Source organism: Capsicum annuum, chromosome 3 (assembly GCF_002878395.1).
Source record: "Capsicum annuum cultivar UCD-10X-F1 chromosome 3, UCD10Xv1.1, whole genome shotgun sequence".
NCBI lineage: Eukaryota > Viridiplantae > Streptophyta > Magnoliopsida > Solanales > Solanaceae > Capsicum > Capsicum annuum.
This window is the reverse complement of record NC_061113.1, coordinates 28888725-28958212: the sequence shown is the minus strand read 5'-3', so window position 1 is coordinate 28958212 and position 69488 is coordinate 28888725. Positions and strand designations below refer to the sequence as shown.

Sequence of the window (69488 nt, the reverse complement as noted above, 5' to 3'; positions counted from 1 at the left end):
CATATATACTATCCTCACTTTCTAATTCATAATCTATATAATCTATCTGCATATATTCTGTATTATCTATTTTTATTTCTGATATTTGTTTAACTTTTTGAATTTTTAGGTAATTTACAATTTCTAGCTAAATGGCCTAACTTTCCACAATTATAACAAGTAAATTCTTTTATAGATTTCTTCTTTCTATATGGTCTTTTGTATTTATAATTTTTTACATAATATCTTTTTCTTGATTTCTTGTATTTATATTTTGATTTTTTATATTTCTTATATTTCTTATGTCTTTTTCTTTTTTTATAATATCTTTCTTCACATCCAAATTGGGGTGCTATTTTATTTTTGCAACATGCTAAATTTCTTATCAATGTTTTTTCCATTTTTAATTCTTCTCTATATTTTTCACATAAGTTTCTATACCATTGTTGTAAAAATTTTATTCTTGCTCCTAACGTATCTACTATTTTTGCTTCTTCCCAACTTTTTATTATCTTTGAACTAAATGGTTCTGGTAATTTATTAAAATATAATTTTCTTATCTCTTTACTTTCTTCTATATTATATGCTCCTTTATAATAATATTCTTTAAATGCACAAGTATATTCATCTATATAACACATATTACATATTGCTAATTTTAACATTAAATTCCTATTTGTATCTTTTTATTCATCTTGTTCTTCTTCTATTGTTGTCATACTACCAAATTCATCTTTTATAGCTGTTTCATATTTTTTTAATAATTCTATAGTTGTTAGTTTAGTTGTTGTTGATGATGTTCCTTCTATAGATTTATTAGTTCTTAATACCTTCTTGCTATTTTCAGTTAAATTTGAAAACCATAATTTCACTGATCCTATTAGTGTTCTTTCTATATATTCTGGTGCATCTGTTATGTTTATATTATTATCTAATAATTGTTTTGGCATATATCCTATCCATAATTGTATTATTTTTTCTGTATCTATTACACAGTCTAGGTCTAAAAAGTTATAATTTTTATTAACTATTTGTTTTGGTGTCCATTTGTCATATTCATTATATTTTTTAAACTTATTCTTATAATATATAGGTTTTCTTATTTCTGATGTTCTAGGTATTATATTTTCATCTTCTTTTTTTATGAAGAGTATTTATTTCTGTTTTGATATTTTCTAAGTTTTCTTCATTAATTACTTCTTGTTTTTCGTTGATTTCTAAATTTTTTGTATTTGTTAATATTTCTGTATATGTTTCACTATCTTTTGAATCATAATTATCTGTCTCTTCAATATCTATATTATTTATTTCTAATTCCTTATTTTTTATTTCTAATTTTTCCTTAAATTGATTTATCTCATTTAGTAATTTTTGTTCTTTATCTTTTTCTTCCTTTTCCTTTTGTCTTTGTTCATACAAATCTTTTAACATTTGTAGTTCTTTTTCTAATTCCGCAATCCTACTATTTTTAGTTTCTTCTATTTTTTGTATTTCTTCTGTAGTTTGTTGTTTTAATTTTTTCCAATTTCCTTTTTCCTATCTATTTCTTCATTTTCTCTTTCTATTTTCACCATTGCTGTCAATTTATCTTCTAATTTTAATTCTTCTTTTTCTAACATTAGATATAAATGTTCACCTATTTTCTTATATCTTCTTCCTAGATTAGAAAATACTATTTTTATTTTTAATCTTTAGTGATTTTCATATATTTTTTCATCTATTATAAATTCTTATTTGTTCATTTTATTGTGAATAGTTCATGTTGATATATATATATTCTAAACTATCTATTTGTGATTCTAATTTTAATATTTCATCTTTTTGTGTATTTATTGAGTTTTTACTAACTCCGGCAAATATATTATAATGTAGTCTTTCTATTCTTATTTTTAATTCTTTTCGTTTCTCAGAAATAATTTATTTTAATTCTTTGTATTTTTGTACTTTATTCATTCAAACCATATTTATAATATCTTGATGGATATCTAAATCTAATTTTATCATAATTAGGTGGTATGTGTCTTATTCTTCTAGATTTTAAATGGATTATTAATTTTGCTTCAATACTAGATATTAAGGTAATTAGGTAGACTAATCTTTGTGGGTTTTCTTTTGTTTTATTTAGACTTATATATTCTGAATAATTACTAATTAAAGATTCTTTAATTTTTCTAAAAACTTTTCTGTTTTTAAATGGTCTTCTCATAATTAATTCAATCCAATCTATATTCAAACATATATACTACTGGTGTATTTTTTAAATAACTGGGCTCTGATACCATTTGGATATAAAAATGCATCAGGTAGATAGAATTGACAATTTGTTTTGGATTAGTTGATAGAACCATGTTTGCAAGGAGTACTAGAATATTTTAAAGAAATCTTATGGCAGTCTACCTATATATATTCATGAAAATGGTTCCTCCCTCTCTTTGTCTCTTATTCACACACATTTCAAATATCAGGAGTGATTCAATAAGATAGATGACTTAAAATCAACTTTAACGGAGGGTCTTATTTTTTTAATTTAATATTTTTAAAAGTAAAACTAAAATAAATCTATTATAGGTAAAAATTGAATCTCATCCTATCCTAATTAGGGGTTTTGACTTCAAGCCTCAATAAAGAAAAAAATTTTGTTAGGGAATATTTTTCTCACTAAACGATCTTGCAAGTCTTAGAAGCAAATTAATTAAGAATTCAATGTAGATGTCAAACATCAATCAACTTTATTTGATGACCCTTCCTCCTAGTACCTAAAACTTGATCCGCTTTAGTCTGGCTTGTCTTCTTTAGGATAGATCATTTCATTTATCCTTGATGCAAAAATTGTCTTTCCACACCTATGCATTTAATTTATCCACGTGTCACATCTATTTTTACGCTATACACTTTCTTGGGGACGGGATGAGTGCAACAAAATTTTATTTAAATGAGGGAAAAAGATATTATAGATTATGTGATCAATAACAACAATATAGCAGACTCAAATAAGTTGGACATCTATTACATAAATTCATATTTCTTCATTTGAACTCATATCATATCAACTTTCACTTTAAAAAGAGTGTCCATATTTCTTTTTTCTAATTCTTAGTTCTTGCTCTTAATTTCAATATCTACGTAACTCTTCTACAACAACTCATCCTTTATTGCCTATAAAACATAACAAATCCCCTCCTTTTTCAAATTCGAGGTCTCATCCCTAGATGACTTGAATTGAATTTTAATGTCACCAAGTTTCTTGAAATTGGAAATGTTACGTTAAAGGGAGAATCTAACCGCAACTGAGCGAAAGGCCTCGGATTGGAGTTAAAGCTTTAACCAAACTCCATAAATTGTTGCCCCCCCTTAGTTGTCGGGATTAATGTCACGTTTATGACATTTTTTGAAGTTCCTCAATATAATATTATAAAGAAAGGTCTTGAGAATAGTGTTGAATAATGAATACACTTTTTCAAAAAATAAATCTTATATTGTTCTCTATTGTTACTCTTGTCTTGTTCTTTTTTTAATTTTAAAACAATTTTCAATTTGAATAAAAAATTACTTTTTTCAAATATCACAATAAAACATGACCAAACACCCTTCCCTCAAATTTCACAATGAAATAAGACTAAACCTTTCAGGTGGACCAGTTTTGGCCGGTGCAACCCAATTAGACCGGCCCAATCAGGGACTCAAACTGGTCTAAACTGGCACCGATTGAAGGACCGATCTCCTGGGCCATGGGCCTGAGCTGGGTCGTTCGGTCCAAGTAACCTAGCGGACCAACCCAGTTGAGAAACTAAACCAAGCCCATCGGTTGCCTGGATCAAATCGGCTCGGTTAATTAAAAAAGATTTATTTTTATGTTGGGCCCATGGGATAGTTAGGCTAATTTTGGACTGTTGGAGGCCCAACGGCCAAAATCAGCTTTGGCTGATTATTTTTTAAAAAAGAAATTCTAATTCAGAATTTTTTGCTATAAACACATGGTATTTTGAACCTTTTTTCACACAACTCACATTCTCACAATCTCATTCTCCCAATCTCTCTCAATTATTTTAATGATCTCCTAAAGTACTCAATTTTATTTTATTATTTTGCAATTACAAATATCAAGTGGAAGTTACTTTCGAATACTTCAAAAATTTGATATTGTAGTTTCATCTCTTACTTTTAATTTTTAATTAGTGTATTATTTATTGAATATTTTTAATATTTTTGTATTTTTAAAATATTTGTTGATTTAATTTACAATATGGATAACTTAAGAAAAGTCGGTAAAAGTGTTAGAAATTTGTGTTCTGAAAGTGGTAGTGGTAGTAAAAAATAAATTGGTATTGGTTTTGTAGAGGTAGTTCAAGTACTAGATACATCAGTGTGCCTCCGGTATTAATTAACGAACCGTTTGAAAATGAAATAGGTGTAGGTTCTCACATATGAATTTTTTAGAAACTCAAGAAAATTATGATAGAAAAAGAGAATGAAGTAGACACAGTTGATTTAAATGTAGATGATGATGCTATTGGTGATACACTCAAAGTCGGTAATGCTAATGTTAGATCTAGGTCGGTTAATCTTTCTCTTCGTCCTCTGTAAGATCTCGTAGAAGGACTAGTATTGTATGAAATTTTTTTACGAAAATAGAAGGAGCTACTAAGGTCCAATGCGATATTTGTGAAATGATATATGAGCATAAGACCAGAGGTAATAAAGGGGGTATGGGTGCATTGATCAGACATTTATAACAAAAACACCTAATAGAGCTAGCTGCGGCAAAAGTTGGTGGGACTGCTAGGGGGCCAACTCAAAGTAGATTGAACCCAAGAACCAATCAATTAGTTTAGAATTATAATAAAATGAAGGATCAAAGAGAATTAGTCAAAAGGATAGTTGTCTGTTGTTTGTCTTTCTCTTTTGCTTCTTTAGATGTTTTTATTCATTATATTCAAGCAATTTATAAATCTATGTTTATAGGTACTTCTAGAAGTACTTGTCGGTCCGATATTGTTAGTTCCATGCACAATATGTATATTATTTATCTGCATTATTAAAAAATATTACATGTAAAGTTGCTTTAACTTCTTATCTTGGTCGTGCTGTTAATAAAAATGACTATTTAGTAATTACTTGTCATTGGATAGATAGTAATTTTGTAATGCAAAAACGTATTTTAGCATTTTGTATGATGAAGATCGTAAACACACTGAAAAATTTATTTCTCAATCTATTTCTAAAGTTGCAAAACATTATGATATTGAAATAAAAGTATTATGTATATCTTTTGATAATGTATCTAACAACAAGACTGTTGTTGACTTGTTAAAAGTTGTACTTTCTCCACCGTTACTTGAAATATTTCATGTTAAGTGTATTTGTCATTTATATAATTTAATTGTAAGAGAGTTCTTGAATTTTGTGAGCTTTATATTGAAAAAATTAAGCTTACAGTTGGCTTTATTTAAGAAAATCATAGAAAAATTAGAATTGTAGAATTTAAAAGAAAATGTGAACAAAGTGGATCTAGACCGATATTACTATTTGAAGAAATGGATACTAGATGGAATCTACGTATAATTTTTTAAGAACTTGCCTTATACATAAAGTTCCTATTAAAATGACTTTTAATCAATTTGCTGGTTCTTTTTTTGAGTATATGTTACATGATTCTAATTGGGCTATGATTGTTGATTTTGTTAAATTTTTTGAAAAATTTTATATAGCTATGGTTGAGTTTTCTGGTGCTTATTATCCTACTGTTTGTAATATTTTAGCTTATTTAGTCGACGTTTCTTCTTTGCTTAACGACTATAAGAATAAAGAAGGTTATAAAGAAGCTATCAATGCAATGATTGATAAATTTAAAAAATATTTTTATCCACTTCCTCCTATTTACTTGATCGGTGCTATAATAAATTCATGTATGAAATATAATTCTATGTCTGAATTTACTTCTATTATTTATAATGCTTTAGATATACAACCTGAAGAAGAACCATCTTTGTTTATGGCTATGGATGATGCGAATAATTACATGGACACATTTTATAATCATTATGTCGATTTACTTGATGATGTTGTACTTACACATATCACTCTAACTTCTGCTCCTCAAGCTCCCGAGGAGCCATCATCTTCTAAGAGACAGGCACCTATTAGTTATCCTAATTACTTTTTTGATCTAAATATTTGGGACAGAGTGTTGCCTTCAACACACAAAATTGTTAATCCGGAAGAGCTTAAGTATTATCTTAGACAGTCAATCGAGGATCATAGAGCAAGGATCAATGCTCTAGATTGGTGGAAGAATAACGAAAGACAATATCCTGTACTTTCAAGATTTGCTAAAGATATATTGAATGTTTCAATGTCAACCATTGCATCAGAGAGCGCTTTTAGTCAGGGACGACAATAGCTTGAAGACAACCGATACTTACGAGAGGCAATGCTATGAATGTTCTAGTTTTCCTTAGAGGCTGGATTAGGGCGAAATGAAGAAATAAAGGAATGAAGGTGGAGCCAGCAGACGAACAAACTCTTGAAAAAATTATGACTTCAATGGAGCACTCAGCACAATCAAATCTAATGCATGGATTTGGCCCCATTGATTTTGACAGTCCAAAGGAAATTTTCGTTAATATTAACATGAATGAGTTGAAAAAAATGATGCAAAATTTGTAGAATTGTCAATCTTGTAACTTATAAGTTTCGGATCATTTTGCAGTCAACCAAATATAAGATTCATTCGCTCCTTACATATTTTTTTCATTTAAATTGAATGTCTAATTTGAATTAAATACTTTTAATATATCACTATCAAACTTTACATAAATATAACAAACAGATACACATACAATGAAAAATAAAAAATATTACTTAGACTACTAGTATTGACATATAAAAATTCTATATAAATTTATCTTTTAAGTAGTGTATGTTAATATTTGAATATATATTCAAGTATTATTATATTAAGTAGTATATATTGTATGTATATAGGTGTGTATATTTTCTCAAGTACTATAGTATGTAATATATATATGTTGTGTGTATATTTTTTAAAGTAGTATAATATATAATGTATATATGTTTTATGTATATTGTTTAAAATAATATTTTAAATTTTAAGCAGTATATATATATGTGTGTGTGTGTGTGTGTGTGTATTTTTTAAAGTAGTATATATTGAATATATATATACTATTGAATATATATACATATATATATATATATATGTGTGTGTGTGTGTGTGTGTGTGTGTGTGTGTATATTTTTTAAAGTAGTATAATATGTAATGTATATATGTTGGGTGTATATTATTTGAAGTAGTATTTTAAGTACTGTATTTATTTTATGTATATATGTTATATGTATATTGTTTCAAGTAGTATTTATTGTACTAATATGTTTTGTATATATATTGTTTCAAGTAGTATATATTGAATGTATATTGTGTCAAGTAGTATTTCAAGTAGCATATAACTATATATTGTATATATATTTGTGTGTATGTTTTCTAAAATAGTATAATATGCAATGTATATATGTTGTATCAAGTGGTATTTCAACTAGTATATATTCGATGCATATTTGTGTGTATGTTTTCTGATGTAGTATAATATATATGATGTATATATGTTTTCAAGTGGTGGTATATATTGAACGTATATTGTTTATAGTAGTATTTAAAGTTATTGTATGTATATTTCTAATGTGCCATAATACATAATGTATATACGTTGTATGTATATTATTTTAAGTAGTATTTTAAGTTGTATTTGTTGAATATACATATGCATTTATATTTTTTAAAGTAGAAATTCAATGTAATATTTGCATGTATGTTTACTAAAAGTCTAAAATAATATAACATGTAATGTATATATGTTATATGTATATTGTTTAAAGTATTTAGTAGTATATGTGTGTGTATATATAGTATATATTGAATGTATATATTAAAAAAATCATAAAAATTTGAATTTGCCTTTTTTTTTTTACATGAAGGACCAGTAACCGGCCCACAATCTAATTGGGCCGGGTTGACCTGGTACAAGACCCGTTAAATCGGTTAAGTTTTTAAATAGGTCAGTGACAGACCATTTGAAATTTTTTTATTGTTGGGCTCAATACGAACTAGTCCATTAAGCAGGGCGATCGGACTAGACCAAACCCAAAACCGATAATAAATTTTGGGCCGATGTTGGGTTTAATCGGACCTGCCGATTGATAGTTCTAAATAAGACCAAAGGCTCTTTCCTTAAATTTTAAGCAAAATAGCTCGGTGGATCCTTGTACTTAGGCTAATTTGTAAAGTGGATACTTCTACTTATACATTTGCAATTTGGAACCTTGAACTCAATAAAAGAAAATATTTTGAACCCTTTTCTGGTGTGTGTAACACACTTGCTGCCTCATCAGCTTTCACATAGATTCCACGTTATTTTTTAATTAAAGATAGAAAATAATTATTTTTAAAGAAAAAGAACCTCCCCCTCCCGCCGCCCCGCCCATTTCCCTTTCTATCCTCTCACCTCTATTTTGAAAATCTCCACTGCAATTTGCTAAAATCATACTCTCACCTTCAATTTTTTTTCTTTGATTTCTAAAATCATATTCTCCCACTGCAATTTACAAATTTCTAGCTAGGTAGTAATTAGTATGATTAGAAATGACTAATTTCTCCCTCCATCTCTTCTTCTTCTTCTTCTTCCTCTTCTTCTTCTTCTTCTTCCTCTTCTTCTTCTTGTTCTTCCTCCTCCTTTGATATTCCTCAAGAAAGGGCAAGTTCCAACTAAAGATGGTAAATTTTGAATATCATCAATATCTGCATAAATGATTTTGTCACAATTGCTTGAGTTTGTCTTCTTGGTGTTACTCTTATTATTATGATTATTAGGGATAGAAGAATTGACATTTTTGGAGTGAAAGTTACGGGAAGATTGAGAAGGGTGGAAGGATCCGAAAGATGAAGAAGAAGACAAAGAATAGTTGGGTCTTGGCCTATAAGGCGGTTGACTCCTTCCCGCCATCGATCGTCATTCTACACGTTCAACAAGGATTCCATTGTCATTTTTTACTTGTTGTTATTGGGTTGTGGGAGTTATGTTGTTGTTGTGATTTAAAGCTTGGGTTTGGTGGAATTTGAGGGTTATGGGGCTTGAAGGATTGTTGTGGATTTTGAAGATTGTGGGTGGGGAACAAGGAAGGAGGTGACATTGAAGTGGGGAATTGGTGGGGTGGGTGGGGGGACGGAAGAAAGGGTGTGGCGGACGCTGGTGTGGGGGTGGGGGAAAGGGTGGAGGGAGGGGGAAAGGGTCTGATGCGGGGGTGGGAGAGAAGGGCTGGGGGTGGGGGACGAGAGAAGAGGGTGGGGGAATGGGGTTGGTGCAGGGGTGGGGGGGTTGGGGGATGGAAAGGGGGCGAGGGGACATTTTTTAAATCATTTTAGTATAAAATTGATCAAAAATTGAACCTCACTCACACCCCAGGCGCGTGCCTGCACGCGTTTCGTCCTACTTAGTCATTTTGATGCCACGCAGGCTTGGTCAACGGTCAAAGGGTTTAAAATATTTTGTTTTATTGAGTTGAGGGGTTCAGATGACAAATATATAAGTAGAAGTATCCACTTTACAAATCGACCCAAGTACAAGGGTCCACCAAGCTATTTTGCCTAAATTTTATAATAAGACTTGTCCAAACACTCATTGTCAGGGACGGCTCTACCCCTTTGACAAAAAGGTGACCGTTTTAAGCCTTCAAATTTGAGGAGCCTCATTTCTTAAGTAATAATATATATCATGTGCAGAAAAATAATTATTTTTATATATAATAAAAATATTATTTAAAGAAGTTTGATATATTTGAAGTATTTTATCTCAAAAATAATTAAATGCATTGATTATATTATTAAGAGAACTACTAAAAAAAGCAAGTATATAATTTTTAAAAATAGACTTTATTAAAAAAATAAAATTTTTTTCTAAAAATTTAAAATCTCTATTTAATTTTGGCCTTACACCACTATTTTACTTGAGCCGCCTCCTCATTGTAAAACAATTCTAAAACAAGGTGTAAAATCAATAACTAGTGGACAAAACAAAATGGAGAGACAATCAGTGGAGTGGAGACGTTATATCAGTTTCATTATTAGGTGAAAAATTTGACAATATATGCTATGCTACAGCTCACAAGAATCTAGGGTTGTAAAAGTTAAAACACCACAGTGGACCTGTTTGCATACAAAACTAAGTATTTCACCATAGATTCTCAAATATTTTTTAAAGATATTTTGAATGAACCTTTATTATATGTTCGGTCATAGTATTTGAAAAATATAGTTTACTTTTAAAAGTTTTTAAAAATAAAATTTGATACCTATTCTAGTATTTGAGAATTTTTGAATTATTTCTCAAAAATAACAATTTATATGATCAAACACTATTTGCTAATTTTTTTTTCGAAGACTTCCTAAAAAATCTTTGATCAAACGGGTCCAAAAAAATAACAAATGTAAAAAACGTGTTGATTGAAATGGAAGCATGTTTTTATCACATTACTAAATACTGACGAATTTCAGTTAATGCCAAACAGCAAGAAGCTCTGCTTCTTCTGTTTGTCATATTTCCATGTCTTTTTTTGCCCACCACAATTCATTTCTTTCCAAGAGAACTGCTACACGTTTTCTTCATCAATCAAATCCACTTCCACTTCTACTTCCTCATGTAAAATAAAATTATAATTAACAAATAATAAAATTTATTTTTTATTATATAAAATAATTTAGATATAGTCAACTGGACTGGCCCGGTTCAAACCGGCACCAGCCCACTTCTTTTTACCAGTTCCTGGGACGGGCTGATACCGAGTCATTCTTGACAGACCGATCTGGTCTAGGCCCAAACAGTAAAATATGTTGCAATAGATCAGGATCGACCCACTTAGCGTGAATCCGGTTTTGATCGGTCAAAATCAGTCAAAATGTAAAAAAATAAAAATTTAAGTTTGAATTTACATGTTTTTTTCAATATATACTATCTATACACACCTATATACATTTTAAATACGTTAAATAATATACATACAACATATATACACTAAATATATACTACTTTAGAAAAAATATACACATGTATACATTAAATATATACTAGTTTAGAGTCTATAGAAAATATATAAACATATATACGTACAATATAATATATATATACACTACTTAAAATACTACTTGAAAGGACATACATACAACATATATACACTAAATACATACTACTTTAGAAAACATATGCACATATATACATTAAATATATACTAGTTTAGAGTCTATAAAAATATATACACATGTATACGTACAATATAATATATATACTACTTAAAATACTACTGTAAAAAATATTCATACAACATATATACAATAAATGTGTACTACTTTAGAAAACATACACAGATGTATACATTAAATATATACTAGTTTAGAATCTATAGAAAATATATACACATATATGTGTACGATATAATATATATATACAACAACAACAACAACAGCATGCCCAGTGTATTCCCACATAGTGGGGTTTGGGGAGGGTAGAGTGTACGCACACCATACCACTACCTCAGCTGAAGTAGAGAAGTTGTTTCCAATAGACCCCCGGTTTAAGACCAATAACAGTATAACAAACACAAAACATAGATGTATATAAACTAGTACAATATGTAAAATAAACTAACACCGCTAGCCTAATACTAAAACTATCTATTCGAAACCACAAACAATCACTCAACACCATGAATAAGAAACTTCCGACACAAATAAAGAACGTTCCCCTACAATTGCCAACGCACTCCCACCCCCTAACCCTCTACCCTAATTCGCGTCATCCACAACTTTCTATCAAGGGTCATGTCCTCCGTAAGTTGTAACTGCTTCATATCCTGCCTAATCACCTCCCTCCAATATTTCTTCGGCCTATATTTATCCTACCTAAAATCATCCATAGCCAGTGTCTCACACCTCCGCACTGGAGCATCAGAGCCCCTCCTCATCATGTTTCCGAACCAACGCAATCTTACTTTCCGCATCTTGTCCTCCACCGAAGTCACTCCCACCTTCTCCCGAATAATCTCATTGCTCACCCTATTTTTCTGGTATGGCCACACATCCATCGCAACATCCTCATCTCCGCCACCTTCAACTTTTGAATGTGAAAGTTCTTAACTGGCCAAGACTCTGCTCTATACAACATAGCCGGTCAAACTGCCACTCTGTGGAACTTACCTTTAAACTTTGGGGGCACCTTCCTATCGCATAGAACTCCTAAAGCGAGCCTCCATTTCAACCACCCTGCCCCAATACAATGCATGACATATTCGTCAATCTCACCATTGCCCTAAATCATAGATCTCAGATACTTGAAACTCTCCCTCTTCTAAATGACCTGAGATTCTAGCTTCACCACCACATCAGCCTCCTGCGTACATCACTAAACCTACACTCCAAGTACTCTGTCTTGGTCCTGCTCAACCGAAATCTTTAGACTCAAGGATCTGTCTCCAAATCTCCAACTTATGATTAAATCCTCCCTGAGTCTCGTCAATCAATACCACATCATCAACAAATAACATACACCAAGGCACCCCCCTGAATATGCCGCGTCAAAACATCTATCACCAAGGAAAATAAAAAAGGACTAGGAGTCGATCCCTAGTGCAACCCCATCAAAATAAAAAAGTGTTCCGCAACCTATCGTCCTCACCCGAATCTTTGCACCATCATACATGTATACGTTAAATATATACTACTTTAGATTGTATAAAAAAATATATACACATTTAACATATATACATGACATTACACTACTTTAGAAATATATACACATATATACATTAAATATATTATTTTAGTCTATAGAAAATATATACACATATATGTAGAATATATACTACTTAAAATACCACTTGAAATAATATACATACACTATATATATACTACTTTAGAAAATATATACACATGTATACGTTAAATATATACTACTTTAGAGTCTATAGAAAATATATACACATATATGTAGAATATATACTACTTAAAATACCACATGAAAGTTGAAAAATATATACATTACATGATATAGTACTTTAGAAAATATACACATATATACATACAAGATTACAATGTATACTACTTAATATAATAATAATTGAAGTTTTGAACATATATTAAAAAAATTATAATTTTACATACAACACTTAAAAGATAAACTTATTGTATTTTTATATGTCAATACGAGTTGTCTAAGTAATATTTGCTAACATTATTTTTATTTTTTTCACTATATGTATATATGTTTATTATATTTATTACTCAGTGTAAAGATTGATAGTAATATATTAAAAGTATTTAATTCAAACTAGAAATTTAATTTAAATGAAAAAAATAAGTAAGGAGTGAATGAATGTTGTGTTTGCAAAATAATCCAAAACTTATAATTTACATGAATGAAAAATCTATAAAATTTGCATCATTTTTTCCAACTCATGCATGTTAATATTAACGAAAACTGCCATAGGAAAGTCAAAATCAACGGGGGCAAAGGCTAAACCATGCATTGGACTTGATTGTGCTGAGTTCTCTCTTGAAGTCATAATTTCTTCAAGATTTTGTTCATCCTTCGGCTCCTCCTCCATTTCTTGATTTCTTCGGTGCCTCTCTAATCCAATCTCTAAGGCAAACTAGAACATTCATGGCATTACTTCCCAATGAGTGTCGGTTGTCTCCAAGCTGTTGTCATCCCTGACTAAAAGAGCTCTCCAATGCAACGGTTGATATTGGAACATTTAATATATCTCTAGCTAATTTTGAAAGCACCGGATATTGCCTTTCATTAATCTTCCACCAATCCAGCGCGCAGATATTTGCTCTACGATCCTCTATCGGCTGTCAAAGAAAATACTTAAGCTCTTCCAGAGAAGTTGTTCTGTGTGTTGAACGCTGCACCCTATCCCAAACATTTAAATCAAAAAATTAATCAGGATAATTACTATGTGTCTGCCTTTTAGAAGATAATGACTCTTCAGGAGCTTGAGGAGCAACATTTGGAGTGATATTTGCCGGTATGACTTCATCAAGTAAATTGGCATAATGGTTATATAATGTTTCCATGTAACTGTTCGCATCACTCATAGCAGTAAATAAAGAAGGTTCTTCTTCAGGTTGTATCTCTAAAGCATTATAAATAATAGAACTAAATTCGGCCATAGTATTATATTTCATACATGAATTTACTATAGCATCAATCAAACAAATTGGGAGAAGCGGATAAAAATATTTTTCAAATTTAGCAATCATAACAGTAATAGCTTCTTTGTAACCTTCTTTATTCTTATATTCGTTAAGAAAACAGAAAATGTCGGCTAAATAAGCTAAAATATTACAAACAGTTGGATAATAAGGACCAAAGAATTCAACCGTAGCTATATAAAATTTTTCTAAAAATTTAACAAGATCATCAATTGCAGCCCAATGAAAATCATGTAGCATACACTCAGGAAAAGAACCAGAATATTGATTAAAAGTTATTGTAATAGAAACTTTATAAGCAAGACAAGTTTTTAAATAAGTATAAGTAGTATTCCATCTAGTATCACATTCTCCAGGCATAAATATCGGTCTAAGTTTATTTTGTTCACATTTGATTTTAAATTCTCTTACTCTACCTTTTCGATTATTTCCTTGAATAAAGCCAATAATAAGCTGGACCTTTTCAATATAAAGCTCAAAAAATTCAAGATCATCTCTAACGATTAAATTATATATATATGACAAGCACATTTAACATGAAATATTTTAGGTAACAGCGGAGAAAGTTCAACTTTCAACAACTCAACAACAACCTTGTTGTTAGATGCATTATCAAAAGTTATACATAAAACTTTTCTTTCAATACCATAATATTTTGTAACTTTAGAAATAGATTCAGAAATAAATCTTCCAGTGTGTCTACGATCTTCACCATACAAAAATGCCAGAATACATTTTTGCATAATAAAATTACTATCTATCCAGCTATAAATAATTATTAAATAATCATTTTTGTTAATAGCACGACCAAGATCAAAAGTTAGAGCAATTCTACATGAAATATTTTTAACAACGCAGATAAATAATAGATATATTATGCATGGAGTCTGAAAATATCGGCCGACAAGTACTTCTAGGAATACCTATAAATATAGGATTATAAATTGCTTGAATTAATGATAAAAACATCCGAAGAAGCAAAAGTGAAAGGCAAACAACCCACACATATCATTTTCGCTATTTCTTCCCGATCCTTTATTTTATTATAATTCTTAACTAATTGACTGGTTGTTGGGTCCAATCTAGTTTGTGCTGCCCCACCAACAGCCTCACCACCTTGTACAATAGTTAACTCTCTTGAGTGTCTATCTCTTAAATGTCTCATTAACGAACCCATACCTCCTTTATTGCCTCCGATTTTATGCTTAGATATAATTTCACAAATATAGCATTGCACCTTAGTTTCTCCTTCTATTTTCGAAAAAAATTCTTATGCAATACTAGTTTTTCTACGAGATCTTGCAGGGGCACGACGGGGAGGACGAGGTGGAAGATTAACCGATTTGGATCTAACATTAGCATTTCTGACTTCGGGTGTCTCACCAATATTTTCATCATCTTCATCTAAATTAATCATGTCTACTTCATTCTCTTCTTCTATACCATAATTTTTCTGAGCTTCTAAATTATTCATATCGTGAGCACCTACATCTATTTCTTCCTCAAAAGATTGACTAACTAGTACCGGAGGCACACGATTATATCTAGTACTTGAACTACCTATACCGGAACTGCCACCAATTTATTTTTTACTACCACTACCACTTTCGGAATAAATTTTTTTGACACTTCTACCAAGGTTTCTTATTTTATTCATAATATAAATTAAATTAAAAAAATATTCAAAATACACAAAAATAATAAAAATAACTATTCAACAATTAATACACTAATTAAAAATTAAAAGTAAGAGATGGAATGATAATACTAGATTTTGGAAGTATCCGAAAATTGCGACTTTACAAAACTTTCACGTGACATTTGTAATCGCAAAATTTAAAAATAAAATTGAGTACTTTAAAAGATAATTAGAATATTTGAGAGAGATTGATAGAATGTGATTGTGAGTTGTGTAAAAAATGAATTTTGAATTGGGGATATTTAAAGGAAAATTTTTTATTTTTTTTTTAAATAAAAATGCCAAAAAGTGCCAATTGGCCGTTGTGGACTCCAAACGGCTATAATGCCCTTAACGGTCCAATTGGTCACCAACCCAATGGACAAATTCCATTTTTTAATTTTTTTTTTTTTAAAGTTACCAGGTCGGGTAACCGGTGGGTCTAGTCCGATCCACCGGGTCAGTCAATGTAGACGGCCCAGCCCCATACCAGCAACCTAGAGGCCCAGCAGGCTGAGACAAATTGGGTCGAGCCACCTATACAGATCGAGCTTAAATGGGTCATAACGGGTCAACCTGACCCACTTGACAGGCTTACCTTGAGCTAATAATTGTCACATGAAAATATGCAATGATCATTAAATAGAAGTAAAGGCTTTTTTAGATCTTTTATGCATAAAAATAAAAATTTCCTATAAAAAGCAAAAAAAATAATTTTTTTCCAATTAAAGGTGAGATTCTGAGAGATGTTTATCACTTTAAGTCATCGTCGCTAATCTACGTGACAACATCAAAAACTAATTAAAGTATTTAAATATTAATTAGATCAAATTAAAAAGTTTCTATGCATGTCAAAGAACGAGACGCATCCTGAACCCAACTACATAAACGGTACTCTTATAATTAAAATCATTTTAAAAAAATGGGGATAGGGAAAGGAAAATGAGGGAGGGGATTACAATGTGGGGAATCGAACCCTCACCAACAAGGTGGAAGTTCAGGTAACTATACAACTAATTCTTTCGGGATATGAATATTTCCTTTAAAAGTTTATTTTTTATTTATGTTGCCATGACTGTTTTAAGATTATAAAATTATAAACAGCAATAATAATATATCAGAGTAATTTTATAAAGTGAGGTTTGAGTAGTGTAGAGTATATGTAGTTTATACCTCTATCACAGAAGTAAGGCAGAGTGTTATTTCAAAGACTCCCAACTCAAGACCAAAGCCATCGTAATAGGAGTACAAGAAACAAGAGACAGTAACAAGATAAAACTACCACAAAATAATACTCCATCTCTCTGTCCAAAAGCAACAGACATTAAAAAAACTCCAAAATCATATAAACCATATAATTCATATTTTTAAAGACAAATGAAAAGTTTTTAATAAAGGGTGTGTTTGGTATGTAGAAAAAAAAAATTTGAAAAGCATGTATTAGGAAAGTATTTTTCTAGTAAAAGAAGTTGTTTCTTACTTATTTTTTTGTGTTCGATACACAAATAAAATAAATTAATTTTTTTTACATATATCGATAAAATAATAAGTACTCATTTGACCGTGAATTTTTTTTCACTTTATTCTGAAAACAACTCTAAGTTGGTGTTGGTATTTTTTATACGTTTACTTGAGGTTTTCTCTCTCTAAAACCCTTGCCATCAAACCCTAATTGTTGTAACTCGTCGAAATCATGGCCGTTGTCCAGCCTCCAGTGGTGGAGGTTGGACCAACAACCTCATTGGGAGGAAAGGAACCTCCTACGATGTCATATATCAATACTATCAAGCCACTAAAACTACAATACAAACCAATTCCATTAAAATAGATTGCCTACCTACATGGTGAACCTAGGATCATTTGGAAGGAGGAAGAGGGCAATCAGATCATTATCAATGAAGATTTGCAGTATGCAGTGATAGGGAAGTTCTCATATGGATGGCCGGAGATTCAAGATTTGAGAAGGCTAATCCCTAAACAATGTGAATTGAAAGGGGAAGTGAATATTGGCCTCCTTAGTAATATACATATTCTAAATAGCGCTTCAAGGATGGATAATTATGTACATTTATTATCTAAGCCCCAGTTTTACATCACACATAACTATTGGTCATACACAATGCACACACTCAAGTGGGACCCTTTGTTTGATCATGCGGAGGAAACTTCTATTGCAATTGCATGGATTTCATCCTTTCATTACCTTAAATTTTTTTTTGGGAAAGGAAGCAGTATTCTCAATGGTAGGAGTAGTAGGAAAACCATTACAAGTTGACTTAGCTACACAGAATAAAACAAGGCCAGCTGTGTAAGGGTCAAAGTAGAAGTAGATATATCAGGTGATTTTCCAAAAAGGATCAATATTGGGATGCGACTAAAAGTGGAGAGATCAAGGAGAAATGTATTAACATTAAATATGACTATGTGCCAAAATTTTCACTACCCAAAAGCCAAGGGTTATAATTGTACTCGTCGTGGTGAACCTTAACCAGTAAGCCTTACACCCAAACTGATCCACAAAGGGAAAAAGACAGAAATACCCACAGGGTGAGGCTTTTAGAACAAAGTCTAATCAAATAAGTATAATAAATATGGAAAAATATAATCAACAATGCAGTCATAACTCACAAAACCTAATGTCAACAGTATAAGAAAGTATTCTGGAATCAAAGTGAAATACATAAGATATTCAAAATACAAGAGGAACTCTATCTCTGACATGAAAGTAAGGACATAGTCTATAAAAAAGGTAGTAGAATGCATTTGGACGTCTGAAAGTCAAGCATTATGAAGGCACCATATATCACTCGAATCAACTAAGCTGGAGCACACTCAAACTAGAACCTACACCGAAAGAGAGCAGTAGGCGTGAGTATCGTCTACTTGTACTTAATAGATATCATAGGTCGATTGAGCAAAGTAGAAAATAAAACATACAAACTATATACTAAGGGCACGTCACTTGCAATCAGAAAATGTCCCACAATGGTAGCCCATGCCGCTTGCACTAATAGTTCTCGTATATATATCACATAAAATACAATAAGACAACCAGGTAGAACACAAATATACATCACATCACACACACTTAGAAATAAGGAAGAACATGTATTTACAAGATAGTCAAGTACAATTAGCAAAAAATAGAACATATAAAGGTATGACAAGTCAATATGGCAATTCAGTTGCAACATGAACACAATAAGCAAGTGCAATGTATAATAATAAAATGATGATGATACTGATGATAATGATGATGATGATGCATGAGGTCGTTGCACAACCTCCATATACTCCCACAGAGAAAAGCCTCCCGATGTGAGACCCATGGAGGGTTCGTCAACCCACATACCCATATCCATATCTCCTTTCTGGCTCATCCCTCAGAAAGGGTTTATAAGGTGTTGCAATATCTCTTCTCCAACATATCCCTCGGGAAGGATTTTAGAAAAGGTGTTGTCAGTGTTTCTCAGGTATTGCCACGGTGGTACTATTTGTTTCATGAATGAGTATGATATGAAGATGTAATGCTCATAACCAGTCACAATGAGTATTTCGACAAACAACCACAATGATATATTTCCATAACCAATCACAATGTTATATTTTCATAACCACGTGAGCCAATATCCACTCATTATTTCTGTCCATCCATGAATTTTCACATGTTTCATATGCCAACAAGTATGAATATATCACAATATGCCAACTGTACCACAAAAAGGCATTTTTAACAACATAATACAATTACTCACATATATTTTAGGTCTATCAACATCACATAGGACCTCACACAGTCATACATATCTCACAATATCTCAATTTCAATAATTACATCATAGACCCCTACACAGGCACAACACATATGCAGCTATTTATCATGATTAGTTTCCATCCTTAACATGCATTTTGTATCAATATTTACTACCCAGCCTAGTCTGAAAGAGTTAAGCCATAACCTACTTTGAAGACCAAAACCGTCCCGCAACATTTCAACCACAAAGTCCTATTTCTCAGGAACAGTCCTGAGATCAACTAAAATCAAGAAATATAGAATCTAACCATCAAAACAAGGCTAACCATACCGTATTGCCCATTTTTGCTTTGGGGTCAAAATGGACCCCCAAAATAGATTTTTGATAAAGAAGGGGAAAATCATAACTTTATTTCAAAAATATGTTCCCCATACCTTTAAAAACCTACAGCTGAAAACCCAAGTCAAATCAAGTCAAAAATGAGGTTCAAATCAAAACCATTTTTAAGCTTTACGGGGTAAAACCTTTGAAATCCATTTTAAAATCAAGAATCAAAGTTGATCTGAAGATAAAATTGGAGAAAAACTAGTAATTATAGGATTAAGAACATTATTAAAGTGAAAAGGTTTTGAATTTGGGGTTAAATCAAGTACTAAGATTTTGAGGCTTTTGAACAACTAATCAAGAATTTTGATAAAGAAAAGGGTGAATTCTCACCTTAAATCCGTAAGAGAATCAAGAAATAGATGTTAATCTAGCTCCCCAAGAACCCACAAGCTTCACTTTTAAGCTCTCACACTATTTTAGGGTTTAGCTCTCAAGAGGCAAGATAAAACATGAGCAAAACTCGAGCAAAAAGGGGCTATTTATGCTCATACCAAGTTATCAGGTGCATAAGACATAAAACGAATTCCTCAAATGAGTTTTACCCTTTGTGATCTAGGTTGCACCGACAACCTGGTGCACTAATTTTTTTAAGTCCAAAATGGACTTCGATGGTGCTTGTAATTCGTTTAGATTACGATATGCGCAAAGAAACTATGTAACCACACTAAATTCGATGCTCTAAACTCAATGACGATATCAAAATTTCAAAAAATATTGTTTTCACAAAGTCAACCCCCAAAACTCAAAATCATAATTTTTCAAATCGAGGATCGAAATGAGATTTAAAAGCCATAAAACCACAATAACCATGTTACCACCCTAAAATCGACGTTTTGGATCTACTGACCCAGTTTGTTCAGCCATCCGTCACACGAATCAAAAGATAACCATAGAATTCCAAAATAAGACTCTCATAGTTACCAAAAACCACAATATCATACAAATGGTACCAAAATGCATAGGGAACCGTATCAATCACCCCTACACCCCGAAAATACCATACTGCAACTATTGGGAGGGGTAAAATAGTCAAATCACAAATCACAAATTTCACATATTTTATCAAATTTCAGGTTGTTACATCATCCACTACTAAAAATCTAGTTTGTCCTCAAACTAAAGGCAAAAGAAATACCTGAATCCACAAAGAACTGGGGATAAGAAATACACATATCATAGTCGACCTCCCAAGTAGCCTTATTTACAAGTCAGTGTTGCCACTAAACCTTAACAATAGGTATAACTCTAGAACGCAACCGTTTAACATCCCTTGCCAATATGGAGACCGACTCCTGAACGAAAGACAACCACTCATCTAATTGAATCGACTCTCAACAAATGACAAGAGACTCATCCAAAATATAACGGCAAAGTATAGAAACATGTAAAACTAGATGAACAATCAATAAATCTGGAGGCAAAGATAACTCATAAGCCACACACCAACAGTTTGAAGAATCTCAAATGAATTAATATACCTGGGGATAAGATTGCCCCTCTTTCCAAACCTCATCAAACCCTTCATGGGTGAAACTCAAAGGAAAACACAATCACCCACCCTAAATCTCAAGGCACAAAGCCTACGATCTACATAGCACTTCTGCCTACTCTGGACTCTGGACTCTGTTCAAAGATTCACTAAGCAAGTCCGTACCTTGAGTTCTCACCTCTGAAATATCAAACCCACCCACTAGGGAGTGGCAACACTTACCATACAATGCCTTAAAAGGAGCCATATCAATACTAAAATGGTAGTTATTATTATACGCAAACTCTGCTAAGGCCAAATGTTGCTCCCACTACCACCAAAATTCATCACATATGTGTGGAGCATGTTCTCTAAAACCTAAATAATCCACTCTGATTGACTATCAGTCTGGGTGAAATGTTGTGCTAAGATCAACTCGAGTACTTAACTCATCCTAAAAACATTTTTAAAAGTGAGACATAAACATCGAACCTCAATCCAAAATGATTTACACTGGCACACCATATAGTCGCATAATCTCTCAAAAGTAGATACGGTCCAACCTCTCAACACTAAAGGAGACTTGAGCTAGAATAAAATGAGCCAACTTGGTTAATCTATCCACGATGACCTAAACACTATCAAAACCAAGAGATGTACGAGGCAAACCAGTCACAAAGTCCATAATGATCTGTTCCCACTTCCACTCGAGAATAAGTAACCGCTGAAGCAATCCACTAGGACTCAAATGCTTGTTTTTAACCTGTTGACAACATAAGCAACGAGACATAAAATACGATATATCTCACCTCATACCACCCCACTAGTAATGCTCTTTCAAGTCAAGATACATCTTAGTCACACCTGGATGGATGGAATATCTAGAACAATGAGCCTCCTCCAAGATCAAACTAATCCAGTCACCCGTTTTTGGCATACAAACTCGGCCTCCAGTCCTCAAAATGCCATCTAAATCATGTGAGGCTCCTTTAGCCTCACCATTCAACACCTTATCTCAAATTGATCTCAATCTTGCATTATCAAACTGGTAAGCTAGAATCTACACCATCAAAGAAGATCTAGCCTTCATAAATTCCAAAACACACCCAGGTGTCAAATGTCAAGCCTAACCATCTGGTTAGTTAAATACTGAACCTCTAAGTCCAAAGTCCTCTTTTAAGTCAAAAGATGCGCCAAGCTACCCATGTTAATCTACTTTTGGCTTAAGGCATCTACAACCATATTAGCCTTGCTCGGATGATAGAGAATAGTCAAGTCATAATCTTTAAGCAACTTAAGCCAACGACGCTACCTCATACTAAGATCTCGCAAGGTGAAGAAGTACTAAAGGATACAATGATCCAAGAAATATCACAACAAACTCCATACAAGTAGTGCCTCCACAACTTTAAAGCAAATACAATCGTGCACAACTCTAAATCATAGGTAGGGTAATTCCTCTCATGATGCTTTATCCGATAAGACGCATAAGAAATCACCTTGCCCTCCTTCATCAACAAAGCACCCAATCTAACACCTGAGGTATTACAAAATATGATAAATCCCACGCCCTTCTTGGGCAAAGTTAATATAGGAGCTAAAGTTAGCAAATTATTGAACTTTTGAAAGTTCATCTCATAAGCATCGGACCACTGAAAGGAAATTTTTTTTTGAGTCAACTTAGTCAAAGTAGCTATAATAGAAGATAAACCCTCAACAAAACACTGATAATACCTAGCCAAGTTGACGAAACTCTGAATCTGAGTAGGCGAAGTGAGTCAAACCCAATCACAAGCTGTTGTAATCTTTGATAGATTAACCATAATAACATCCTTAATCACCACATGACCTAAGAAAGAAACAGACTCCAACCAAAACTCACACTTGGAGAACTTTGCATACAACTTCTCATCCCTCTATCTCTAAAGCACAATATGCAAATACTCCTCATGAAGCCTCACTCTTGGAATAGACCATAAAATCATCTATAAATACAATAATAAAAGAGTTGAGGTATGGTCGAAACACCTGTTTCATCAACTCTATGAATGCGGCTGGGGCATTGGTCAACCCGAAGGACATAGCCAAGAATTCATAATGACCATATCGAGTATGAAAAGCTATCTTTAGAAGGTCTAAAGATCTAATCCTCAATTGATGATAGCAGAACCTTAAATTAATCTTCTAAAACACCACAACACTCTGAAGCTGATCAAATAAATCATCAATATGAGAAAGATAATACTTATTCTTAACTGTCAGCTTATTCAACTGTCGATAATCAATACACATCCGCATAGACCAATCCTTCTTCTTCATAAACAAAATAGGCGCACCCCAAGGCAATACACTAGGTCGGATAAACCCTAATGCAATAACTCCTACAACTAATCCTTCAATTCATTCAACTTAGCTTGGGCCATCCTATGAGTGAGTAATAAAAATGGGTTCGGTTGTTGGCTCAACATCAATAGCAAAATTAATATCATAATCTGGAGGCATATCTAGCAAATTCATAGGGAACACATCCATAAACTCACAGACAACACAAACAGAATCCAAGAAAAGAGGTGAACCTACACTAGTATTACAAATATGATCCAAATAAGATAAATATCTCTTCTTAACCAACCTACGAGCCTGAACATAAGATATGATCCTCTTAGGACCCGAATGAAATGCACCCTTCCAAGCTATCTTTGGCATACTTTGCAAAGCTAAGTTATGGACTTAGCAAAATAATCTAGGACAATATGATAAGGAGCCAACTAATCCATGCCTAAAATAACATCAAAATCAACCATATCTAACATAAGTAAATCTACCAAAGTCTCACGCCTAACAAAAGTCACAACACAAAATCAGTACACTCGATCCACCACTAATAAATCACCTACTGGGGTAGATATACGAATAGAAATGGAAAGAGTCTCACTAATAAAAATATAACCCAAAGAAAAATACACAAACATATAGGAGAAAGTCAATATGAGATCAAATAACATAGATGTAGGTCTGAAACAAATGGGGACGATAACTATGACCACAAGATCTGAAGCCTCTGCCTTAGGTCAGGTTGGTATAGCATAGCATTGCCTAACTAATTGCTTGAGTGGACCCACGACCACCACTATGAGCTTTGCAACCTTTGACCCTCGTACCTCTGGTATCACCCCTACCTCTCACAACTATAATAAGAGTACCTCTAATTACATGGTGGGCCAGTCCATGGCCATAAAGCCAATCTCATCATACACAAAGACACCTCTACGACCCGACTCAATAGAAGAAGGTACAACTGGGCCTGAACGAACACCCTAAACTACTGAACCAGAAGATCCACTACCTGAATTATGCAAGGCCACCTGCACTGGCCTACCTTAATATCCACGAGAACCTATAAAATCTCTACCATAAGAAACCTGACCTCTAAACTCACCAAAACGATGCACCTTCTTGGTGCCTCCCTGAGATGCCCAAAGAATACCCTCAATTATCTAAGCATGATCCACCATACTATAAGTAAAATTATTTTAGACGTAGCCAACTGAAAGAAGACATCCAAACCCTTTATAAACTTTTGAATCTACTTAAACTCGATATAAATACTAGCATAGGTGTAACACCCTGAGAGTACACCCTGAGCACCACATGATGCTTATAATCTCGAGGGACCACAAGCTAACCCATGAGCTGGTACCCGCTATGAGCACTAAATAAAAATAATAACAATAGATCATATGTAAAATTAAATTAAGGAATGCCATAAGGTTTTAAGTCATAAATCTGATAAAGTCTGCAACACATAACTGATAATACTAATAAAGCGTCTGACAATGATAACTGAAAACCAAAGACTTAAATAACTGTCTGTACTAGTCTGAAAAGCTTCTACTGACTGACTGTGGAGCTGATTGGATAAACCCCCAACTAACTCCTATTGAATAGAAAAATACTAAAAATGAATGAATAATCTGAGGTAGATAAACCATATCCTTAAAATATGAGGACTCACCACTGCTACATCTAAAAATCAAGAGAGTCTATGCGCAATCTGAGAACTAAGCATCCAAACCTATGATATGATACATCATAGCATAAGAAACGAGTATGCGATTAGTACTTTGAATATACTGTTATACTAAATGAGGTAGGTTGATATGCATGGTTTCATGTACAGGAGTAATAATTGACTGAATGAATAGTGTGAAGTACTAGATAGAATACACGAAATCTATAAATACTGAGAATGTATGACCAAGCATAAAACATGTTCTGAATATAATTTATAAACTGAAGTATAGAGTACTGATAAATGAATAACTGATATCTGTATGTAATGGTCAAGCAAAATAAAAACTAAATTACTGAGCTGATGACTGGACTGAGAATGTGGGAGCTATCATATAATTGACATACCCCAATGAGCAATTTTGGGTCTAACCTGTGACCCCAGTTGAAAGGGTGTCGTACTGTGCCACGAGTACTAACACTGGCTGCGTGGATCCACTAAAGTGTTATCCTAAAGGACTAAGGGTCACCCTCAATTGGCAGGTTAACATCTCAACCTATGCTAGTTACGTAGTTCTAGAACGCACGGACTGCTACTAAAGGTCATACCCTTAACTGGTAGGTGAGCCCCCATCCCTGGGTTCACTCGGTGCTAAATTCTAATCCCAACTTAATTAACTTAGAATACTAAACTATTCTAAGTTTAACTGATTATGATAACTGACTGAACTAGTAATGCTCATAACATGTCTGAAACTATTCTGAACATACTGAGACTAAGTAAACAACTATATTTTTAGGTATTCATAACCCCCAGGACTCGATGACAATAATAGCAAAATAGTACTAAAACTTTGAGGACATAATATGAAAGCATTCATTCAAAATTCATTCTTGTAGGCATTTCATCAAACACTTGATGTTCATAGTTTAAACTAAGCATGGGAATAGTTTAAAGCTTGTAGAAATAGAATGATTTCAATATCATGGTCACTAATTATGATCTAAATCAACGAATAACATTATTCAAACGTGTGGGGTTTAATAACAACAATAATTTCATGTAAACGTGGTATAGAATCACAATTCATGGAGGTTCATATTCAAAATCATAATAACTTGTAAAAATCATAACTTTGAATTTAAAATTGGATACTTGGACTCTATGGGTAGAAGGTACCCATGGATAAATATTTAACATACCTGGGTCGATGAATTTATGAGAATTCTTGGGGTTTTCCTTGAGATTTGATCTTAAATCTTGAAGGCTAAGGCTTTGTTCTTAAGAGATGATTAGTTTCTTGGAGAGGAATTATGAGAAATGGGGCATATAAAGCCCCCTTTAGGGTTGTAATTATTTGTTTAGGATGGATTTGGGGCCATGGAAAAAGACCAAATGGTCCCTGGGAATTAAATTGCAAAACTGGAAAATTCCTAATTTTTGGCTCCGGCGCGATGCGATGCTTATCGCGTTGGGCCACTGGAAAAAGGACAATCCCCATTTTTTCCAATGGCGCAATGCAGTGCTATCGCGTTGTGCTACTGAAAATGGATAATTCCAAACTGGCACCTTGGCGCGATGCGGCGCCATTGCGATGCCCTACTAAACGCAAATTTGCCCCTTGGAGTGACGTAGAGTTATCTTAGTGGTCCACTGGAAAAGGACGAACGTGATTTTGGCCATCTCCACGACGCAGCCTTATCACAATGGGCCACTGCCTTTCACTAAAAGTGTCGTAACTTCTCACTCGAGTATCGAATTCAGGCTAAATTAGTATCGTTGGAAAGCTAATTCAATTTCCTACAACTTGGAGAGTCTTGAGCTAGAAAATTCTCAGTAGAGCAAAAGATATGCTTATTTGAAGTTCACTAAAGCAACATTCTTCCTGAAAACCCAATCAATAAGGAATATTTTGATTCGTCTAATCGATGGGAGTTATTTGAGGCCTTAAAATACATCAAACACACTCATAAAAATACCAAAGAGTTATAATGTACTTTGTATGTGCTTAAAATATGGTTTTAATATTGGTTTGGACTTTTAGGGTATTATAATATCTCCCCCTGGGATCATTAGTCCTCTAATGAGATTGGTTAAGCAGAAAACACTGAGGAATTTAGGTAACATACTGAATATACATGATAAAAACGTGATTGAATAACTGAGTCTGAAACATGACACATGACTGAACTGATTTTGTGAATGTATGACAGACATGAGAATGATATGTAGCTGAAACTGAGCATGGAAAAGAGAAATTCTAAGAAGATCATTACCTTAAGCTGAGTCTTAGTTTACAGCGAAGAGATGAGGGTACTTGGTCCGCATATATGCTTCTTCTTCCCAAGTGGATCCCTCAACGGACTGATTTTGCCAAAGAAATTTGAACAAGGGAATTTTTTTGTTCCTTAGTCTGCGAGTCTGACAATCGAGAATTTTTACTAAGACTTCTTCATAAAAGAGACTATTTTAAACATCTACGCTTTCTAAGGGAACAACTATAGCTGCGTCACTAATACACTTCTTCAACAAAGAGATATGGAACACTGGGTGCACTGATGCTTGGTCTGCAGGCAATTCAAGCTCATAAGCCCTCTTTCCGAAATGGATCAAAACTCTGCAAGGGCCAAGATATCGAGGACTAAGTTTTCCCTTCTTACCAAACCTCTTTACTCTCTTCATGGGAGAGATCTTTAGGTATACGAAATCTCTAACATCAAACTCAAGATCCTTTCTCTTCACATCTGCATAAGATTTATGCTGACTTTGGGCTGACTTAAGCCTTTCCCGGATTAAACGAACTTCCTCCCACGCATCAAACACCAAATAGGCCCCTATCAAAGTGGTTTCTTCTAGAGCAGCCAATTCAGCACTCTCACTAGAAGTCACCCCCATAATGTCTGTTACCTTTTGGACCATGTCAAGTAATTCCTGTAGATCTTCTTTAGATTTGGATCCCAAAAATAGAGAAGGATTCATTCTAGTAAAGTCCCAAATCCTAGCTATAGTAGTATTGGCCATTGGATTGGCCAAAACAGCGGCTGGCTAAACATTCTGAGCCACTTCAGAGTGAGCTAGAGTAGTGAATGTAGCTCTGAACTCTGCATTAAAAACATGCTCGTTCAGGGATCTTCCTGAACGGGATGAGGTATTGGCTAGTTTACAATTCAACTTTCGTTTGTCTTTCTGGGAGGCATATTCTGTAAATGAAAGGAAGACTAGATTAGATAGAGAGTTTAACATGAGCTCATGCTCAGTCGCACGATATAAAAACTGAAAGAAAGGAACTTTTCCTAAAATACTGCATAGCATCTTGCCCATAAGTGTGGCACGCTTCATACCCATGCACAAGACTCTAATTAACGCAACTTTTAGACTTCTTAGGACACTTTAGAATCTTAGAATCTGATACCAAGTTTGTAATATCCTGAGAGTACACCTTGGGTGCCACACAACGCTTACAATCTCGAGGGACCACAAGCTAATCCATGAGCTGGTACTTACTGTGAGCACTGAATAAAATTGACAACAATAAATCATATGCAGAATTTAATTGAGGAATACCATAAGGTTTTAAGTCATAAATATTATAAAGTTTGTAACACTAACTGATAATACTGATATAAAGTGTCTGACAATGATAACTAAAAATTAAAGTCTTGACTAACTGTCTGTACTAGTCTGAAAAGCCTCTACTGACTGACTGTGAAGCTGATGGGACAAACCCCCAACTAACTCATACTGAATAGAAAAAAATACTGAAAATGAATGAATAATCTGAGGTAGATAAAACATGTACTCAAAATATAAGGACTCACCACTTCTATGTCTGAAAATTTGGAGAGTCTATGTGTGATCTGAGAACTGAGCGTACGAACCTATGATATGATACATCATAGCGCAAGACACGAGTACATGATCAGTACTTTGAATGTACTGGTATGATAAATGAGGTAGGCTGATATGCATGGTTTCATTACAGAGTAATAATTGACTGAATGAATAGCATAAAGTACTAGATAAAATGCATGAAATCTGTAAATACTGAGAATGCATGATCAAGCATAAAACATGTTCTAAATATAATCTGTAAACTGAAGTACTAAGTACTGATAAATGAATAACAGATATCTGTATACTTTGGTCCAGCAAAACTGAAACTGAATTACTTAGCTGATGACTGGACTGAGACTGTGGGAGCTATCATCTAACTGACATGCCCCAATGAGCAATTTGGGGTCCAAACGGGTACTAACACTAGCTGCGTGGATCCACTAAAGTGTGGTCCCAAAAGACTAAGGGTCACGCTCAACTAGCAGGGCCCTAATGAGATATGTGTCAACCCTCAATTGGCAGGTTAACGTCTCAACCTACTGTGGCTATGTAGTTTTGAAGCGCAGGGACTTCTACTAAAGGTCATACCCTCAACTGGAAGGTGAGCCCCCATCCCTGGGTTCGCTCGGTGCTAAATCTTACTCTCAATAGAACCGACTCGAAATAATGAACTATTCTAAGTTTAACTAATTATGATAACTGACTGAACTGGTAATGCTCATAACATGTCTGAAACTATTCTGAACATACTGAGACTAAGTAAACAACTATATTTTTAGGTATTCATAACCCCCAGGACTCGATGACAATAATAGCAAAATAGTACTAAAACTTTGAGGACATAATATGAAAGCATTCATTCAAAATTCATTCTTGTAGGCATTTCATCAAACACTTGATGTTCATAGTTTAAACTAAGCATGGGAATAGTTAAAAGCTTATAGAAATTGCATGATTCAACATCATGGTCACTAATTATGATCTAAATCAGCGAATAACATTATTCAAACATGTAGGGTTTAATAACAACAACAATTTCATGTAAACGTGGTACAGAATCACAATTCATGGAGGTTCATAGTCAAAATCATAACAACTTGTAAAAATCATAACTTTAAATTTAAAATTGGATACTTGGACTCCATGGGAGGAAGGCACCCATGGATGAACATTTAACATACCTGGGTTGATGAATTTGTTAAAGTTCTTGGGGTTTTCCTTGAGATTTGATCTTGAATCTTGAAGGCTAAGGTTTTGTTCTTGGGAGATGATTAGTTTCTTAGAGAGGAATTATGAGCAATGGGGCACATAATGCCCCTTTTAGGGTTGTAATTATGTGTTTAGGATGGATTTGGGTCCATGGGAATAGACCAAACGATCCCTGCGAATTGCGAAACAGAAAAAATCTCAATTTTTGGCTTCGACGCAATGCGGTGCTTATCGCATCGGGCCACTGTAAAAGGAAAATCTCCATTTTGTCCAACGGCACGATGCGGTGCTATCACATTGCGCCACTAAAAATAGATAATTTCAAACTGGCACCTTGGCGCGATGCGGTGCCCCACTAAATGCAAATTTGCCTCTTGGTGCGATGTGGCATTATCGCGATGGTCCACTGGAAAAGGACGAACATGATTTTGGCCATCTCCGCGATGCGGCCTTATTGCAATGGGCCACTACCTTACACTAAAAGTGTCATAACTTCTCATTCGAGTATTGGATTCAAGCAAAATTGGTATCGTTGGAAAGCTAATTCAATTTCTATAACTTGGTGGGTCTTGAGATGGAAAATTCTCAGTATAGAAAAAGATATGCTCGTTTGAAGTTGATTAAAGCAACATTCTTCTCGAAAACTCAATCGATAAGGAATATTTTGATTCATCTAATAGCTGGGAGTTATTTGAGACCTTAATATACATCAAACTCACTCATAAAACTACCATAGAGTTATAATATACTTTGCATAAGCTTAAAACATGGCTCTAATATTGGTTTGGATTTTTGGGGTATTACAATAGGAGTATCTAGACAAGGAATGAACGCGTGACTTATACTCTATTACAGTCATGTAGCCCTACTTCAAGTAGCCAAACTCATCACACATATAATCTCTCAGACTGTGAGGAATGAACCTCTCTAAAAAGGCATCGACAAATAGATCCCAAGTCATATTAGGAGAATCAAGAGGTCTTTAACTAACCAGTAACCTCTACCAATCCCTTGCATCATCTTTCAACTGATAGATAACTTAAGCAACTCCATGCGACTCCAACGAACCCAAATTATGAAACTTCTCACGACAATCAATCGGGGACTCATAAGTATCCTTATCCATAATACACTAAATCTAGAAGGATCTAAATGAGTAAACCTCTTAAACATCTTCTGATCCTCAGAAGACATAATAGTACTTGCAACAAGAGGAAATATAGTGAATCTAATAGCCTGAGATCCCATCTAAGGAGGTAACATAGATGAAGGTTGAACTCCTAATCTCAAAATACTATGCTCAGATGTCCGTGCTGAAATAGAAATAGGACTCGGGGTTTGAGGAGTACCCAAAATACAAGTAGGTACAGTAGAAGGATCCACACTTCTAATTGGAGGAACACTTGGCATAACCAAAGAAAAACCCTTTAAACGAGTCAGCAAATGCACCAACCCCTCTAAAACTAGAAAAACTTTGAGGAACTGGAGTAGAACCCACAGCTCCAACTTTCTCAATATGAGGCTCAAGGGAGAGTCCCCTAGCACTCCTCTTAAATGGGGCTAATCCACGTGCCCATCCACTCTCTTAAGCTCATCCATGACTCGAGGCTCTCTCTCTAGGAGAAGGCTCTGTATCTCTGACCTTGCAAGACCTAGTAAACACTACATGTACAGAAGGAGTGAAACATAACTTAGAACACAAAGTACGAAAGAAATTTACACGATAAGGAATAAAATGAGGGAAATTTCCTAAAAACATCCTATAGCCTCTCAAAAATAGAAAAGGATGTCTACGTACTGATCCGCGAGACTTTATTAAACATCCCATTCTTACACCATTGAGACCAATGAAAACCTGGCTTCTATGATACCAATATGGCATGACCCAAAATCCAAGAGTCATGATGGCACTCATCATGACAAACCTAGACGAATAAGTCTATCACCCAAACTAATACACAAAGGAAAAAAGATAGAAATACCCCCAAGGTAAGGCTTCTATAATGAAACTGAACCAGATAAGTATAATAAATATGAAAATAATATAATCAATAATGCAGTCATAACTCCAAAAACCTGATGTCAATAGTATAAGAACGTATCTAGTACAACTGAAATACAAGTGAAATACATAAAATATCCAAAATACAAGAGGAACTCTATCTTTAATATGAAATTAAAGACATAGTCTATAAGAAAGGTAGGAGAATTCATCCAGATGTCTGAAAGCCAACCACTACCTTGAAAGCACCAGATATCACCTAAATCGACCAAACTTGGGTGCTCTCCAACTAGGACCTACACTAAAAGGGCATAGTAGGCATGAGTACCATCCAATTGTACTTAGTAAGTATCATAGGCCGACCGAGCAAAGTAGATAATAAAACATAAATATACACTAAGGGCACATCACCGGCAATTAGAAAATATCCCTCAATGGTAGCCCACAGTGCTTGCACTAGCAGTTCTAGCATACATATCACATATATTGCAACTACACAACCAAGTAGAACACAAATATACATCATATCACACACGCTTAGTAACAAGGAAGAATATGTATATAAAAGATAGTAAACTACAATTAGTGGAAAATAAAACACAAAGATATAGCAATTCAATCATAATATGAACACAATAAAGCAAGTGACTTGTATAATAAGAGGATAATGATGATGCACGAGGTCATCGCACAACCTCCGTATACACCTACAAAGGCAAGCCTCCCGACATGGGACTCATGGGGTTCATCAAACCATATACAATCCATAATCCATATCCATATCTCTTTTCCAACACATCTCTCATGAAGGATTTTATAAGGTGTTGCAATATCTCCTCTCCGGCATATCCCTTGAAAAGGGTTTTATAAAAAGTGTTGCTAGTGTTTACTAGGTGTTGCCATGGTGGTACAATTTATTTCATGAATGAGTATGATATGAAGATGTAATGCTCCACAACCAACCACAATGATATATTTCCACAACCAATCATAATTTATATTTCCACAACCACATGAGCCAATATCCACTCATTATTTCTACTTAATCATGAATTTTCACATGTTTCATATGTCAATAAGTATGAATATATCACAATATACCAACGGTACCACAAAAAGGCATTTTCAATAACATAATACAATTACTCACATGTATTTTAGGCTATCAACATCAAACAGAACACCACATACATATCGCATGATATCTCAATTTTAATAATTATATCACATATAGACCCACAAACGGGCATAATACATAGCTAACCATTTATCATGATTAGCTTCCACCCTTAACATGCATTTTGTATCAACATTTACTACCCAATCCAGTCTAAAAAAGTTAAGCCATAACCTACCTCAAAGGCCGAAATCAATCTACAATACTTCAACCACAAATCCCTACTTCTCACAAACGGTCCCAAAATCAACTAAAAATGATAAAGATATAATCTATGGATTAAAACAAGGCTAACAATACCCATATTACCCACTTTTGGTTCGAGGTCAAAACGGACCCCCGAAATGAGTTTTGAAAAAAAGGGACAAAAATCGTAACTTTACTTCAAAAATGGTTTTCAATACCTTTAGGAACCTACAACTGAAAACTCAAGTCAAATCGAGTAAAAAACATAGTCCAAATCGAAGAAAAATCTTTTTTGAGTTTTACGGGGTAAAACCTTTGAAATTCATTTTAAAGTGAAGAATCAAAACTTTTTTGAAGATGAAATCGGGAAAAAACTAGTAATTACAGGATTAAGAACATTATTCAAGTGAAAAAGTTTATAATTTTGGGCAAAATCAAGTACTAATATTTTGAAATTTTTGAATAATTAATCAAGAAATTTGATAAAGAAAAGGCTGAATTCTCACCTTAAATTTGTAAAAGAATCAAGAAATATATATTAATCTAGCTTCCCAAGCACCCACAACTTCACTTTTAAACTCTCACACTATTTTAGAATTTAACTCTCTATAAGCAAGATGAAAAATGAGCAAAAATAAAGCAAAAAAGGGTTATTTATACTCATACCAGGTTACCAGGTGCATATGGCATATAACGCATTCCTCAAATGAGTTTTACCCTTTGTGATCTAGGTTGTACCAGCAACCTGGTGCACCAGATTTTATAAGTCTAAAATAGACTTCGATGGGGTGCCCGAGCCTCGTTTGGAATCTGATATACATAAACGAACCATGTAAACATACTAAATTCGATGCTCTAGACTCAATGACTATATCAGAATTTCAAAAAAATTGTTGTTTCCACAAAGTTAACCCTCGAAACTCAAAATTATAATTTTCCAAACCGAAGTTCTAAATGATATTTAAAAGCCATAAAACCAACCAATAATGTTACCACCCTAAAATTGTTGTTCCAAATTTGTTGGCGCAGTCCGTTCAAACATCCATTGTATGGATCAAAAGATAACCATAGAAGTCCAAAATAAGGCTCTCGAAGCCACAAAAAACCACAATATTGCATAAATGGTACCAAAATGCACAAGATCCGTGTCAATCACCTCCACACCCTAGAAATACTATAATACAACTACAGAAAGAGGTAAAATAGTCAAAACATAAAATTACAAATTTCACATATTCATCAAATTTCAGGTTGTTACAAAAATATTATAAAACTTAAAAATTACAAGGTCACAATGAGAAGGAGTGTTTTGTGATCCACCTAGAACTTCTTCCAAAGGAAGAACAAGAAGAAGGTGACAGAAAATATCATTGAAAGGAGGAAAAGAAAAAAGGTGGGAAAACGGCTAAAAATCAACAAAAAAGGGGTGAAATAAAAACATAGGTGGATAAAGGAAAAGGTGTACAAGGAGAAGAAGGGGATTTTAAAGAGAAAAGAAAGAAGAATACATACAGAAGGGGAAGACAAAATCACAGGGGGAGGTATGAATGAAATCCCAAAATTTTTACAAAAGATAATGATGTTATAGTGGGCAATAAATTTGGAGCACTATAAGAGAAGTCAACATCTAAATAAGATAAAGCAGAAAATAAGAATGAGAAGGATGAAGATACAGTAGAGAATAAACAGATCAGTGAGGGGACTAAGAAGAATTAGGTAGATCAATATGAGGAGAAGATGGGGCTTATAGGGGAATCTATTGATTAGGTGATACGCCCAAATTATAACTCTCGTTAGAAAGTATAAGCGGTCGCTGTCAAATATAAAATCCAATGGTGTTGGGTGTCGAATCCCATAGGGAATACTATATTCACCAAGTATTGTTGTGGTTATTAGACTGTTGATCGTCACAAAAAATAATCCAACTGTAGGTTATATTGCAATTAGTAATTCAATTAGAAAAGTTAAACTAGGGTTACGGTTACCAAGATGCTTAAGCAGCTAGGGTTGCGAACTATTTTGAATTCCCAATGAACAATTCTAATTGCAAGAGTAGTTGAATTCTATGGTTTACCCATTAGTTTCTCAACCTAAATGAGTAACTTATCCCCTAATTCTTTCAAACTTAAGGAACATATTATTTATTCAACTATATTCTCACATGGGTTGATCCGGTTAAAGCATCTACCCAAAGGTTAAAGACCTTAGTTTTATGTAAACCCTTTTTTTCCCAACAAACACTTTTCTATTCGAACAAGTGTTGTTCTTGGGCTCACTTTTCAAGTTTGCAACCAACAAAAGTCATTAAAATGAAGAAGGGTTTATGAAATATCAATTAATCATAGAAATCTACTAGATTCACAACCCCCAATCAGTTATTCACATCAAGGCTCCTATAACCCTAGTTATGGGAGCTTAGCCACACATATCCATCACAAAAAGAGAAGAAATTATTGTGTTATTCATAAATTAATTAAGAATTTACTTACAAAAATCACAATTATTGTTCTTCAATCTTCAATAGAGAAAATGATAATGAAATCTAGATCCTCAATTATAGAATGAATCTCAGAAAAAAAAACTACGTAAAATATGTTTCTAGTATGGAAACCTTAATAAAAGATAAAAGATCCCTAATAAAACCTAAAACTGGGTATTTACATGTTCCCAGGTAAAAAGGATTTAAAATTTGAATTCAAAAAAAAATGCGTCCAAATTGGTGGTCTAATTGGTGGTCCACCGCAAAAATGGTGATCCACCATTTTGACTGTCGTTGAGTATTCTGAAATCCTGAATTCTATTTGAGTCTGGTGGTCATGTTGGTGGTCCACCGAAAAACTGGCGGTCCACCATTTTTTGACCACCAATGGGTCTTCTAAAATCCTAAATCTGGTGGTCAGGTTGGTGGTCCAACAATTGTTTGTCCTCAAGCAACTACATAATAATATACTACGATGCTTAACTAAGAGAAACATAAAATACCTATGATAGTCAATCATTAATTTTAGTTCAAAACACATTACCCTCTCCAAGTTCAATCACTTTAAACGTAACTGTGCATATTAATGAAAGTCAACAATGTGACACAAAGAAATCAAGTTATGGCATCACATTAGAAACAAACCACCATGCATATGTACAAGTTACACTACCTAAACAAGTAAGCATCCAGCAATACAATCCATGTGCCCTTACAATGAAGAAGTCCCTCCTCACTTATCTATGAAATCAAGCATGTCAATATGGGGACGGTTAAAAAACACACACTCTCAGAAAGAAGTTTCAATCAATGTATGTCAAATACCATAAGCTTGCCCTTATTTTCATCACCTAAGCTTTCAGTCAGTTAAGTTAGGATCACTATAGGACTTTTCTTCAGCTTGTAATGCAGGCTTGAGGCTGGTATGATACGTAAAGATATTTAAAGTGACTAGGCCTCCTTGGCACTACACTAATTTTTGGAGTTAACTTATTAACCTTTAGCTTATTTCTCCCTTTCTTTATTAACACAACTTCAGGCTGGGTACGGTCTTTTAGTCTTTCATTTTCTCTTTTTCACAACTTTTCTTTTCTTATTCTTTTTCTACCACACCCAGCCTTGCAATCTTTTCTCTCATTTTACCTTTCTCCATACTCACTTTACATCATGCACCCCTATGATATCCACCCTCAACTTAGGCTATTTGCCTAAGTCAAAGTACACAATATCCAAGGAGGACCAGGGCCAAAACAAGTTCATTGCGATACAAATAGGAAGGTGATAGGTCTACAAGAAAAATAGGCATATAGGCTCAAAATTGGGATCAAGGGATATCATTCACACATGGAAGGACATTTAGGCTAAAAGAGGACTAATATAAAAAATGGTCTATGATCCTTTCCTAACCACTATCCTACAACCAGGTAAGACTAACCGGGCAAGTTTTGAATTTAACACACAAAGAAACTTGGTAATATCTCACACACACTTGGCACAAAGGTATATCACAAGCTACTACCTGACTGGATTATGCAATTGTTAGCAATGATCATTGTGTCCCTAATATTAATGCCATAAAAAGATTCATATAATCGCATATAGATGCATATCACACAGTTACAAAATAGACAATTGGAGAGGTATTTATCATTTGTCCTAGAAATTAACAAAAATATGTCAACTGCCCTAGATACTTATTTTTCTCCCAGTTAACCACAAAAAATCATGAAACAATACACCTAAACATGACGGCTCTAGTAGGAACAAGACTCTGAGAAAAAGAGACACGGCAATAAAAACCCCCAAGAGGACATCAACACCCATAAGTAGCTCCATACACCCTCAACTTAAAATCATGCACTATCCCTATGCATCAAGCCAAAACAAGAGAGTTAGAAACATACATGTCGCACCATAGGGGTGAAGATCTAATGTCAACCACATAAGACAAATACAAACAACAAAATACCTTGGGTTGCCTCCCAAGCAGCGCCTAATTTAACATCGCGGCACAAATTGATCATCTTGACTACTCAGAATTCGTCAAGATACCCTGTTGATACCTCTTTACTTCACTTGTTGAATCGAGAAAATGCTTTATTCCTAGTCCAGCCACTTTGGAAGCACTAACACCCTTGCTTTCAAGTTCAACCACACCAACCATGGTCTCCACAGCAGACCTATTCTTAGTTGGTACATCTCACTCATCTTCATAGAATACATCAACAATTGAGAAGACACTCATCTCCTTTTGTTGTTTCATGGATTTACACACTTCAAAACTGACCTATTTCCCATTGAGCCTAAATTTCAGATCATTCAACTCCAAGTCAACTAACACTCTACCAGTTGCTAAGAATGGCCTACCTAAAATTATGGGTACTTCGAAGTCCACTTCGCAATCAAGAAGTACAAAGTTGGTAGGAAATATAAAATCGGCCACCTTTACAAGTACATCATGCAGAATCCCAATTGGCCTTTTCACCAATATGTCTGCCATTAGAAGCCGCATATTGGTAGGTGTAGGATCTCCCAAACCCAGTTTTTTGAAAACCATCAACGACATCAGATTTATACTTGCTCTATGATCACAAAGGGCCCTTTTAAAATTTAGAGATCCAATCATACATAGGACAGTAAATGCTCCCGTATCAGCTTTCTTATGCTCAATAGATCTTGTAGCAATAGCGCTACAATGCTGAAGATTGTCTACCATTTTATATCTCACTGTCTTTTTCTTCGTCAACAGGTCTTTCATAAACTTAGCATATCCGAGCATCTGTTCCAGTGCTTCAACTAAGGGCACATTCACTGTCAACTGCTTCAACATAGCCATGAATTTGCTAAACTTTCCATCAACTTATTTCTTCTTTAATCATTATGGAAATGGAGGTGGTGTCCTTGGGATTTCATCTGGATCAACTTTTATCTTTTGCCTTGCTCTACATCACTAACATGCTTCAGCTTATATGGTTGTTCCACTTGTGAACTCTTTTTTTTAACCTCCTAACACTACAAGCACCACTGGAGATTTATCAACCATCTCCTTATCCATTTTGACCTCATTAATATAAGAGGATGCTCCCAGACATGGACTAGATAACATCTTACCGTTGGTCCATAGATTCTTAACTATATCACTTGGTAGAGTCCCACTCTTTCTTTGGTTGAATGTTGTGGATAATTGGCCCATCTGCTGCTCCAGTTGTTTGATAGCAGTTGAATGTGAATTTACTAATTGACTAATAAAAGATAAGTCACACTTCATCATCGTCACCCCAGTATTTGTTGCCTCAAATCCCTTTAATAGTTTCTCCATTATGTCCTCCATGGATATTTTTCCTGAACTGGTGGCAGCATTATCACAACTTCCAGAAGGTATATATAGTCCACTCCTGTCGTTATTATTCTTCCAAATTCCTTCATCCCTATCTTTATAACCAGCTTTGTCATAATAGTTCCAACCTTGGTTCCCTTGGCTATTGCTATGAAAAAACCCCTGGTTGTTTAGATAGTTTGCCTCTTCTTCTGAATCAGAGTCAGCTCTGCCTTTGGATCCTACAGCTTTCACTTTCTCAGTCTTTCCAGATATTAAATGCTTGGTCAACAAATCTATTTGTTTCTTCAAGTGTGCCATGTCCTAGTCACATTCTTTCTTCTTCTTGCATTGCACTGCAGTCATACCACCAGACACAATAGGGTTTGCTATCACAGAATCTCTGGTATGCCAAGCTCTACTTTGTTTGGTCATCCGATCAAGAATCTCCGAGGCCTATGGAAAAGTGAGATCCACAAATGATCCTCCTGCAGCATTATCCACAACTGGCTTTGTAATAGAGTTTAAACCCTAATAAAGAGTCTCCATCAAATGAATATCTATTATATTATGGTTCGGGCATTGCATCAACTTCTTTTTAAACCTTTCCCAGGTCCCATGAAGAGCTTCAGTGGGTTATCCCTTAACTATACCCTCCTAGAAGGTGCAAAAACCTTTCTAGGAAAGCCACTTTCAACTTCCTCCCGTTGGTTATAGAATCGGGAGTCAGTCCATTGAGCCATAGTATTGCCTCTCAAGACAGAGACAATGGAAATAAGCGTAGTTGGATAGCATTCTGTCCTACTCCTGAGTTATCAAAGGATTTGTAAATAGTGACAAATTTCACTAAATACATATTAGGATCATCCCCTGGGAGTCTACCAAACAACCCCTTCAGATGGAGGAGTTGAATCATCGTGCTTGTAATATTAAACTTAGCTCCTGGTGCTAGAGGTGGAGGAACAATAGCTCTAGTAGCACCTTCTCTATCCATTTCATCCTTGTCATCATTAAGATCAAACTACATAGGCTGACGGTCTTGCCTTTCTCAAAAAGGATGATTTTTTATTATATTTCGATTCACCGGCACAGCTACATTCTCTGCATGCCTTGGGTTAGAAGGATCTAATAAGTCCTCATCCCCTAAATCATCATCATCAGGATTAGGATAACATGCAGGTTGACTATCATTCTGTTGATCAATCTGGGCTCTAGCCATGGCGGCTAGTCTTTCAGCTTCCTGAGGGTCTGCCATTCTTCCAATTAACTGCAGATTCGGATGTACTGGTAATAACGGTGCACCCGATCTCCATGTACTTGGCATACACAATAACTACCCTTCACAAATTAAAAACAACAAAGGTAAAATTTGGGAAAATTGACCAAAGGTCAATTAACAAATACAAACTTAATTTAAAACCGTATTCCCCGGTAATGGAGCCAAAATTTGATATGCCCAAATTACAACTCTCGTTAGAAAGCATAAGCGGTCGCTGTCAAATATAGAACCCAATGGGGTTGGGTGTCAAATTCCACAGGGAATACTGTGTTCACTACGTATTGTGGTTGTTATTAGACTGTTGATCGAATGTTCCAGAATAAAGGGGGTTTTGATTTTTCAATTGTATTCAAATGCTTGTCACATAAAGTAATCCAACTGTAGGTTGTATTACAAATAGTAATTCAATAAGAAAAGTCAAACTAGAGTTATAGTTACCAAGATGCTTAAGCAGCTAGGGTTGCAAACTATTTTGGATTCCCAATGAACAATTCTAATTGCAAGAGTAGTTGAATTCTACGGTTTATCCATTAGTTTCTCAACCTAAATGAGTAACTTATCCCTTAATTATTTCAAACTTAAGGAACATATTATTTATTCAAATATATTCTCACATGGGTTGATTCAATTAAGGTATCTACCCTCTATCCAAAGGTTAAAGCCCTTAGATTTATGTAAACCCTTTTTTTCCCAACAAACACTTTTCTATTCGAACAAGTGTTATTCTTGGGCTCACTTTTCATGTTTGCAACCAAGAAAAGTCATTAAAATGAAGAAGGGTTTATGAAATATCAATTAATCATGGGAATCTACTAGATTCACAACCCCCAATCAGCTATTCATATCAAGGCTCCCATAACCTTAGTTATGGAAGCTTAGCCACACATCTCCATCACATAAAAAGAAGAAATCATTGTGTTATTCATAAATTAATTTAGAATTTACTTACAAAAGTCACAATTATTGTTCTTCAATCTTTAATAGAGAAAATGATAATGGAATCTAGATCCCCAATTCTAGAATAAATCTTAGAGAAAAAACTATGTACAATATTTTTCTAGTATGAAAACCTCAATAAAAGATAAAAGATCTCTAATAAAACCTAAAACTGGGTATTTATATGTTCCCACATAAAAAGAATTTAAAATTTAAATTCAGAAAAAAATACGGTGGTCAACCGCAAAATTGGTGTCCAACATTTTGACCGTCGCTGAGTGTTCTGAAATCTTAAATTTTGTTTGGATCTGGTGGTTAGGTTGGTAGTCCACCGCAAAACTGGTGGTCCACCATTTTGACCACCAGTGGGTCTTCTGAAATCCTGAATCTGGTGGTCAGGTTGGCGGTCCACCATAAAACTGTTGGTCCACCATTTTGATCGTCGCTGAGTGTTCTGAAATCCTAAATTCTATTTGGGTCTGGTGGACAGGTTGGTGGTCCACCGCAAAACTAGTAGTCCACCATTTTGACTACCAGTGGGTCTTTTGAAATTATAAATCTGGTGGTCAGGTTGGTGGTCCACCACAAAACTGGTGGTCTACCATTTTGACCATCACTGGGTCTTCTAAAATCCTAAATTCTGTTTTAGGTCTAGTGGTTAGTTTGGTGGTCCACCATTTTGACCACTAGTGGTGTTTTTCTGCTAATTTATTGAGTCTTCTCCTTTAGCTAGCTCCTTACCCTGAAACACTAAAATCCATCATTAAATGCAACCTTGATTGCTTGAAAACATGCACTTTTTCCAAGAAAAAGTGCACAATGTTCCATCAAAAGCCGGAACATTATTAGGGAAAACAACACAATGTACATAGTTTTGCTCAAATTAAAAAACTCAGAAGGGATCAGTTAAGGAGGCAGGCAAATTAGTTAAGGAGACAGATGAATCAACAAAGAAGTAGATGATAGAGAAAAGAGAAATTAAAGTGATTAAGCACAAAAATAAATAGCTAAGGAGGGAAAGAAGCAATATACAGATAAGTAGGAAGAACAACAAGATCAGAGTGGAGAATTAGTAACACCAAAGATTGGCTCTATGACTAAGCAGGAGAAGAGGGATAAGAAGAATACAGAGGAGGATGAGAGCATAGACCTGAACATAGAGCAAGTGAGTAAAGATGGTTATTTGTCACCAAGACACATCAGGAATTTGAAAGGAAAATAAATAATATAGCAAATTCTATAACTCAACAATCACAAATGAATATAAGGAGAAAGAAAGGATATTCTTTTACATTTGATCAATGATAAATAAGGTGATTTTTTTGGAATATCAGATCTGTTAGGTCTCAAAAATATTTTGAGAGACTAGTAGAGCTTCATAGAAGATATCATTACTCATACATAGCTTTATTAAAGCCTTTCCAAAGCCTAAAGAAAATAAAGAGATATAGAAAAAGATTAGGGCTGCCGAATGCAAAAGTGAATTGCTCAGCAAAATTTTGGCTCTTCTAGAAGGATGACTGGGAGTTTAAAGGATGAACAAACTCAATTCAACAACTAAAAATGCATTTTCAGAGGAAAGAAATGAATGAAAAAGTATGTATAACTGCAGTCTATGCAAGGTGCAATGCTGTGAAAAAATTAGAATTTTGGGAGGATTTAGAGAGTATCTCTAATATGATGTAGTATCATTGGCTTGTGGGTGGGGATTTTAACAAAATAAGGGATGAGGATGAAAAGTAGGAGGATTTCCTATGACCCAGAAAGAAATAATAGACTTTGCTATCTATATTAGCTCATGTGCTTTAAATAAATTGAAATTCACAGGATCAAGTTATACTTGGTGGAATGGTAGAATTGAAGAAGATTGTGTATTCAAGAGACTAGACAGAGTATTGGAATAATGAGTTTATGTACCTTCTTATCAACAGTGAAGTGCAATATTTGGTTAGACAGGGTTCAGATCATGCTCCATTACATCTGATTTGTGATACATCACAGGATCAGGCTGTAAAGCCTTTTAAATTCTTAAATTCTTGGGTGAAACATAAAAAAATTCTAAAAGTGGTGGATAAAGCCTAGTCAGAAGAGATGGAAGGATCACCTTTTACAATAGTGCATACCAAGTTGAAAAAAGTCAAGAATACTTTGACATAGTGGAGTAAAAGGACTTTTGGTGACATTTGTCAAAAGAATGCCACTTTGGAAAATGTAGTGAAGAAAAAGGAGACCCAGTTAGAAATATCACCTTCAGAGGAAAATAGAATGACTCTAAACAAAGTAAAAACTGATTTAAAAAGATATCTTCATAATGAGAAAGAATGTTGGAGACAAAAATCTGGGATGAAATGGTTCTCTAAGGGGGATAGAAAAATAAAGTTATTCCATTCCCATGTTAAAGAAAGAAGGAAAAGAATGCAAATTATTGAAATTCAGACTATCCCAGGGGATCTGATCAACACTACTAAAAATATTAGAGAAGAAGCAATTAAAGTTTTCAAATACAAGTTCAAGCAGGATCAAGAAAGGAAGAATAGTGAAATAATTTAGTGCATATCAAAGTTGATCAACCAAGAGCAGAATGAACAAATGGAAAGGGTTCCTTCCAAAGAGGAGGTAAAAGAAGTGGTATTTGATCTAAATGGGTAGTGCTAGTGGACCTGATGGCTTTTTCAAACATTTCTTTCAAACCTGCTGGTATAATATTGGTGAGGATATGACTAATATAGTTAAAGCTTTCTTTAGTGGACCGAAACTTTCCAGGTATATCACCCATACCAATTTAGTACTCATTCCTAAAAAGGAGAATGTGAAAACATTTTCAGCTTTCAGGCCTATAAGTCTTAGTAATTTTGCCAATAAGATAATTTCTAGGATGCTACATAAAAGAGTAGTGGATTTTCTCCCTAGTCTAACTTTTGTAAATTAAATTGTCTTTGTTAAGGAGAGAAGTATTACTAAAATTGTACTACTGGCACAGAAGATAATAAAGGACATTATCTTGAGAAAGAAGCATCATAATGTAGTGGTTAAGTTGGACATGGCAAAGTTCTATAATAGGGTCTCCTTGAAGTTCTTAATAAGGGTCATGAGAAGGTTTGGTTTTTCTGAAAGAATAATTGACATAGTGGTGAGACTGCATGTCATCCAGGTTTAATAAAGAAGATGATTAAAATATTAAAGGGATATGAGAAAGTATCATGTTAGTTGAGTAATATGGATAAAAGTTTTTTTTTATCTCTATGAAAAGACTCCAGTAGGTGTTTGTAATCAAAATAGGAGGATAACTGGAATAGCACAGGGAAGTTTTTCTTTCACATATTTGGGATATCCAATGTTCTATGGGAGAAAAAATAAGAGCCATTTTGAAGATTTGATTAAGAAGGTTATGAGAAGATTAAGCTTATGGTAGAATAAAGTGCTTTCTTTTGGTGGAAGGTATATATTAATATCTCATGTTCTACAGTCTATGCCTATGTAATTGTTACCTGCTATGAATCCCCCTATCAATGTGATTAACCAGTTGTATAAGATTTTTTCTAAGTTCTTTTGGGCATCTATAACTGGTGCTAAGAATAAGCATTGGGTGTCTTGGGAGAATAAGTGTTATCCCAAAGAAGAGAGGGATTGGTTTTAAATCTCTTCACATATTTTCAAAACCCTTAAGTGCCAAGCTTTGGTGGAATTTCAGGACTTCCACATCTTCTCTATGGAGTGAGTTTACGTGGAATAAATATTGTAAGAAACATCATCCTATCATGTCCAGAGAATATGGAACATCTCATGTATGGAGGAAGTTAGTTAACATTAGGGAGCATAACATATGGTGGCAAGTTAAAGAAGGTAACACTAGCTTCTAATTTGAAAAGTGGACAAGACAGGGAGCGCTATACTCTATGGAAGGAGATAATGCTACAGAAGAGGAGCTGGAAGTCAGAGATTTTATTGTTAGGGCGAATGCCCAAGGACGAAGAGGATTGCTCAGGCTTGAACAATAGGTTTATTCACCGACTAGGCCAGCTGTAGCGCTTATTCCTTGCTTATTCAAGAAATTGAATTACCCGAGTTAACTGAGGAAGTTCTAGTAAAACGCTTGAACGCTTGAAGATAAGTTTTGTACTCAATTAATTTCTCAGTCCCTCTAGTCGGGTGGGCGCACGATAAATAAAAAGAGAAAAAGAAAAGCCATTCCATTTCGACAAAAGACCCACACCCAAGTTCCATAGCTTTTGGTTCGCTATCCCGACCATTGCAAGTTCCTGCTGTGCATCCCTGCCCGATCATTTTCTTCTGATTATCTCTTTTTAGCCAAACTACTAGCTTCTGGGAGGAGGGTTATAGACTCATTCAGGTTGAGACGGACTCCCTGCTTCAGATTTAGCATTCATTCCCCCTCCCCTTCCTGGATTTCGCCTTATTGTCTGCTATGTTAGCCGTCAATTGTTGCTCCCTCTCTCGAGATTGCAATCCCTATCGAGTCGGGAAGGAATGAGTAATGGGTCGAGGAATCGGGCATCGGCCCTCAATGATACGAAGAGCTAGCTTTGCTACCCCTGGGGGCTCAGAGAAAAGTCTACTTGCATTTGTGTTGCATGTGAAAAAGCGGCTCCGTCCCGGAAGCAGGACCTTCCCTTTCCTTTGACCAACGGGCCCTCAAACCTTTATGATTTCGTGCCGAACCTGGTCTCCATCTTCGAACTTCTCGTTCGATGAGACCCCAGGTCTCGCTGTTTCCGTTATTCTCTATAACCATAATATAAAACAAGTAAACCTGGAAGCTTCGAAGCGGACTTTAAAGAAATGTCTCCCCGGAAGAAGAATAGCCCCGCTCTCTAGCCGACTGATCCCAGGGTTGAGGGACCCAGCCCAGACAACTTTGGAGTAGAGTCACTTCCAATAGCTTCAGTAAAGCTCTTAAAATACGAGAAATATCAATCGGTGGAAATTTCTGTGGTTGGTTCTTGAACCGATTCCAAAAGAAAGACCACCAAAAGTAACGACCACCAAGATAGGCATAGTAATTCGATCTTTTGATCACCCATTTTTGGAAAACCCTTTTTGGGGGCTTCCGCCTTACACACGGAAAGCCAAGGAGAAAGACTGCCATCTCAGGCATACCATCGACAGAGTAAGGAAAGGACAGGCAGAAAGCGCGCTAATCAAATCCTATCCCTTCTTAGTCCCAGCTAACCAAGTTCATTCCAGCCACTCAGTACTCAGTAGCAGCTCCCATATTCGCGATTCGCGAGGGAGTTTGACTTCTATTACAGGAAGAAAGCATCTTTAAGAGAGGAAATCTTTCTTTCTAGGGAATCTGTGCTTACTAAGCCTGTGTTTGATATCACGGACGAGCCACATGCAGGGAAACTTGCACGTGTGGTTCTGGCCGGGCTTTCCTAGTAAACCCAAGAAAGGTCGAAGAGGCCAGCAAATAAAAAGGAATATCGAAAATTCGAGTGGCTGAAGCTGAAGCAGCTACTTTCGAAGTAACAGAAAGAAAAGAGGCCAAGTGATGGGTTACGGTTCTGCGACAGGTGAAGTTTTGGTTGGAAATGCCTTCTTGGGTGACTCTTTCCTTTCGTTCACTTTTTCTAACATTTCTAGTACCAACTAATTCATTCGGGCGAGACATCTTACGATGTCATGGCATGGTCTTTGAGTACAAGCCTGGGAGGACCAATTTGCCGACGCACTAAGTCGAAGGGCCGAGTTGGCATCCAACAAGTTCGAATTAGAATAGATAGCATCCATGAGGGGCCGTCCCCGAACGCATAAGATAGAAAAAGGACCCTGTCTCGATCCTTTTTCTTTCTGATTTTGCTTTCTATTAGTAAGCTCTGCTTCTGACTCACGCCTTCCGGCCTGGCAGCGTCGAAGGAGTCGGATCACCCTGGGTTACTGAAGAGTCGTCCGACTTCTCGGTGACCGAATAAGAGAGGTTTTTACCGCTTTCTCTTCTCTCCAGCACTCTCGGACTGATCATCTCCCATCAATCGGTACTAGTTGAAGTAATGAAAAAATCCCCTTTCCAACCAGTCAAGTGGTGGGGGGCGGTGGCTAATCCGTACACGCGGTGGGGGGTGACAGCCAGAAATGAGATTTGGGGAACGAAGTCAATCGATGCGCTCTCTAAGGGAGAAGACAGGAGGTCTGTCGGAAATTCTCATGCTCTAGCACTTTGTTTGCGTTAAAAGGGGTGAGTTTTATTTGAAGTAGACGATGGAAAAGGCTACTTGTAAGCGTGATCCTCTATCCTCTCTCTTTCTATCATCAGAGAATCAATCTCGTAGCCAGACGGAGACTCCGAGGGAGATGCGCCTTTTTCACTCCGAGGGTTAGAAAATGAAGTCTGTATAAGCTGAGAAGTAAGTTGTCTCAAGAAATGGTTGCTCACATTATTGAAAATATAAAGCCCCCTTCAGAAGAACGGTCAAATAATTAGCCATGGTGGATGGGAAACACTCAAGGAACCTTTATTGTTAAATCAACATGGGAGATGCTGAGAAATAAAAAAGAGAGTAAGAAGGAGTATAAATTTATCTTGACTAAAGCAATATATTTAAAGATAAAAATTTTCATATGGAGAGTATGGAAAAGGAAGATTACTACAGATGATAATTCTAAAACGATGAGAATCAATATTGTGTCCAGATGTTAGTGTTATGATGTGAAAGAGGAAGAAATTATGAAACATATTTTTCTAACAACCCCATAGCTGCAAGGCTATGGAGGCAGTTTGTTATTTTTATAGGAATAGAGGTTAAAGACATGGAACTACATCAACTGATTCATATATGGTGGACAATGAATGTATCTGAAAAGTTGAAGATAGTATTTAGAGCCATGTCAACAATTACTATGTGGTGTATTTGGAAAAAGAGGAATGGTATAAAGCATAGAGGGAGAGTGACCTGTAATACCATGGTATGAAAAATACAAGATTTAACTAGAAAACTAATTAAATCAATGTATCCATGGGTTAAAATAGAAAATGGAGAGTGGCCCACTAAAGCGAGTATTTTGAAGAACTATAAGCCTAAGTTGCATGCAACTATTGTTTTTTTGCATTAGGGATGATAAAGGGAACCTGATATATGAGAAAGCTAAGGGTATAGGGGAGATAACTAATATGGTGGCTGAGGGTATAGGGGAGAAAACTAATATGGTGGCTGAGGTATTAGCTATCAGGGAAGCTTTGACATACTGCCAAGCTCAGCACATCATGGGGGTGACTATTGAAGCTGATTAACTCGTTCTGAAGAGAATGATAGAAAACCAGTGGAAGGTGCCTTGGGAAGTGATAGAGAGTGTTGAAGGTATAAGATGCTTGCAACAAATAGTACAAGGGAAAGTAACTCACATATTTAGGAGGGGAATACAGTAGCTGATGCACTTGCAAATAAAGTAATTGAACCACAAGAAATAAAGTTGTACAGAAGTTTCAAAGATCTACCACAACAATAAGCAGATCAATCAACATGGAAAAAACACAGTCTCTTTATTTAAGGATTAGGAAATGAATAATCAACAAGCAATAATGCAAAGTAATAATTCAAGGTAGATAAGAAAGCAGACATTCAACATTAAAGATAATCGCAAATAGGGTCCTAATATTTACAAATTCACGAGAATGTGAGGAAATAACATGCACACAAATCTTTTAATGTTAGTCTAGATAGAGACAAAGATGATGTGCTAAACCTAGCTATCCAAAAACTTTACCAAAAAAAAGGGTGTTTTGAGCCTCTCACTAAAGCACTCCAGATTTGACAAATTTCTTGAGGAGCTGTTTAATAGACTATCAGAATCTGAGAAATACAAGGAAGATGAAAAGGATAAAGAAAGATGATAAAAGGGAAAATAAAGTCAAGAAGGAGAAGAACTCACAACATTGGTCAAATCAGAGTACTGGCATGATACAGCATTCCCATGAGGATAAACGTCGACCACCTGAGATATCGGTGTGGTTAGAAAGATGGAGATTAGAAGAAAGCAACATGAAGAATAGGGTTTAACCTGAGGCTAGTGAAGATGATAAACAGAGCAACAACGATGGAGACGATGGTTCAAGCTTGAAGATAACTCAGAGGAGGTATGAAATGAAGTGACAGGTACAACTCAAAAGAAAACATTGCTCAGGGAAGGCGGTGGAGTGAGCTGAAGAGTAGTGAATACTCTTGGACCGAAGGTAGATATTTTAGGTGGGATAGGAAACCTTTCAACTTTCATGTAATGGATCGAGTGTTGGGCCCATGTACATATCAATGTACAGAATTTTTGTTGGGCTTTTGGGTCCATTTTTATTACTAACACGGTCCGGCTAGGACACAAAATTTAATTTAAAAAAGAAACCTCTAAGTTGGTGGTTGGTCATAAGAATTTCAAATACCATTTCAGTAAAAATAAGTAAAATTTATTTTCACTTTTTTCAGTCTCACTTTTCTCACAATAATTCAAAAACAACTTCAATTATATTAATGACCGGACACAACTCCAACTTCAACTACAAATCAAACAAACATATGAGAAGATAGGAAAATATTTTCCTCCGTACAAAACACGCCCTAATTGTTAATACTTCTTCCATCTCAGAAAGAATGATCTACTTTTCTTTCAATCCATTCAAAAAAGAATGGGCCTTTCCTATTTTAACAACACTTTGATTCCAACTTGCCACATGGCATGTTTAAACACGAGATTAAATAATATTTTGGTACATTTGAAAATAATTTAAATTTAAGACCACAAAATTCAAAAGTTTCTTTAATTTTTTAAACTCCATGCAAAGCCAAAATAAGTCATTCTTTTTTAAAAGCAGAAAATGATAAATTTAAGAGAATATTATTTTTTTCGTGAAACATGACACTTGCCTTTACTTATTAGTCAATTTAGAAAAAGAATTCCCCTTCGTCTCATTTTATAATTTGAAACTTTATACTAAATGATATAACTTCATAATTTAAAATTATCATGGCATATGAAAATAAAATATTTTAAACTTTTTAAAAGGAAATATTCATATTCTGAAAGAAGCAAAATGATTTTAATTATAGAAGTACCATTTATGTAGTTGGGATCAAGATGCTCTCAAAGTGACGTGCATAGTAAATTTCTAATATAGACGTGAAAATTTGACGGATCTAATTAATATTTAAATACTTAATTAGCCTTTGACGTTGTCACATAAATAAGAGAAGAATGCTTAAAATGACAAACATTTCTCACCGTAGATTGGAGAGAAATGATTTTGGTAGACAAAACGATTCATATATATCAAGTAATATCTACAAGTTTTCAATTTAAGAAGACAAAAGAGAGTTACCCCTCCAAATACAATACTTTGTTTATTTTTAAAACTTCGTGGTGGTTCTTGCCCTTTGAAACAACTTCAAAATGAATGTATACATGAAACACCAATTATTCTAATTGCATGTTAAATTCGTTTAATTTTATACTTTTATCATGCTTTCTTACTTTATTTCTTTCTCTACTCCATGTTTCTCATCCCATTAACCTATTTCTTGGCACTTTGCTTCCAACCTCCCTACTTTTTTTTAGGTAACTAACTTATTTTCATTAATCACCATTGAACACTTCAAAGCAAGTTGGCAACCTCTATCAGCTTAATCCCACAAATCCAGTGAGTAACACCTGGAAACCTTCTTAGCCTAACAGCCTAAAGATCTTCTAACTATGAGCTATATCATAACAAGCAAGTTTGAATAAAGGCTCTGGTATTAGCAGGAGCCCTTAAATTACAAACAAAAGCAAAAGTCCTATTAATTCTATCGCTTTCAGTTAACTTATTCTCAAAGACTCTTTGATTTCTTTCACTCCAAATAGCATGCACCACCTCAGCGTAAACCATTCTAAGGATTTAAGCTCTTGCAATCCTTCATTCAGGACTTTTGATTGCCCATTGAATTTGATGTTGCCATATTGCTCCAATATCATTCAGCTGCTGCATCCAAGTAAATATATTACCCCATATCTTCCTAGTAAATAAATATTGTACAAATGGTCCCTAGTTTCATATCCTTGCTGGCACAATACACATTTAGGCTCTGAATTAATACCCCACTTTGTCAACCTGTCCTTGGTGAGACGTTTAACCTGAATTTGTAGCCACTTAGTGAAAACAACTTTTGGCTGAGCTAGATTGCTGAACATTAGACACTTCCATGGAATCCTGAGTCTTTCTCCTAACAACCTCAAGTAAATCTTCCTAGTCAACTTCTTCTACAATAGTATATGTTACTGGTGATTGTCCCAAAATTTTCTAGCTTCCATAATTTTTCTAGTCATCCAATAAGTCTGTTTAGGGATAGCCGTAAGTTGTACATTCTGATTCTTTATATAGAACATATGTATCCACTCAATCCATATTTTATCCTGTTTGTGAGTGAGGTCCTAATAAGCACCAGCAATAGCAGCCTGGTTACAAAGATGCAGATTAATAAAGTTCAAACCCTCGACTTAGGGGTGCAGACCTTCTCCCAAGAAATCAAAGCCCTTTTAGTAATATTATTAGACCCTAAACACACATAGCTCCTGCAATGTGACTCAATCAGATTCACTATCTTACTAGGCATTTGAAACATCTGAGCCCAGTAATACTGAACTCCAAATAAAATTATCTGTACAAGATGTAACCTTCCTGCATATGACATTTTTTTACAGTCCAAAATGAGATTCTCTCAACAATCTTCCCAACTAAGGATTGTCATTGCATTATAGTAAGTTTCTTTGTTTATAGGGGCACATCCAGGTACTTAAAAGGAAGCTCACCAGTAGTATAACCAAGGTGCGTCACAATAGCATCCTTTTATGTTGGCTTGACACTTCCAAAATAAACACAACTCTTCTCCAAAGTAGCTTTAAGTCCAGAAGCAAGGGAGAATTGAGTAAAACAGTCATTTAAGGCTGCAATAGACATTAAATCTCCTCTAGAAAACATCAAAGATCATCAACAAAAATTAAGTGCGTGATGTCTAATTTACTACATATAGATTAGACATCACGCACTTAATAAATATGTTTTATTTAAGTTTCCTTCTCTTTCTCAATCAATATGTTAGAAATTGTAGGCATACTTTCTTTTATTTGCACTTGTATGATTTTTAGTTCAGCTCTACATAAGACAATCTTTTGAGTTATATTGTGAAACTCTGCATTATTTAATTTCCTGACCTTAGTCTTGAGATTCTGTAAATTTTGCCATATTTGTTTCATAGTACCTCCTGCTTTAATCTTCTTCCAGCCAACTTCTACCAGAGATAAGAAATCACTATGATTTGCCCATAGATTAAAGAACTTAAATGGTACTTTGACTCTTCAGGTTATAGGCATAATTGTGAGTAACATGTGAGCATGGTCTGATACATTTGGCAGCCCATATTAAGTAGACACATAACCCCATTTTGCCATCCATTCTTCATTACCAAACATTCTATCAGTCCGACTATAGACCATATATAATACTCACCTTTCTAAGGTAATTCTATAAGAGTGGACTCTTAAACACAATCATTAAAATCTTTAATCTCTGCATATGTGACAGGGTTTTCAAAAATCCTATCCTGAGAGTTCAGCACAACATTAAAATCCCCTCCCAAGATCTAAGGGGTGGAAGTTCCTATGGCTATTAACTTTAGATTATCCCATAAGTTGTTCCTTTGCTCCAGTGTGTTGTATCCATAAATAAATGTAAAGGCGCACTCCATCTCATCTAGTCTATTTCTAAGCTGACAGTAAAGGTATTGAGCTTCAACTCTGATTAATATAACCTCCAAGAATTTGGGATCCCACAACACCCAAATTCTTCCATTCTCAGCATGGGAGTAATTATTAAAACTCATCCAACTTGGATCACTATGTTTCATAATCACTCCAACTTTAACTTGCTTGACTTTTGTTTCCACTAACCCTGCCAATTGTACATAATGAGATTTCAGAAACTACCTCAACTTCTTTTGCCTATATCATTTATTAGCCCCCTTACATATCACCCAATTCATAGCAAGTTTATGGTCCCACATTTATCAGTTAGTAAATTATCTATATTCTCAGGTTCTCTAGTTTGAAATACACTGAAGTTATTCCTAGTGGGTGTGGGTTGCAAAGGTGGAGAATCCACCCTACTTGGCTCTTTATATTGTATCTTGGCTTTTCTTTTTATAGCAACAACCTTTTGTTCCTCATCCAGTACAACAGCTTGTCCTATTGTTTCTTCTGACCTACAGGTAGTAGCTGCTTAGGCTCTTTTTGCCTTTTTGTCATTATATTCTCATGCTTAGATGGACCAGCTTCATGATTCTTCTCTCACCATTTATGCACCAACTTTACTGGCTTTCTCTTTGGCACCTCAAATTTAGGCTCCTCACTCACATGAACAGGTTTATTCTTTTCTACATCAGGCTCCTCACATTTATGACCAGCTTTAAAACATTTTCTACAGTACTCTGGCTTTCACTCAAACTAAATAGATTGTTGAAAATATCTCTCTAGTGGATCCATAATAGTAACATACTCTGGAAATAGTTTGGTCACATTAACTTCAATCAAAATACTTGCATACGATATCCGAGACTGGTGTGTTGTACATTTATCAGCATAGATAGGCTGTCCTATTGCACTAACAATACGGCTCAAAGAATCACAACCCAACAATTCATTGGGAGGTTAGGGAAGCATTCCTATAATGGAATCTCCATTAAGAATTCCTAGTTAAAATCAAACTCAGTTGTCCATTGTTTCAGGATAATTGGCCTATTCCCTATAATATGAGGTCCAACATGCAACACTACTTGTAAATCCTCCATACTTTGAAATTTAATCACATAATATTCATCCTCATGTAAGAATATATCATACATCTCAATGTTAGTCCACATTTTCTCCACATATTTTTTCATATAGATTTAGGCCAGTGTATCCCCCATTACATATGCTATTAGAACACCTCGTCACTTAGCATTTTCCTTTTCAACCTCTAATTTATCCAATTGGACCATAGTTTGTCCATTAATAATGGCAGGTGGAACATAATTCATAGATATACCATTGGAGGCTATAGGATTCTTCTCAAATAGGATGGACCACTTGGTAGGCTTTTCCTGGGCATCTTTAATTTCCTTCGTTAGCTGTTGTTGCAAGGTTGGAGTAGCCCAATTTTTTTTCACTGAGCTAGAACCCTATTCTATTAAATTAGGCTCGTTTACAACACTAACCACCCCTTAAGATCTCGGGGTTAGGGATCTCACACTTCTAGATATCCTCTGATCACCAAGGATCCTTGGATTAGCACCTGCCGACGTATGCATCGCCGATTTAGCCTTCCCATCACTTTGTAGTTTTGAAGCCTCTCCACTTACTAGAGTACTCATCGAACTTCCAAAAGTAGCTATTGGTTGATTTTGAGGTCTTCTGTGACCTCTACCTCCACCCTTTCCCCTCCGTCTCATGGTGGAATCACGCCGCACACGTTTTATTAATATGCGCTGATAGCCACACCAACCTCCTACTTAGCCACCTTATTCCATTATGTTTAATCTCTCCTAAATGGCTCTGATCTTTTATTTTTAATTATTTTAGTTTTTTTTTTTTTGGTAATAGATGATGGCTATTAGTTCACAGAAATAAAAGGAGCACAATGTTAACAGTTTACATGCTTCCAGGTAATCAACTTGGGTTGATTTCAAAAACTTGGTTGCTATGGTCTATCCTATTACCCAGATCTTGCACTTCTTTCAAATGTAGTTTCTGTCGTGTCTTGGTAGCTATTTTAGTTTTTGTTTAAGTACGAAGATAAAGTGAGTAAATATAAACATAAAGTGAGTTGAGAGATATGATTTAGCTGGTAAATTTTTCTTTGTATCTTCGTTGTTATAACCATTTTCTCCACGCCACATTAACTTCTAAGTCAATACTAAATTATCATTAAATTAAAATTTGAAAATCAAAATTATGATAATTATGATGAATCAAAACTCTATTAAAATGAAACTTAGTAATTTTATCAATCGAAAAAATTTTAACTTCATGACAAATTTTTTTAAAAAAAATCAATAGACTTACTGAAAGGAGAAAGAAGATGAGAAGAAACGACAAACAAGAAGATACTTAAAAATTAAATAAAATGGATGACAAGATAAGAGGGAAAAAGAATTAAAAAAATATTTCTCATGAAACAAATGCTGGAAAAAAATTTAAAAATCTAGTTTTTTTCTAATCTCACGCGTAATTGAAGACTGTACTACACTCTTCATGTCATGTGGGCTTATAAGGTATAGCAAATTCACTTTAAGCAAACAATGATAAAGGGTAACTCTCGCAAAGTTAAGGTATCTCTTTAAAAGAAAAAAAAGTGTTATAGTTGAAGAGGACAATTATGTATTCTCTCGTTTAAGATGATTAATGTGAAATTAATTTTTATAAGTTGAAGTCAAAAATAATCATACATTTTTATATTTCAAAGTAATTTAATGAAAAGTTACCCGACAAATTTTATTACTCCCTCTGTCTTAATTCATGCGATGTAATTTGACTTAGCAAGGAGTTTAAGTAATTTAATGAAAGGTTCTGTGACAAACTTTATTAGTCGCTCCGTTTCAATTTATGTGATGTAATTTGACTCAGCATAGAGTTTAAGAAAGAAAGAAAGATTTTTGAAACTTATGGTCTAAAATAAGTCATAGATATTTGTATGACTATACATATTTTTATTAAAGATAAAATGGATATTTTAAAATGAAAATATGTCAATATAAATTGAAGGAGAGGGAGTATCAAAATTCACACACAAGTTACGATTCATGATCATCAATTTAAGATCCTTTCTTTATTTGCTAAAACTTATATGCCATGTAAATTAAAATTGAGAGAGTATTTAAAAGTTAACAAGATGGACTAATTCCATTGAATTTGAGTGAGTTAGTAGGGGCATTTAGTTAAAAGTGACACAAGAGTTTCAATATGAGATGTAGGTGACTCAAGTCTTAATAATTGAGTGTAAGCGATAATTACTTTATTATGGATTAAGAAAGTTGGGGAAGTTTGAGAATAACCCACAAGTTTTTAAATTTATACTTTGATCTAAATATTAACCTAATATAACAGAAAACATAGGAAAAATGTGTGTTTCTCTCTCTTCTCGTCCATTGTTGTTTTTTCTCTCTTAGCAATATTTTGTTGTTCATTATTGTTGCTGCTTTATTCATCATCTTATGCTTCATTATCATCATCTTCTTCTTCTTCTTGACCATTGTTGGTGTTGTTGTTACCGCTACTGCTGTTACTTGACCAATTTCTTAGGTCAAATTTTGTTTCGTACAACACTTTCAACTTTGGCATTACTTCGCATGAGACTTTAGTAAGTTAAATTATGATTTTTAGTTGAATTTGTCATCTGGTGCTATTGTGCTATTTTTTAAACAATAGATAGCACGCAAATATGAATGCAATATGATAGCCATCTATTTAAATAGATCACTCATCTGTTGCGACGGAAGACTCATATGTTGGATTCATGTTTATGGTTTTGTAGTGCAGTAACATAAATCGAACAGATAGGTCATCTGTTGCAACATATGACCCCTCTATTGCAACATACTAGTTATCTATTGCAATAAACTAGTTATCTATTGCAACAGAGTAAATATCTGTTACAACATATTAGTAACCTGTTGCTACAAAACCTGAAATTGATTCCAACAGACGCGTCATCTATTACAATAGGTAAGTCATCTATCTCAATATATTAGTAACCTATTGCAACAGAACCTGCAATCAATCTCAACAGACGCTTCATCTATTGCAATAGGTAAGTCATCTGTTGCAACTTGTCACTCATCTGTTGGAATCAGCTTTAAAGTTTCTTTAGTACCGTAATATCATCCCAATAGAGACTTCATCTGTTGCAACTTATGTATTATCTGTTGCAATATATGATTCACCTGTTAAAACAGATGACTCATCTGTTGAAATCAGCTTCAGAAGATAACATGAATCCCAACAGGTAAGTAATCTATTGCAACTGATCATTTACCTGTTGCAATATATTTTTCACCTGTTGCAATAGATTACATATCTATTGGGGTTCATGTTACGGCACTATGAAAGCACTATTAATTTTATTATGATATCATTGTTAACTTTTTTTAACAAATGACTTTATTTAGGTATTACTAATGCAGGCATCAATAGCAATAGGGGTGAATTGTCATGGTCAATGGATAGAAGAGAGAAATCAATATGTATGACGTTGGAAGGAAGGTGAAATACAAGAGATGATAGCTATGACAGTCCAAAGTGATGTTTCATATGATGATTTTGTGAACTTAATCATCAGCTATTGTGGACTGAATTATCAATTGGAAGAACTCGTCATCAGCTAGATGCACAACTCCTTTGAAAATCAGAGGGTACTACCTTTCAAGATAATCGATCATGTTCGATTGCGTGCTTATCTTAGTAATTCAACCAGGCCAGTGTTAAGGGTGTACGTGGTTGAAAAACCAAGAGAAAATGAGAACCAGAATGTAGAAGAAGAATAACAACAAGACATATTTGATGATAAGTTAGATGATCTGGACATGAATATTCCAGATGATGATCAAACACCGATGCCCATTGGTGTGAGCAATAAGGTGGGTAGTTCTTCTCAATCAACATTATAACGCCCCAAAAATCTGTTCTGAGACATCACACAGTTCTTAGGATCACAAGTGACCCCAAGCTAACCCTTCTACTGGCATATCTCATAAGCAACTGGATAATATGTATAAATCTGTACAAAAATCAATGGAAGATAACTCTTTTATGAATCGGAGAAATACAAAACTGAATTCAAATGATTTAAACTCTTCCTTACAAATGAAATTGGAATAAAATACTTTTACTCTACGGACTGTCTATGAAGCCTCTACTATACTGACTATCAATGGTTGGGAAGCTACTCCAACTATCGTTAATCAGTACATATGAATAAGAAAATAAACAACATAAATGAATCTAACTGAAGTCCTCGAAAGAGGAGGACTCATCATCTTGATGGCTGGAATCTGTAACTTCCTGAATTTGAATGTGCATACTAAGTCTTGTACCATATTATGAGACAATGTAGCACATAGATATATATGTGGAGCAGTACTTTGAGGATGTACTGAGTATATGGGGGTGCAATGCATAAGCAAAACATATCTCATGATTATCATTTATAAAATAATGCATGCTAAATGCAAATGACTCACATAGCTTGAGTAATATGAAATCTGAATATCATAAGTCATGAATATAATAGAAAACTCGTAAGTCATCACACTTAGTTCTCTGTAGTTCTATTTCTTTCTCAAATAATATAGACTAAGTGATAAAGAGCTCACCTCTGTATCTGAAAGCTAAGACTGTAACTTTAAAACTAAAATCTCAAGTAAAATAATATCTGAATAAGCGTATGAGTCTTTACACTTAGTATCTAAAACCCTTAGGGAAATTACTTTTAAAACCCTTTTCTTTACTAGTAGAAAAGAAATAACTTATTTGTAAGGGAAAATACTTTGATCTTAAGGGGATACTTTCAAAAGCTTTTCTTAACTAGTAGGGAAAGTACTCAAAAACTGTTTATTTACTTTTACTAGAAGGGAAAAATACTTTCTCCAAGGGAAAAATATACTTTAAGAAACTACTCTGAAAATCTTACTATTAGGGAGGTTCTCTTAACCGAATACACCATGCGAGCTACATGGAGTCCAACGTTTTGTCCTCCTAAGAAAGAAACCTCATATTGGGGAGAGGCGTCATACTCTTGCCAGGGAGTATAACCTCAACTCAGTGATCACTATCTCAGCCTCAGGCCCATAAATCTCAATCCTACGGTGGCACGTAGTTCTGGGGTATGAAATCGTAGTAACTTACCGGACTCGGTGCTAAATACTACTTCCTTTAGTTAGCTACGCTCATCTCATGGAAATCCACTTTAAAATAATCTCATGGCTCACAAAGAACCCTACTATAAAATCTATAATCTTATTTAGAAAAGTGGATTTCAAAGATACTATGACCGTCAAGGTTAAAACTTTCTCAATAATCTCAAAATACTAAAATCATGGGTGCTTATAGCACAAAAATTCTTAAAATTTCAATCTCAAGTGGGGCTTAATGATCCATAATTCAATCTCAGGTTAAGACGTGTCAAAATGCATACTGAATATCATAAAGATTCATAAATCATATAGAAATCTGGAAATTTTCAGCAATATGCCTTATAACCTCAACATACTCATGTACTTCAATTTCTAAAACACTGAAAACATCATAATCTCAAGAATAACAACATAGGGTACAAACCCATACTTTAATTCCATAAGAAAACATGTAAACTCATATATCTTTGTAGTTAAAGACGAGTTTTGGGTACAAGGACAAAAGGATTGTCCTTGTTCAAACCCCACATACCTTAGCTTATGAATTTAGATAAACAAGCTTGCTTGAGACTCTCTTTTGTACTCTTGAGTGAGGGTTCTTGAAACTTTTGACTTAGGAACCTTGAATCTTAAATCAATTTGTAAAAACAATGGTGAAATCTTGAGGTTCTTGGAGAAAGATTTGGATCTTGCTCTTGAGGGTTAATCTTGAGAGAAAACCCTAGTTTTTTATGCTAGATAAGAATATAATGTTTGCTTCTTGAATCTGATGTATATAAATGTGAAGAGGGTGGAAAAATACCCAAAAGCCCTTTTAAAAATAGCTTTAATTCGCTAAACAGAAGTGTATGATGGCCAGGGAGACAGTCCATCGCTAGCTCGATGGCTCGTCGACCTTCCCATCGTACTTGGATAGAATATGACTTTTCTGTCTCTGTTGCAATGGTTTGGGTGACGGTCCACCGCTATCTTGATGGTCCATCGTCCTTTCCATCGCGCTTGGCCAAAAGGTAGGTTCACTGCCTCAACTGCGACCATTTGGGCGACGGTCTATCGCTTCCATCGCACCTGGGCAGTTCAGACAACTCTCTTTAAAATGGCCATAACTTTTTACTCCGATGTAGGATCTTGGAGAAATTGGTATCATTGGAAAGCTAATTCAATTTTATACACGATAAAAATTCAAATTTAGGAAAATTCTATATAATTTAAACATTACTCACTTTGGAAGTCACTCCTTAATCTTCTAGAGACAAAATTTGGCTTGAAGAAAGTTCAAGGTATTACAACTTAGCTAGATTTTCTAAGTCTAGGAACTCTTTGGACACGCTTTAAGGGACTTAGGCAATGAGGATTTTGCGGGGTCTTACAATATCTCCCCGTTGGAAACCTTCATCCTCGAATATTGGATAGGAATTTGTTGAAGTCTTAAAGGTATGGAATGACGTTGACATGCTCTGTCTTCAGAGAAAAGATATAACTAAATTGAAACATTTAAATTTCTATCATGAAACTGAATTCAGAGCTGACTTGACCTTACTTGCTTTAAGGAGCTGATTCATACTGAGAGTTTTGGATTCACTTGGAATGTTCATGACCCAATCATATATATACTGAATTGGGAAGTGATAAACTAGGCAGGTATGAATCATGAGACATCAAGACTTAGATCGTACCAGGGTATTACACTATCTGAGCTAAATTACTTAGAAAATTTTGATTATGCACTGAATACTTACGAACTGAGTCATGAATAAATAACTGAACCTAAAACATATTGCTTAGATTGAGCTGAATTCACAATTTACATGGATGGAATAGATTATCTCTTAGAATGGTCACAAGCATGAGACTTCAGATAGTAGGACCGGGCGAAAAGGTGGAAAAAACACAGGAACTTGTTTACCTAGCTGTTAAACCAGATTGCTAGCTATACTGACTGAATTATACTGGAAACTTATACTTAACTGGCGTATCTCTCCAACTCTATTTCTAAAGAAGTTCTAGTAACATTAGGGAGTAAAGAACCTTGGGCATGATCTAAACAATACATCTGACTAAGGAATCAAAACATTGACTCTACTCTATAGCATGAAATATAGACATATAACTCATAAGCTAGGATAGAATTTCCAGGTATACGACAATGCAATTTTCTTATTTCCAAGCTTATCAAGACATCCTCGAATACTCCCTCAACTAAACTATTCCCCTCAATTACCATACATGTTTCATTCAACTTATAGTTCTCGCCTGGGCATTGTAAATCCTTCTACTAATGTCTAAAGTAAATTAAATCCTCTCACAATGATCGAGACTAACTCTAAATCATAAGATACAACATGCTGCACGACAATACTAGTCTAAACCATGCAATTCAATCTTCTATCTCCTCTTAGATCTCACACCCTAAGCATCTCGTGCCTTACCACTTCAATGACTAACTCTGAACCCTTATTATGGATCCACTAGTGCACATTGTGCCTCTCCTCTTAATTCCCAACATGTCATTCAGGCCTATCTTTATAACCACCTATAAATTTCAAGGAAAACACCTATACAGGCATACTTCACATATTCTCTAAACCACTATCAACACAACTCACATGCGCTACTCCAAGAACATACACACCTAGATTTCAACTAACCATAACATATCTCAAAGACTTGGCCCCAATCTTACTTCACACTTATGGCCTTATCTAAGTAAGCATACAAGAATCTTTCCTCGACAAGGAAACACTTACTCATTACCACTATTATGACATAAGGAAGAGTCACAAAAGGTTAAAACATTAGATCTTGAAACATTGAAGGATACTGTACGTAACTTGATACTTAACTGAGGCCTGAGGAATAGAGAGTCAACATCATGGATTCATCAAAGTGATTTGAATTGAGAGCCTACACTGCTATAAGATGAATCTTGTTGATCATTAGGAGCGTAGCATGAGTTATGGAAGCCGAGCATACTGTAAAGCTTGAGTACTTGTGTCATAAGCTACATGACCTTGATTTAGAGTTCATAACTTATGGAATGTGATTCCAACTACTGAATGGACTGGAACTCCTCATTTAGGGACAGGCAGAGTACATAATTCTCTATCATATGTATGAACATAAACTATGATCGTGAAACTGAAACGTAAGGCATGAGTAGGTACCGGGATAACTGAAATCACCCTCACTTTCTAATGTTCTATATCATATTGTCACTACTATTAGAATTTGAGAACCTAACTTGGTTACTTATCCTATTATCTCCCCCTTAACTTTTAAGCCATCATTCTAAATCTATGGAAACCCTCTTACAAGCTTTACTGAACTACAACCACCTTACTCTAGATCCTGGGGTATAACAATACATGTAAATAGTAGAACTTAACCCAAAAGACTACACCCAAAAGTGGAAAAACCCACTGCTAATACTACCTTCTGAGATACACTCTATCTTTCTATGTCCCTAATAGTTATCACATAATACTTGAACACTTTCTAACCTCAAATCTTCATGAGTATCCCCCTAGTCGGATTGCACTCCATCTAGTGCTCCAACTCTTATTTCTAATCGCTAAATCTTCAAGGATTCAAACTTAAATCTTAACACCTAACACAGATTTCATCGACCTCTTATAAACCATACTACTCCCTTCATACTTTGCTAATAGCACATAACATCACGTTTCCAAACTTACATTCTTTTCTCTAAGCCATATAAATCAAGGTCATATCAAAAACCTCGATATCCTAACTCAAAACTCCTTAACTTGGCTATTTAGAACACCATATACCATCTAACTAGTCTTCCTCCACCTAGCAACTCAACGGCACTACTAACCACAACCACATACAACAACTTGGAAATAATACAACCCCATACCACCTTGGGCATACTTCCTCATCACACATACAACCTCATACTAAATTATGAATTAAAATAGACTCTAGCTCTTGCACATACTATTCAAGCTACTAGATCACTCCATATAACTAGCATCACTAACCATGAAATTATTACACCTACCTTGATGACCTTCCACTGTCCAAACTTAATGTCTAATACTAAAATGATGCAACAAACCTCTAATACTAAAATGATGCAACAAACCTCCTTGCACACAATTCTCCTTTGGAAGCTATAAAATAAGGCATCAAGAAACACTCATCCCTTATCACATCTTCCTTCTAAACATCACTACTATCCACCCATCCATACACTTAAACTTTTTTCATGGTTCTATAAGCTTCAACTAAACTCATCTTCATAACCTCAAGGGTAACCTAAATTGACAATACTAAACCATCCAATACTTTTATCAACAACCCATACCTTTCTAACACAACAATTACCATCAATAACTCTTTTCATACTTTACCAAACAACAATTCACCTTAACTAATAATTCCTTCTCCATCTTCCACTAAACTAACACACAAGGACTTATCACTTTATTACTAACTCAGACACATGCAAAAATTTGGCTATATAAATGTTCAATAAATTGCTCTTACTACCCCTCTTGACACTACACTTCTAAACCCACACTCTCAACTATAAGAAGGTTCAACTGCTTATGAGTCATAACACTTCTAGGTTTCAATATCTCATGAATACAAACTCTATTCTAAAATCTCTATTCATATTATCTCTTATAATGAGTGCTATCAGTATTGAGGGTAAATAAGGAATCTAAATACATATCTTACTCTATCTTAACTGAAGGGATCATAAGAATAAGGACATAACTTTTAACTTGAGGGACTTTTGAGACACTAGAGAGCTCCTCTCAAGCCCCTTTGTGTGACTTCTGAAACTTCTTCTAGCAGATTTGAGAGCACTATCTGGGGAGAAAATTAAAACTTTCTAATCATGTTATCTTAAGAATAAGTCATAGGGGGATGTACAGATTAATGCCATGAATTCTGAAGAAGGATCTGAAAGCATATCTGGCTTGGGCTTAGTGCTCTATTTTCATAAACATAAATAAAGTTCTTCAAATTTTAGAACTTAAAAGCATTGATGAGATACTTTTGAGCCTGCGTATAATCCTATAACTATCTGTGGGGACTACCTGAGAAAGCTTTATCTGTAAGGAATTAAACTTGACTGTTTTAGTTGCCTTAAAAATAAGGTAGAGATGGTCTGAATAGAGCAAGATGAGAATCTGTATAAGTTTCTTATAGGGCCTTTCTATGGCACAATCTGAGACTCGAAAGAAGGGAAAAATTTCTTAAATGCCCCATAGCCTCTCGAAGAAAAGTACAGACATCTCCATACCATTCCGCAAGACTCTACTAGGCACGACTTCATAGACACCCTAGGACACTTGAACCTTGTGCTCTGATACCAAGTTTGTATGCCCTACAAATCTATTCTGAGATGTTACACGGTGCTTAGGATCACAACTAACCCCAAGCTAACCCTTCTACTGGTATATCTCATAACCAACTAGATAATATGTATAAATCTATACAAAATCAATGGAAGATAACTCTTTTTTGAATTAGAGAAATAAAAAATTGAATTCAAATGATTTCAACTCTTCTTTACAAATGAAACTAGAAAAAAATACTTTAACTCTACGGACTGTCTATGAAGCCTCTACTATACTGACTATAAATGGTTGGGAAGCTACTCCAACTATCGCTAATCAGTACATATGAATAAGAAAATAAACAACATAAATAAATCTAACTGAAGTCCCCGAAGGAGGAGGACTCATCATCTGTTGGCTGGAATCAGCAACTGCCTGAATCTGAATGTGCATACTAAGTCTTGTACCTACATTATGAGACAATGTAGCACATAGACATATATGTGGATCAGTACTTTAAGGATGTGCTGAGTATATGGGGATGCAATGCATAAGTAAAATATATCTCATGATCATCATTTATAAAATAATGCATGCTAAATGCAAATGACTCACATAGCTTGAGTAATATGAAATCTGAATATCATAAGTTATGAAGAGTAAAGTATATAATAGAAAACTCATAAGTTATCAAACTTAGTTCTGAAATGTGTAGTTCTATTCCTTTCTCAAATAATATAGACTAAGTGATAAAGAGCTCACCTCTATAACTGAAAGCTAAGACTATAACTTTGAAACTGAAATCTCAAGTAAAACAATATCTGAATAAGCGTGTGAGCCTTTACACTTAGTAGCTAAAATCCTTAGGGAAATTTCTTTTAAAACCCTTTTCTTTACAGGTAAAAAAGAAATAACTTATTTGTAAGGGAAAATACTTTGATCTTAAGGGGATACTTTCAAAAGCTTTTCTTAACTAGTAGGGAAAGTACTCAAAAGTTGTTTATTTACTTTTACTACCAGGGAAAAATACTTTCTCCAAGGGAAAAATATACTTTAAGAAATTACTCTGAAAATCTTACTGTTAGGGAGGTTCTCTTAACCGACATACACCATGCGAGCTACATGGAGTCCAACATTTTATCCTCCTAAGGAAGAAACCTCATGTTAGGGAGAGGTTTCATACTCTTTTCAGGGAGTATAACCTCATCTCAGTGAACACTATCTCGGCCTCAGGCCCATAAATCTCAATCCTATGGTGGCACGTAGTTCTGGGGTATGAAACCATAGTAACTTACCTGACGCAGTGCTAAATACTACTCCCTTTAGTTAGCTACGCTCATCTCATGGAAATCCACTTTAAAATAATCTCATGGTTCATAAAGAACTCAACTATAAAATCTGTAATCTCATTTAGAAAAGTGGATTTCAAAGCTACTATGACCGTCAAGGTCAAAACTTTCTCAATAATCTCAAAATACTCAAATCATGGGTTCTTATACCTTAAAAATTCTTAAAATTTCAATCTCAAGTAGGGCTTAATTACCCATAATTCAATCTCAGGTTAAGACATGTCAAAATATATACTGAATATCATAAAGATTCATAAATCATATAGAAATCTGGAAATTTTCAGCAATATGCCTTATAACTTCAACATACTCATGTACTTCAATTTCTAAAAATTGAAAACATCATAATCTCAAGAATAACAATATAGGGTACAAACTCATACTTCAATTCCATAAGAAAATGTTTAAAATTATATATCCTTATAATTAAAGACGAGTTTTGGGTACAAGGATGTAAGAATTGTCCTTGTTCAAACCCCACATATCTTAGATTATGAATTTAGATGAACAAACTTGCTTGAGACTCTCTTTCGTAATCTTGAGTGAGGGTTCTTGAAGCTTTTGACTTGGGAACCTCTAATCTTAAATCAATTTGTAAAAACTCTGGTGAAATCTTGAGGTGCTTTGAGAAAGATTCGTATCTTGCTCTTGAGGGTTAATCTTGAGAGAAAACCCTAGTTTTTTATGCTAGAGAAGAATATAATGTTTGATTTTTGGATCTGATGTATTTAAATATGAAGAGGGTGGAAAAAAACCCAAAAGCCCTTTTAAAAATGGCTTTAATTCATTGAACAGAAGTATGCCACAGCCTGGGCGACGGGCCATCGCTAGCTTGATGGCCCGTCGACCTTTCCGTCGTACTTGGCTAGAATGTGAATTTTCTACATCTGTTGCGATGGTTTGGGCGATGGTCCGTCGCTAGCTCGACGGTCCATCGCGCTTGGCCAGAAGGTGAGTGCACTACCTAAACTGCGACAGTGTGGGCGATAGTCCATCACTAGCTTGACGGTCTGTCGGCTATCCCGTCGCACCTGGGCAATTCAGACAGCTCTCTGTAAAACGGCCATAACCTCTTACTTCGATGTAGGATCTTAGCGAAATTGTTATCATTGGAATGCTAATCCAATTTCCCACATGATAAAAAGTCAAATTTAGGAAAATTCTATATGATTTAAACATTACTCACTTTGGAACGCACCCCTTAATCTTCTAGAGACAAAATTTGACTTGAAGAAAGTTCGGGGTATTACAACTTAGCTAGATTTTCTAAGTCTAGAAACTCTTTGGGTGCACTTTAAGAGACTTAGGCGATGAGGATTTTACGAGGTCTTACAGACATAGTCTGGAAATCCTCAAGACAGCGAGACTGGCTTTAACAAGGGAATGTCATTCAAGGATAAGGACGAGATGTCTACTTCTTTGTTTATTGCTTGCTTGAAAAAAGATTTCAGAATAATGAAGGTGATTAATTCGAGCAAAGTATTTTGCTTCAGATAAGCTAATTTGAACTGCAAGTGGTGGTTGAGTGCGGTGAAGTACTTAAGTTCTAACAGATTCGTCATTCATAAATATGAAAAGTATCACACATGTGTTTCGAAGCACATTTTGGGCCAAAATCCTCACGCCATGGTAAAGGCCCTCGGTCAATATTTCAAGAATAGATTCCTCAATGGCAAAGGCCCTTCTATAATGGATATGGCCAATCAATTCCTTACGGAATTGAATGTCATGGTTAGTTATTGGAAGATACGACCATGGGGATTGCCAAGGACTTAGTTAGGGGGACACACGAGCACGGGTATGCAGTCCTCAATGCCTACCATTACATGCTCGAGTCCACAAATCTCGAAAGTAAGACGACGTGCATGTTGATGAAAATGGAAGATTCAAGTACTTTTTTGTGTCCTATGGTGCTTGGATTCAAGGTTTTTAATATTTGAAAAAATTCATAGCTGTCGATAGGACTTTATTGAGGAGCAAGTATAATGGAGTTTTGCTAGCGGCGGTGGCGCATGATGCAGAGAATCACGTCTTTTCTATCACTTTTTTGTGTAGCGGACAAGGAATGTGATACCTCTTATGGATATTTTTTTGAACAAATACGAAGCTACATAAAAGATACAGAAGATTTGTGTTTTATTTTGGACAGGCATCCGAGTATTCCAAAGATGGGTTCAATTTTTTACACTTCAGCTTACTTTGGTTGTTGCATGAATCATCTTAGAGATAACATTCGGAATAACTTTCACAATGAAAAGATCGTGACCCTTTTTTATAGAGCAGCTAAAGAGTAGAGAGGAATTTTTATACCATTTCAATTAAATAACGGATATGCATCTTAAGGCAGTAGAACATCTCGTACGTGTCAGTTTTGAGAGATGGAGCCTGGCATTCTGTCTTGCAAATAGGTATATTCTTATGAATTTAATGTTTTGTTTGAGTTACAAGTTTAGTATGATGTCGTACTAAGTGATTCTTTTGTATAGGTACAATATTATGACGTCAAACATAGCTGAATCAGTGAATTCATTATTTAGTGATAAAAGAAAATTTTCCATCGTGGCTCTATTTGATAAAATAAAGAAATATGGTAATTTTTTCACGAAAGGCGTGTGAAGTTCAAGAATGCAGGAACCAAATTTGTTCTAGAAGCAGAAAAAATAATATCAACGAACATCGGTCTGGGGAATAGGTTATTTGCTCATCAAGTAGCAAATTACAAGTTCAATATCGACTTGCCACGGTCGATCTTCAAACAAGATCTTATACATGCAGAGTTTTTGACTTGGACAAAATACCTTGTCTATATGCTAAAGCAGCATGCTAAAGCAGCGCTTCGAGCTCAATACGATGGAAAATATGAAACTAAAATTTATGAGTACTCCTCTTCATATTATTCAGAGAAAAAATATATAATGGCATATAGTG

The 69488-nt window shown here is 34.7% G+C and overlaps 1 long non-coding RNA gene across 5 annotated transcripts; it reads right to left on the bottom strand.

The window, feature by feature from the left end:
* Positions 1-32625: 32625 nt before the first annotated feature.
* Positions 32626-50181, bottom strand: LOC107864025. Of its 5 annotated transcripts, XR_007053503.1 has the most exons (5): positions 49992-50181; positions 49863-49925; positions 49698-49783; positions 34632-34775; positions 32626-32898 (listed from the first exon to the last, which is right to left on the bottom strand). It is a non-coding gene; the product is annotated as an uncharacterized LOC107864025 (long non-coding RNA). The 5 variants fall into 5 exon arrangements; XR_007053504.1 differs by lacking the exon at positions 49698-49783 and having other exon boundaries at positions 32626-32903; positions 49992-50179; XR_007053502.1 differs by lacking the exon at positions 49698-49783 and having other exon boundaries at positions 49992-50179.
* Between the last annotated feature and the right edge of the window lie 19307 nt (positions 50182-69488).